The sequence below is a fragment of the Trichosurus vulpecula genome, chromosome 4 (assembly GCF_011100635.1).
Source record: "Trichosurus vulpecula isolate mTriVul1 chromosome 4, mTriVul1.pri, whole genome shotgun sequence".
NCBI classification, from domain to species: domain Eukaryota; kingdom Metazoa; phylum Chordata; class Mammalia; order Diprotodontia; family Phalangeridae; genus Trichosurus; species Trichosurus vulpecula.
This window is the reverse complement of record NC_050576.1, coordinates 152,573,164-152,645,252: the sequence shown is the minus strand read 5'-3', so window position 1 is coordinate 152,645,252 and position 72,089 is coordinate 152,573,164.

The following is a 72,089-nucleotide window of genomic DNA, read 5'->3' as shown; positions in this document are numbered from 1 at the left end:
GAGTCTCCTGATTCAACGACCAGAACTCATTCCTCTCTACCACCCTCCCTCGAAAGATATAAAATTATTGAACAGTCTATATTACTTTTTCATAATAGCCTTGTAAGGATTGTAATGCAAATATTCTTGTCCCCATTTAACAGATGAAAAAAATGGAGACTCAGAGAGTTCTCAACTTTCAACAAAGGAATCTTTCTGCCATCTGCATTCCTTTTTTCTATGTTATGTGATCTTTCTTTGCCTCCATTCCTTTTAGAAAGAAAACTTAGGTTTAAAATAAAATTAAAAAAAAACCTTTAGGATTTAAGCAAATTCCTTTTCATCACTTAACAGTTGGCTCCAGAAGTATGACTATAGTTGTATCACCTTTCAGCAGCTCTCAGTTACAATAGTGGAATTTGGATTCAATGAGTTTTCCCTTGGCATTCACCAGTCTGTCTTCTCTGAGCAATATGCTAATGGCACCGCCATCTTTTCAACACCTGCCTCAACATTCTGTTGCTTAAATCACAGACGTGGCCCTAATTGGCAGATCTCAAGCATGCTGCCAGAATGTCCCTCTAGCACAGAATCACCAATCCTTTATTGTGAGTCTGGCCCTGATCGTTGTCCCTTCAGCCTGCTGTGTTTGTGTCTCTCAACAAATGGCAGCAAGAAGAGAAAAGAGCAAAATGAATTTGTCGGTTTGGATCTGTTTTTAATTTTTAATGCTTTGTTACCATGTATGATGCAAGACCTTGGTGAGGCCTCATGGAGGAAGCACTGGAAGGCAGAGAGCATGACTTCTCATGCAGGATGGCAACCCAATCAAGAAATCAGTCAGCAAGGATTTATTAAGCACTTACCATACTAGGGAATAGTGGTAAGCACGATTCTAAGTGTGAGAGATACAAGGACAGAAACAAAACTATCTGAACACAAAGAAGTAGGTGTAACCTTAGATGGAAGGCACCAGCAAGTGCAAGACCAGAAGGTAGTTTTGAAGTATCTGAGACTAGATTTGAATTCAGGTCCTCCTGATTCCAGGGCTGGTGTACTATCTACTACACCACCTAGCTGCCCTTAGTTTTAAGCCTGAAGGAGACCAGGGGATCCAAGAGGTGGAAGTGAGGAGGGAAACTCTTCCAGTCATTAGAGAAAGTCAGCTCAGAAGCATGGAGATAGAGCAGCATGTATGAAAAATAGCAAGTTGGCCAATATGGCTAAACCATGACATTGGGAGAGATACATGAATCAACATTTTTGCACTTCAAGCAAAATTTTGTCTTCCTAGACAAGCAGCACAAAGCAGACCTTCTTTTGGGGGGTAGGTAAAGACACGGGTAATGGTGCTGTGAGGAAGGTCATTGCCAGGAGCTACGGGCAGGAGCTCACCCCACTCCACCATTTGGTTGCTTCCAATTTTAATTATTTATATTTGCCAACAAACTGCTAAGATCTGTTGTTTCTACTCTGCTAACATGCAGTCAGCACAATTTTAACTCAGGATTCTCTAAACTCTGTACTCTGGGACCAAGCTGTAGTCATCTTGCCTGGGTCTAGGTCCTTATTGGGTAAACCAGACCATTTCTCTAAGCTTCTTTTTACTCATCTAAAAAGTGATTTTAGTAATTCCCATTACACCTACCTCATAGGTAAAATGAGTCGGTGCCAGGAAAGCACCTTGAATAGTAAGAATTTATGAATAGGAAGGCAATTAGAAAACATGGGGATCTTTGTTATCTTCTCTGCCCCAATAACATTTATCATAAATTAATTCATCAAGAGGACTGTGTGTGGTCAAAGACTATTTTGTCTAGGCACTAAAATTCACTTTAGAAGCATTTGGAAGCCCACACAAAATTCCATTTGTACACCATAGCCAGGTCCTGGATCTAAGAGGCTGAGGACCAAGTTTTACAGGTCTTTGCATTCCCAGTGACTTGCACATGGTAGGTGTTCACTAAATTTTTGTTGATTTGAAGAAGAGGAGGAGGATGAAATCTTCTTCCACCTCCATTTGAAAAGATATCATTTGATCTCAGCAGGGGACAGTAGGGGACAGCTGGCTTCTGTCACTCCAAATTGTTAATCAGGTCTGCTTCATCATACTCTTGCCTCATTGTCTCCTCTGAATCCATCCACTAGACTTTGGAAATTCAGAATCAGAGTACTGGCAAATTCCTTGAGGAAAGGATACCAAGGAGAATCCGAAGACTTTCCTCTTTTTTTTTTCCTCACTTCTTTCACTTCCTAGTTGATAACATGAACCCCAAGGCTACTGACTAGAGCTGATTTTACTGTGTGACTTCACCTATTGTCAGGATATAATCTTTGGCTTTGCTACAATTCATGTGACCATGTGGACGCTATTATTGTTTGGTCTCATAAAATTCTGGCCTATTTCAGCAGACCTTGAATAAATGATTCTTCTCCTTTGAAAATAGGGCAAGAATCAATAGCAAATGGAGGGAGAAAAAGAATCCTTGAAACCTCACACATACTATGCCTAAAGGCATTTGAAATGAGAAGCTGCCACCATACCCTCTTCTCTCCTAGTCTGAAGTGTCCAAGGGCTACCTGAAGAACGTTTCTCAGAAGCAGATTTAGAAACTGAGGTTGATCTCCGGGCTTTGGCTCTCACAATAGATGGGAGGAAGATAGCTGCCCTCTCATCATTGCTCATTGATTATGAAGAAAAGGATCAAACAGAAAACTTTGAACATATTCAAATATTTGAATACTTCAAACAAGAATAAACCGAAGCAGGAATCTGGCTCTAATATTTCAGTTTCAGGTCCTAGCTTCCCAGATGGCTAAACTTTCACTCAGTAAGTTCAGTAAGGAACCGAGCATGTTGCTTGAAATACATCCTCAGTCGACTCTAAGAGACGCCTGTAGGCCAGATGTATCTAATTAGCCACAGCAAGCAAGAGCAGCAGCAGGGCCAGCACATGCAGCCAGAAGGAAAGGGAAGGAATATCATCCCTCCCCAAGTTCACTTGCCACATGATGGGGTTGAAGGAAAGGCTTCAACCGTGGTATGGTAGGGAAGTGATTTTATGCATTTGCCTCCCCAGAGCTGCCCCTAGATTTCAGGAAATTGGGGAAATTGACCCAGGCTCCATGCTTTGAGAACCCCCACACTGCTCTAGGAACAAGGCAGGTCTTAATTCATCCAGCTAGCATTTATTAAGCGCCTATTATGTCAGGAGTTGTGCTAACTGCTAGTGATACAAAAACTTAAACAAAAGTCTGCCTTTGAGAATCTTACATTATTCTTTTTCCTTTTTTAAAATGGCTTTATTGATATCTTTACTTTTTACATTACCTACATTTCCCACTGCACCCCTTCCTTCAATCATACCAGAAAGTCAATCCTTTTAATAGAGAGTAAAAAAAAGAGGAAGAAAAAGAATATTTAGCAAAACTAACCATGTTGTTTTCAGTTGTGTTTGATTCTTCATGACCCCATTTGGGTTTTCTTGGCAAAGATAAACCATTTACTTCTCCAGCTCATTTGACAGAAGAGGAAACTGAGGCCCACAGAGTTAAGTGACCTGCCCAGAGTCACGCAGCTAGTAGGGGTCTGAGGCCAGATTTGAACACAGGAAGAGGAGTCCTCATGACTTTAGGCCTGACTCACTATCCACTGCACTACCCAGCTGCCCCAAACTAACCTAGCATCCAGCACTATGTCTTGTTCATAATTTCTTATTGTTGTCTATGTTCCCTACAGGAGAATAAGGGTAGAGACTTTATCTCACGGTGATACCTGATGAAGGAGTCAAATTTCCTCAAAAGAGAAGAAAATATTCACACTATGGAATTTACTCCCACAACCATCTCACTGTAGAAGGAAACTTTTTTTTTTTCTAATCTGAGGGTTCTTTTTGGATGTAGAGACAAAAAATATTCTATCAGTCAGTCAACAAGCATTTATTAAGTGCTTACTATGTGCTGGGCAATATATTAAGCACGAGGATGCAAAGAAAAACAAAAGCTCATCTCTGACCCCAAAAGCTTATAGTCTAATGGGGGAAGACAACGTGCAAAAACCATGTATGAATAAGATACATGTACAGGATACATTAGAAATAATCACCAGAGGGAAGGCACTAGGATTAGAGGGGTTGGGGAAGGCTTCCTGAAGAAGGTAGGACTTTAGCAGAGATGTGAAAAGAGTCAAGGAAGCTAGGAGTGGAGAGCAGGAGGGAGAGAGTTCTCAACAAAGAATACATGAAGTGAAAATGTCTGGCATTGGGAGATAGATTATTCTATGTGAAGAACAGCAGGGAGGCCAGTGTCACTGGATCATAGAGTTCATGGGGAGGGGCCAATGTAAGGGATAAGAAGACTGGAAAGGCAGAATGGGGCCAGGTTGTAAAAGGCTTTATGAGACAACTGAGGATTTCACATTTGATCCTGCAGGCAATGGGGAGCCTCTAGAGTTGATTGAACTGGGCGTTTTCATGGCCATAATTCTGACTCTGATTCTCTGATTCTATGGTTTTATGATACGGTCCATTTAACAAAGTTCCTGAGGAAGTTGAGTGAGGGCCAGAAAGGTTAAGTGACTTACCCAGGGTCATATAGTCAATAAGTGATAGAACCAGGACTTGAAGCCAGGTATTCTGACTTGAATTCTAGTACTCTTTCTGCTATACCAGATGACCTCTCTATATATAAATTACCATAGACAAAATTGAATTGAACATACCTTGGGAGTTTTGGTCAATATTTGCTATTTTATTCCAATTCTATTCTTATAACCATATCCTCATCCACATTTTGGGGACAGCTATATGGCATAGCAGATAGAGTGCCAGACCTGGAGTCAGGAAGGCCTCAGTTCAAATCCAGCCTCAGACACTTAGTAGCTATGTGACCCTAGGAAAAATCACTTCACTGTTTGCCTCAGTCTCCTCATCTGTAAGATGAGCTGGAGAAGGAAATGGCAAACCACCCCAGTATCTTTGCCAAGAAAACTCCAAATGGAGTCATGAAGAGTCAGATATGACTGAAAAAAGACGGAACAACAAATACCCCCATTTTGGTGAATGGCTGCTTTCTCATGTTCCATCTGGTTCTGCACATGAGAGTGTTATATGAAGGGCTCATAGAATCACAATGCTAGAAGGCATCCCAGAGACCTCTGGTTCAACCCAAGCCTAAAAAAGGACCCCTTCTATTACATGCCTAACGAGTAGTCAAAAAACCTCTGCTTGAAGATTTCAGGCCAACCACAGCTGTCCAGAAGTGGAAGGGGAAGCTTCAAAAAGTAGTGGGGCCCCCTCTCCTTGGAGGCCTTTGAACAGAAGATGAACAACTGACTGTTTGTTAGGGATGTTGTAGTGGGGAGCTCCTTTTGGGAACAGGTTGGGAGAGCTGGACGCTGCGGTCCTTCCTACTCTCAAATTCTGTATTCTACCACTTCCTGAGACAGCTCATTCCATTTGCTAATAGCTCTAATCGTTAGGAAACTCTTCTCAGCTTATTTGCTAAAAAGGAGTGGGAAGTCCAGGGGTATTTGAAAAGAGACGGAGCTCCCATAATTTCCAGACATTTGTACATTTGTACTCACTCAGCAGTTATAACCAATTCAATTAACTAGATTTTTTTTGGGTGCTGAGCCAAAGAAAATCCACACACGCAAAAATCAATAACATGGGGTAGTGGTGTAGTAAAACTCCATTATGACTTGGACAACAAAGGACAAGGAAATATATGGTATAAGCAGTGTTTTGGTGAGAAAAATGGATAAAAATTTAAAAATTCTCAGCACTGTGTTAGGTACTATTGGGCATGTAAGACATGGTCCCTGCTCTTTAAGAACTTATACCTATAGTTATCACATTTATAAATAATTTCTTGTAATTAATAACAAGACACTACAAATAATTAATTACTAATATGGCATAGACCATGTACCATAGAAGTTCAGAAGAGGAATAATCAGCATGGGCCATAATAGTTGCAGAAAGCTTCATGGAGGAGTGTGGCTGAAGGTTGGCTCTTTACCATGAATAACATGGAAATAGATTGTTGGAGATTTGCCTAAGGTCATATAACTTTGCATGTGTGAAAAACATGTTGGTAGGAATACACAAGGCTTGGGGGGGGGGGGAACCAGCAAGGAGGCCAGGAAGCCTAAGAGATATAACATATATCATACTATGCATGGTGAAAATTAGTTGACCTGCCATATGGTTCAATCCATAGTACATCAAGGAGCTGTATAAAGTGGCAAGAATAGAGTGTGCTCATCTGGAAGAACAAAAGGTCCAGAATATCAAGGGAATTAATGAAAAGAAATGCTAGGGAAGGTGGCTTAGCCATACCAGATCTTAAATTCTATTATAAAGCAGCAATCATCAAAACTACTTGATACTGGCTAAGAAATAGAGGGGTAGATGAGTGGAATAGGTTAAGTACACGAGATACAGTAGTAAATGATTATAGTAATCTACTATTTGATAAATCCAAAGACCCCAGCTTCTGAGGTAATTTGTTACTATTTGACAAATTTGTCACTATTTGGCAAAAACTGCTGGGAAAACTGGAAAAAACTATGGCAGAAACTTGGCATAGACCAACCCCTGACACCATATTCCAAAATAAAGTCCAAATGGGTGCACGATTTAGATATAAAGGCTGATACTAGAAACAAATTAGGGGAGCAAGGAATAGTTTATCTGTCAGATTTATGGAGGATGGAGGAACTTATGACCAAATGAGATAGATAACATTATGAAATACAAAACAGATAATTTTATTATCATTACATTAAATTGAAAAGATTTTGCACAAAGCCAATGCAAACAAGATTAGGAGGGAAGCAGAACACTGGGAAATAATTTTTGCAATTAGTGTCTCTGATAAAGGCCTCATTTCTAAAATATATAGAGAACTGAGTCAAATATACAAGAATACAGGTCATTCCCCAATTGATAAATGGTCAAAGTATATGAACAGGCAGTTTTCAGAGGAAGAAATTAAAGCTATCTATAGTCATATGAAAAAATGCTCTAAATCACTATTGATTAGAGAAATGCAAATCAGTGAGGTACCACATCACACCTATCAGAATGGCAAACATGACAAAACAGGAAAATGATAAGTGTCGAAGAAGATGTGGGAAAATTGGAACACTAATTCATTGTTGGTGGAGTTGTCAACTGATCCAACCATTCTGGAGAACAATTTGGAACTATGCCCAAAGGCCTACAAAAATGTTTATTCCCTTTGGCCCAGCAATATAGCTTCTCGGTCTGTATCCCAAAGAGATCGTAAAAATGGGAAAAGGACCTGTACGTACAAAAACATTTATAGCAGCTCTTTTTGTGGTGGCTAAGAACTGGAAATTGAGGGGATGCCCATCAATTGGGGAAGGTCTGAACAAGTTGTGGTATATGAATGTGAGAGAATACTATTGTGCTATAAGAAATGATGAATGGGCAGATTTCAGAAAAACCTGAAAAGACTGATATGAACTGATGCTGAGTGAAGTGAGCAGAACCAGGAGAACATTGTATGCAGTAAGAGCCACAGTGTGCAATGACTGACTTTGATAGATTTAGCTCTTCTCAGCAACGCAAGGACCTAAAACAATTCCAAAAGACTCATGATGGAAAATATCATCCACATCCAGAAAAAGAAATATGGAGTCTGAATGCAGATTGAAGCAGTCTATTTTCTTTTTTTGTTTTGTTTTGTTTCATTTATTTATCTAATTCTTCGATACAACATGATGAATGTGAAAATATGTTTAATGGGAATGTACATGTAGAGCCTGTGTTGAACTGCATGCCATCTGGGGGAGCGGGAGGGGAGAGAGGGGGAGAAAATTTAAAACTTGTGGAAGTGAATGTTGAAAACTAAGAATAAATAAATTATCTTATTAAAAAAAAGAATAGAGTGTTCTTTGAAGCCCATGACTTCATAACTATGGATTCTCTTTCCACAAATGCAGATCTCAGCCTCTCTATGGCTTCTTGTGCTGGACAAGTCTCACTCATGATTTTCCATGAATCCTTTCTAGAGGAACAACTCAACATTCTGGAGGCCTTCACTCTGTTCTTTTTAACACCTTGTAGAGCTCACAGGATAAATATTTCCTTCTTGATAGTTGTTTGTTTGTTTGGAGGGTGTTAGAGGGTGTTTTTAGGAAGTTTTATAAGTTAACTTTAAAATTAATCCTTGAGTGCCATTAAAATTGTTACTTCAAGAATGGATTTCTTCTGCTATGTATTTGGTTAGGTCTTACCATTTCCCAATTTTAAGTTCAATTTTTATAGGTGGGGCGGAGCCAAGATGGCAGCTGGAAAGCAGGGACTAGCGTGACTTCCCTGCCGAGTCCCTCCAAAAACCTATAAAAAAATGGCTCTGAACCAATTCTAGAACGGCAGAACCCACAAAACAGCAGAGGGAAGCAGGGCTCCAGCCCAGGACAGCCTGGATGGTCGCTGGGTGAGGTCTATCCCACATGGAGCTGGGAGTGGAGCAAAGCAGAGCCCAGCCTGAGCGGCTCGGATCCAACCAGACCAGGAGCTGAGCAGAGCGGGCCCTAGCGCCCTGAATCTGTGAGCCACGGCAGTTACCAGACCTCTCAATCCACAAACACCAAAGACAGAGGAGAAGGTTAGTGGGAAAAGCTGCGGGAGTGGAAGGAGTTCATGGTTTGGCTTCCAGCCCCAGGGGCAGCGGAGGTGGGGCAGCTACAGCTGTTGTTGCTTCCCACCTGGTGGGAGGAATTAAGTGGCGGATCAGAGCAGGTGTGCACAGCCTGCTGAAGATCTAAGCCCAGTCTGGGTTGGGGGTTCTTGGGGAAGGAGTAGTGCTGGTGTGACAGAACTGGCACCTCCCCCCCAAACGTGGAACATAGAACTCTTTAGTCTACAAGCAGTCACACCCCACTGAAAAACTCAAGGGTCAAGTTAGTTGGTTGGGAATATGGCCAAGCAGCGAAAACGCACCCAGATGCAGTCTCAGACTTTGGATTCTTTTTCTGGTGACAAAGAAGACCAAAACATACAGCCTAAAGAAATCAACAAAGTGCAAGAGCCTACACCAAAAGCCTCCAAGAAAAACATGAACTGGTCCCAGGCCATGGAAGAGCTCAAAAAGGATTTGGAAAAGCAAGTTAGAGAAGTAGAGGAAAAATTGGGAAGAGAAATGAGAAGGATATGAGAAAACCATGAAAAACAAGTCAATGACTTGCTAAAGGAGACCCAAAAAAATACTGAAAAATACACTGAAGAAAACAACACTTTAAAAAATAGACTAACCCAAATGGCAAAAGAGCTCCAAAAAGCCAATGAGGAGAAGAATGCCTTGAAAGGCAGAATTAGCCAAATGGAAAAGGAGGTCCAAAAGACCACTGAAGAAAATACTACTTTAAAAATTAGATTGGAGCAAGTGGAAGCTAGTGACTTTATGAGAAATCAGGATATTATAAAACAGAACCAGAGGAATGAAAAAATGGAAGACAATGTGAAATATCTCCTTGGAAAAACCACTGACCTGGAAAATAGATCCAGGAGAGATAATTTAAAAATTATTGGACTACCTGAAAGCCATGATCAAAAAAAGAGCCTAGATACCATCTTTCAGGAAATTATCAAGGAGAACTGCCCTGATATTCTAGAGCCACAGGGCAAAGTAGAAATTGAAAGAGTCCATTGATCACCTCCTCAAATAGATCCCAAAAAGAAATCTCCTAGGAATATTGTTGCCAAATTCCAGAGCTCCCAGATCAAGGAGAAAATACTGCAAGCAGCCAGAAAGAAACAATTTGAGTATTGTGGAAACCCAATCAGAATAACCCAAGATCTGGCAGCTTCTACATTAAGAGATCAAAGGGCTTGGAATACGATATTCCGGAGGTCAATGGAGCTAGGATTAAAACCAAGAATCACCTACCCAGCAAAACTGAGTATCATGCTCCAAGGCAAAATATGGATTTTTAATAAAATAGAGGACTTTCAAGCTTTCTCAGTGAAAAGACCAGAACTGAATAGAAAATTTGACTTTCAAACACAAGAATCAAGAGAAGCATGAAAAGGTAATCAAGAAAAAGAACAAGAAAAAGAAATTGCAAGGGACTTACTAAAGTTGAACTGTTTTGTTTACATTCCTACATGGAAAGATAACATGTATGATTCATGAGACCTCAGTATTAGGGTAGTTGAAGGGAATATGCATATATGTATATATGTTTATGTATATATATATAAGTGAATGTATGCATGTATATATCTATGTGTATATATATATATATATATATAGAGAGAGAGAGAGAGAGAGAGAGAGAGGACACAGGGGGAGTTGAAGATGAAGGGAAGATATCTAAAAGAAATAAAATCAAATTAAGGGATGAGAGAGGAACATATTGAGAGAGGGAGATAGGGAGAGATAGAATGGGGTGGACTATCTCGCATAAATGTGGCAAGAGGAAGCAGTTCTGTGGGAAGAGGGGAGAGGGCAGGTGAGGGGGGAATGAATGTATCTTGCTCTCATCAGATTTGGCCTAAGGAGGGAATACCATACATACCCTATTGGGTATCTTACCCCACAAGAAAGAAGAGGGAAGAAGATAAAAAAGGGGGGGATGATGGAGGGGAGGGCAGATGGGGGTGGAGGTAATCAAAAACAAACACTTTGGAAAGGGGACAGGGTCAAGGGAGAAAATTCAATAAAGGGGGATGGGTTGGGAAGGAGCAAAATATAGTTAGTCTTTCACAACATGAGTATTGTGGAAGGGTTATACATAATGATACACATGTGGCCTATGTTGAATTGCTTGACTTCTTGGGGTGGGTGGGTGGGAAGGGAGGAGGGGAGAGAATTTGGAACTCAAAGTTTTTAAAAACAGACGTTCAAAAACAAAAAAAAAATTTTTTGCATGCAACTAGAAAATAAGATACACAGGCAATGGGGAGTAGAAATTTAGCTTGCCCTACAAAAAAGGAAGGGAAAAGGGGATGGGAGGGGAGTGGGGTGACAGAAGGGAGGGCTGACTGGGGAACAGGGCAACCAGAATATACGCCATCTTGGAGTGGGTGGGGGGAGGGTAGAAATGGGGAGAAAATTTGTAATTCAAACTCTTGTGAAAACCAATGCTGAAAACTAAATATGTTAAATAAATAAATTAAATTTAAAAAAATAACAAAAAAAATAACCAAAAAAAAGTTCAATTTTTATTTTCTTTTAGCAAGCATATTAAGTGCAATGGAATGAGTCCAAATATGGTAGTAATTCTATAGATGAACTGTCCTGCTCAAGGAATAGCAAGGAATCTTGTCACTAGATGATGGAGGGGAGTAAGGTGTGTGTGTGTATGTGTGTGTGTGTGTGTGTGTGTGTGTGTAGTAAGTGAGGGGCATGTGGCAAGGACTACTAGTCTTTGAAAGGTAGAAAGAGGCCAGGTTAGATAACCTCCATTAATTAAAAAATTTCTGAAGGAATAACTTACAGAATCTCTCCCATACAATATGAGAGTTAACATTTTTCAGTCCTTTTAATTTCTCTTCTACACTGCTCCCTACCTTTTGTCCAGTAAGCTTCATAGAAAAAGAAGACTACCTTTGTCTTCCAAAGTAATAAGGGTAGGTTAGAGTCTTCTCCAAATTCCTCATGACATCCTAATGTAAGAAATGCATCATTTCCTGCATTTTAGACTTGGAACATTGAGACACCAAAAGGCAAAGTGATTTTCAAATTTATTCACCTAATAAGTACAGAGTAAAATGGTTAGATATTAGAACCCAAGGTACCCAGGTCCTAATCAACTGTTCTAATCACTAAATTAATTTTATTTTACCTGATTTTGCAACCCCCAAATGGGGGCCAAAATATTATTACTCAAGTAATTGAGAGCAATCTGAAAGACGCATTCTGTTCATGGGCATAGAAGAGAAGTGCGACAGAAAACAATCAGTCATTCAAGGATCATTTATTAAGTTCCTACTGTCTGCTAGGAACTAGGCAAAGAAGATAATAATGGAGCCTCTGCCATCAAAGAGCTTATACTCTATTGGGAGAAGTTTATACACACATGTGCATATGTGTATGTAGACATACATATATAAATACAAGATGTATATAAAGACAAAATAATTTCACAAGGGCGGGTGGGGTTGGGGTGAGAGTGTGGGTCTGAGAGTGTAGGCCTCACATAGAAGAAATATTTGACCTGGGTCTTGAAGGAATGGGGGGATTCTGTGAGGTAGAGATGAAGATGCTACTTTAGCTAAATGCTACCTGAGTTATCCCTTCTTCAGGAGTTGAGAAATCCATTGAAGGGCCTTTGGACAACTTGTCCAAATGAATTTTAGGTTTAAGAAAAGAAGATATAAATAAAGGAAAGAAGGGCCAAAGAGAGAAAGGTAGAAGAAGAAAGAAGCTTTTTAATAGATATCTCTCTCACCTCGACCTTGGAAGAGAGCTAGGGGAATGTTTGATGTCAAACTTGGGGTCATGGCCTAAAAATCAGAGACAGACATGGAGGGAGGTATGTAAACCATTAAAAAAAATGAAAGGAAATCCGAGACAGCCCGGAAAGCAGCTCCAAAAGGGGCCTGAGACGAGACTTTCTCTGTCTCCATCCTTACCGGGCTGGCCTCAATGAGTGCTTGGCAAAGTGGGGCTCTTTTCAGGACAGAGAACCACAGAGAAAGTCGGAAATGAAAGTAAAGGGAAGGCAAATGAAGTCTCCTCAAGTAACAGAGATTTTTTTTAAACAAGACCTCCTTTTTCTTCATCATAATGGAGAACATGCATTTTTCATCTTTTCAGGCTTTTCCCATAAGCAGTTTCTTGGATTATAGTCTTTTCCCCTGAGCGCTATGGACATGAACATTTTTTCAAGTGGAACGTTTTATTAAAAACACGTTATTGTGCTTTTCATCTATACCCTCTCTCACGTGTTGTTTCTCCTTATTAGAATGTGAACTCCCTGAGAGCAGGAACTAAATCATTTCTTTGTATGTATCCCCAACACTTAGCATAGGATTTGGGACTTAGGTGGCGCAGTAGGTAGAGTACTGCACCTGGAGTCAGGAAGACCTGAGTTCAAATTCAGCCTCAGACATTTACTGTGTGACCCTGGGCAAGTCACTTCACTCAGTTTCCCCATCTGTAAAATGAGTTAGAGAAGGAAATGGCAAACCACTCTGGTATCTTTGCCAAGAAAATACCTAATGAGTTCTGGAAGAGTCGAACATAGTGGGCAACAACAACAAAAAATTTAAAAAAATTTTTTTTATTCATCAGATGGAACCAAAAAGCTTGTTTAGTAACAATTTACATTTAAAAGAATTATTTCAAATACTCAAATATCACAGGTTTTTGGTCACACCTTCTTAGCATTCCCATTTGTCTGTTATTTGTTTTCCCTCTTACATGGTTGTAGTTAGTGTTTATTCCATTCTTCTGATTTTACTTTCAGTGTTGGGCATTATTTCATAAAAGTATTTCCCCTTCTATTCCCTGCTCTTGCAGTCTTTAAGGACCTTACAGTATTCTATTACACTAACGAACCACAGTTTATGAAACCATTCCCCTATCGTTGGACCTCTTCACTATTTCCAGCTTTTTGCAAATACAAATAAGGCTGCTAAGGAGATATTTGGGCAGGTAGCCTTTTTGTGGGTTTGTTTTTTTCTGAGACCAAATACTAGACAGGGAGGATGAACTCACAGGATTTTGGAGCTCGGAAGGATCTTCAAAATCATCCAATCCAATCCCCCTCATCTTATCAATAGGAAAACTGACGTTCAGAGAAGTTAAACGACTTCCCCAGGGTCACACTGGTTAATTATAAAAACTGGAACTAGAACCCAGGTCTTTGGGCTCCAACTCCTGGACTGTTCCGCTACTCAAAGCTGACTTAAAATACTCTGGGTAGTGCCAGCACCGTGTCACATGATAGCGATGAGTGCCAATAACAGAAACCAAAGTTCAAGCACATGATTAGGGGTGAGATGGAGTGTAAGAGATGAGGAGAGGCAGAGGGAAGGAGGAGGGCAGTTATAGCTACAGGCTACATACATGACGAATTATATTTTGCCTTTAGCAGCAAATTTATCATCCTAACTAGGAGCAAGCAAACATAGGCCTAAAAGGATATTCACTGCACTGAAAACAAAATAAATAAAATATTTTCAGAGAAAGAGGGCTCTGTTTAGCAGTAGGAGTCCTGTGGGCCCACAGGTCAGGCAGTCAATGAAAGAACCCTCCCTAAACATCCTCATTTTCTCCTCCACAGCTCACCATCTAGGGGAGGAGTGCTCACTGGTGAGTCTGTCACTAAGGCTCCTCATTCTTCTCTCTGCCCCCAAACCTGATGACAAAGAAGTCGAAGGGCCTTTTGGAAATAAAGGGTACATCCTGAGCCAAGTGCAAGCACTGGGCGGAAACTACAAGAGGGCATCTCTCCTGAGTGACTGGGGCAGTTTGATTGTGGGAATAAAATTTCTCCTAGAGGCCAGTGTGAATTGTATTCTTTGTGGCCAACAGGATGTGCTCCAGGCCAGCAGGGCCTAACATTTGAATTGTGAGGCCAAAAGGAACCAGGGTTAAATATATCCAATCCTGGAATTACTGGATCTCAATGGTAGAATTCTTTTGTTTCTATACCCCAAAAGAACCTACAAGCGAGGTTGGGGTGGGAGGGGAAGCCTCCTTCTATAGCCAGGGGGCCAGGAAGGGATTCCACAAGATAAATATTTCCTTCTCCTTTTGGGCTATCTAACTCTGCCAAGAGTCACTGAGGTTAGAGATTGTGTCTATCCTCCCTCACTTCCTCAAAGATTACACAGGGAGCTGGCTTTGCCTCCATTTAATTCGATTGAACAAATTTGTATCAGATGCCTTTGTTCCTTGGGCTGTTCTAGGTACTAGAAGCAAAAACAAAAATAAAATATTCCCTGACCTCAAGTAGCTTATATTCTATTGGTGTAAGACAGGACAAGGAAAACTGAGGAGGGAGAGGGTATTAATAATTGGAGGAATCATGGAAGACATCATGAAAATGAAGTCAAATAAGACCCAGAAGTTAAATGAGATAATATGGGTAAAGTACTTTGCAGACCCTGAAGCCTTAGTAAGTGTGAGCTATAGGAATAAATTTGCTAAAGACTAATTAAGCTGTTGTGTGCATAAAGCCTAAGATGCTTGCTTCCCTGAGTACCTCGATATGGTTAGGAGCCCTTAGCTGTTACCTTTCAGGAACCCTGTAGCTGCCTACCACTCTGGCCAAGGCCACGGAGACAGGATGGCGCTGTGTTTGAAACTTAGCTCTGAACTTTTTTCTTGTGACTTTGGACAAGTCACTTTTCTAGTCTCAATTTTTTCATCTGTAAAATTGAGGGGGTAGGTTAAGTGATCCTCCTACTTGTCCTTTACGGTACTGACTCAGGAGTTTTCTGGAGGGGAGATATTAGAATCCTTTACTCTAGTATCTAGAAAGGAAGGGAACAAGCATTTATTATTTATTATGTGCCAGGCACTGTGTTAAATGCTTTTACAAATATTATCTCATTTGATCTTCACAACTTTGTGAGATAGGTGCTATTACCTCTGCTTTACAGTTAGGAAACTCTGGCAGACAGACTAAGTGACTTGTCCAGGGTCACACAACAAGAAAGTATCTGAAGTAAGAGTTAAACTTGTATCTTCCTAACTCTAGGCCCTGCCTTCTATCCACTAGGCCACAACTTTATTTAATTTTGTTTTATTTAATTTTGCTTCTTCCCTAGGGCCTAGACCAATGAATTTTATAGTCATTGAATGAAAGAGAAAGATTCTGTAGAATAGGGCTTCCTGTTTTTCTGTCATGGCCCAGTGTGACAGGGTAGTGAAGACTATGGACCCCTTCTCAAAAATGGTGTTTTTAAGTGCATAAAATAAAATGTATGAATGATTTCACATGCATAATTGATATCATATTGCTTTCCTTCTCAAGTAGTGGGGGAGGGGCACTAGGAAGGAAGAGAATTTGGAACTCAAAATTTTAAAGAATGAATGTTGAAATTTTTTAATGTTATTAGGAAATGCTTAATAAAATAAATATCTTAAAAAGATAAAATGCATAAATGATTACAAAGGAAACCAATTATATTGAAATACAGTTATCACAATTTAAAAAAAAATTAACAAGTTCATGGAACCCGTGCTCTTATGTTCTGTATGGTAAATGAAAATCAAAATTCATGTCAGGTTAAATTGTACCTTATTGATGCTTTTGACCATTTCTTGAAGCAGGCTGATTTGTAAGATATGGAATATTAGAACTCTAAGGCACCGTAGGAATCATTGAATAGAATCTCCTCGTTGCAGTGCAGCTAGGTAGCCCAGTGACTAGAGCATTAAACCCGAAGTCAGGAATACCTTGGTTCAAATCTCTCCTAAGACACTAACTAGGTACATGACTCTAGATAAGATAGTTAACCTCCCTCTGATTCAGTTTCTTCATTTGTAAAATGAGGTTAATAATCACCCCTAGCTCACAGGTTGTTGCTTGGGGATCAGTCAAATGAGTTAATACGTGAAAAGGCTTTGCAAACCTTAACATGCTAAAAATATAAATGCCAGCTATTGTTATTTTACAGAGGAGAAAACCAGGGCCCAGAGAGTTTATTTGATTTGCCCTGGGTCACACAGCAAGTGGCAGAGCTGGAACTAAAATCCAAGTCTGATTTTCCCATCAATGTTTATTCCATAGTAGCGTGTTGATTCCAAGTCTCTTTTTGTGCTTTGAAAAAAGCCTGTGCCAGGTCACAGCTGGTTTCCTTTATCTAATCCTTCAGTCAATCCCCCCACCCCCACCCCTTGCCTGCTCAGTGTCAAATGAATCAGCTGTGAGGTCAAAAAATACTGTCTTGACTTCCTTGTGGGTGGGGGGATGAGGGGACTAAGCCAGAGAGCAAAGGAGAAAGCATCTTGGTTGAATCACAGTTGGCTTTGATGTATATTTACATATAAATGAAGGGCTTAAAAAAAAAGTCTTTGCTTTGGAAGTATAATGACCCCTTTTAAAGAAAGACTAATAGCGGAAGCCATACTTACCCTTCACTGGCTATTTCATTAGAATGCTGGTTAATACTCAAGATAAGGAAAGAACAATGAATAAGCTCGAGCATTGTACTTTGTTACCAAAGTTTATTGTTTGTTTGTTTAAATAAGGGTTTCTCCCTCGATTAGAGACCTTGGCACAGAAAAGTGTATTGGCCAAGCCCGACTCTTTGGTGTGAAATGCCAAATTCCAAATAAATGAAATGAAATGAAATTGAAATGAAATGAAAAAAATTCTTTCCCCCCCTTTGTTTTAGGGCTCTAATAAAGGCAGAAATTTTAAGTGGGGAAAAAAAGTTTTAGCTTGGGAACATGAGGGGAATAGAAATATAGCCATCCCTCATCTTGGATATTACTTCTAGTTAGGTCCTTATTTGACTCACATATATGCAGACTACTAAACCAATAACAAAACCAGAGGTTCAGTAACCTTGAATCAGAGGACATGACTCCTAATCCTAAGTCTGCTACACATTTGTAATGTGACTTTAGCCAAGTCATTTAACTCCTTTGGGCTTCTGTTTCCTTATCTGTAGGATGGAGGGGAAAAAACTGGGTTTGCCTCACAAGTTTCTGGTTGTTAGCCAGTATAGCAAGAAAGGCAGTGCGGCTCTGTTGTGGAGATGGGAAGGCAGTGACTGCAGCCCTCAGTTTCTTTTTCATTCCAGGGATGCTTGCAAGCAGCATCTTTGATGAGTAAAGACAAGCAGGGACTCTAGCCTGTGGTGTGGAAAGTAGCCTCCACCCAGCACAGTGAACTTTGAGACTTTAGAGAACTTGGAGAAAGGAGAAGGAGACAGGCAGAGTCACCAAAAAAAGACAAAATGACTTTCTGGATGTCTTTCCCTTTTGTAAGTGTTGATGTATTTCCACTGTGCGTTATGTTCCCTTGCTGTGTTTGGGAGGAATGGATCATTTTATACTGGACTGTGTTGCTCATGGTTTGGGCACGAAGTATACCAAGAGGATTTTCTTGTAATTAATCTGTGTTACAAAGACAAGGAAAGATGTGCTTTCTAAGTACCTTCTGGAGAACTTTGTTTTCTATCATGGTACTTATAATAGTCAGAGGCTATAGGTCCTTAGTGAAGAGTAATAAATAACAGCAACAGAGAAATAGAAGTTATAGAAAAAATAGAAAGTTTTTCCATACACACTATACTCTTTACCTAGAGGCAGTGAGGCAGTGGCTAGAGAGCTGGACTTGGAATATGGAAGACCTGAGGTCAAATTCTGCCTCAGACACTATCTAACTGTGTTACGCTGGGCAAGTCACTTAACCTCTGCCTGCCTTCATTTCTTTAACTGTGAAGTAGGGATAAAAAATAGTACCTATATCTCAGAGCTGTTATGAGGATCAACTGAGATAACAGATAAAATGTACTTTGCAAACTTAAAAGTACTATAATTACACAAATATCAAAGTCATACAAGAGTCTATGATACTTAGAACTACAGAGATATGACAGTTCAACCCTCTGGTGAGAAACAAGTTGCAATTACAGAGCTAATTGTTAAAAGATCTGGTGAATAACATTAAGTGGACCCTAAATGCCCACTTAAAGGTAATTCTTAGGGTCAGAGGGTACCCTTACAGAGTCCAAATGAAAGGATTCCCCAAAGATGGTACAGTTATTCCTATTCATAGGTGAAATTCTGCTGATTGCAATGAATTCTGAAATAATCCAGAGCCTGCTGAGATCCATAGCCACTCAAAAAGCAATTGGCTTTGTCATTCACATCTGAAAAATAAAGTGGATGAAAAATCCATATTGTTCAGATTTTGGCATTCCGTAGTTTGAGCATCCTATTCAGTTATCCCTTCAGAAGAAGCAATTTGGCTGGGTAGCTTTTAAAATTGTGTAGTTATGTAAGTAATACCAAATGGCTTACTGCTGCAACAGTACATTTTTTTGGCATAACTATTCTCCCAGTGATGTTATATGGCTGTAAATTAGGAAACACCATGATCTCAGAAGAGCCAAAATTGTATGAAATCCACAGTAAAATGCAAAATGCCAGGTGGGTGTAAGGAGACTCCAGTGTATCACCAACATTGAAACCTAAGGAGTAGAATAAATTCATTACCATATATATATGCACACATATGTATGTACATATATGCATATAAATGTATATATACATACAAATCTATGTATGTATGTATATATTTGTTTTCTTTGTTTTTGTTTGTGTGTACGTATATACATATACATACACACACATGCAAACACACGCACATATGTTTGGAAAAGGAGTGAGCCAGTCATGCATCAAAAGTCAAGAATTGCAGACAGACAGCCTGAGTTGTGCTCTGGTTTTTGTTGTTCAGTTGTGTCTGACTCTTTGTGATCCCATTTGGGGTTTTCTCAGCAAAGATACTGGAGGGGTCTGCCATTTCCTTCTTCAGCTCATTTTATAGATGAAGAAACTGAAGCAAACAGGGTTAAGTGACTAACCCAGGGTCACACAGCTAACAAGTGTCTGAAGCTAGATTTGAACTCAGGAAGATGAGTCTTCCTGACTTCAGACCAGGAATTCTATCCACTGTGCCACCTAGGTCCCCCTGTGCTCTGGTATCTAGTGTTTGTAATAGATATTCCTTGGAGGATTTACAGAAAAACAAAGAATGTCCAGAATGACAAGGTATGGCAGAGATATGATCTACTCTGGTGGAAAGAGTCTCCACAATGGGACATCATAATTCCATTGGAACATCAAAGGCTAAGAAAGGACACATTAAACAATTACAGTAAGATATGGATGACCACAGTTATCACCATCAGCATTTATTTCTTTGAAAGCTGCTCTAATAAGTTGTTAGGTATTTCATAATGTGGAATGACAGTAGCAATTAATGAAGGGACAGATTACTGACTGAATAAGAAGTACGTTGACTTTTCATAAACTTTCTATGTGCATATTGTCATTCGTGCTAAAAGACTTCAAATGTCAGAAAGAAACCTAGATTTGGATGCTATCTTTCATTTTTATATTCAGGAATAGAACACACTTAGAAAGGTTCTGCTGCCTTGTTCATATTTTGGTCTCAAAGAGCAGGAAGAATTGAAGACTAGAGCTAGAAAGCCAGGAAATTTCTTGTAAGGAAATTTTCAGGCAAATAGCAGTGTAACTGTATTGTATAAAAATGGAGTACCAGCTCCAACAAATCTGGGGTCCATTTAGCAAATGGTTACATTGGATTTCATGTTACTTGTTCTGGATCATCTAGTTCCTTGGCTTGAGTGGATTATGATGGAGGCAGAACTTTTAAATGAATTTTCATAACAGAATCTGCCTTGTAACCTAGGCATAGTGGGCCAAATTGTACCCATAGATATGAGCATGGATCTCCAGTCAATGCTGGAGGGATTGGCAGGTGTGTAGCTAAGGGAAGAATGTGACTCACTGGTTTGTGGGTTTGGCATCTACAGACCATGAAATCCATTCCTTTCTGGTGGGAGGCCTCTGGAGCCTTTCAGGACACTATTTCCATGGGGAGGCAAAAACAAAAAAACAAAAAACAATCCAAAAACTACTCTATGCCAGCAAATATAGTAAAGGAGACTGAAGCACTGAGTCGTCTTCATGGCCACCACTAGGAGACCCCTCACTGTACAGGGCCCAGCTTAAGGGGTACTTGGTAGCTTCAGAGTCTCTAGAAAGCTCATAGTTACTAGGATCCTTCTGAGCAAATCTCAGAAGTGTGATTCTACTAAAAGAAGACTCTAGAGTCTGGCTGACTGGTCTTTTTGCACTTCGCTTCCCTCCCTTTCTTTCTTTGACAGAATACTTAATTTTTAAGTGTGTCTTTTATATAACTTCTCCAAGCACCATGATGTGACACCCAAGTTGTTAAATTTTCAGTATGATCATTTGCATACCAGAAATCAACCAAATGCAACAAATCAGGGCTTTGTTTATTGTTCTGGGGATCATCTAGACTTATAAAGTGATGGAGAAAATGGTAAAAATGCAGATTCATCTTAAAAGTTCCCCCTGTGTACATTCCCTCCTTGCTCCCCCCACCTCAACCCCTCACCCCAAGCTAGGTTGTTGAACATTTATCAGTATACTCCAGTGGATACATGAGCCTAAAGCTTTGATATGCAAATCCATGATATCACCTCAAATAGTAACAGCAATGATAAAGCATCGATATATAATTATAAAATTGGTCACTTTGATAGTGTTCCCTCTAGAGTGGAACTGTAACTATTCTAGGGCAACTGGGACTTTCCCCCAGGGCTTCAACATCTGGGAACACATTTCCTGTTAGAGAGGGAGAAGAAGAGGAACTTCTTTCTCATGATGACCACTATCCTGTATCTTACCTTATGCAACCACTACAGGCAGCCACTACCAGCATTCTTTTGTTGTGGTCTCCCTATCCTACAGTTCTCCTATCCCAATTTTCATAGGGGTACAGGCCATAGAATGGACCATCCCCTATCTCCTGGTGAAACAGCACTTGTGGTCAGTGTATCCTTTGAGTTTCTGAAGTATCACCTCTATTCTCTTTCTCCCCTACCCCACTGAATTTGTCCGAGGCACGAGAATTCCTAGTTACCACTGCCTTAGAGTCTTTTTTAAAATTTTAAAAATTTTTTTATTTTTATTTTTTTATTTTTAGTTTACAACACTTGGTTCTACATAATTTTGAGTTCCAGATTTTCTTCCTTCCCTTCCCCCCTCCCCAAGACAGCATTGAATCTGATATATCTTCTATGTATAACTTCGCATTGAACTTATTTACATACTAGTCAAGTTGTGAAGGAGAATTATGACCAATGGAATGAATCATGAGAAAGAAGAAATAGAACCAAAAAAACCCCCAAAACAAAAACAAAATAGAGAAAAAAAGGGAAAAAAAGGTGAGCATAAAGCGTGCCTCAATCTGCATTCATACTTCATAGTTCTTTCTCTGGATATAGGTAGTATTCTCCATCATGAGTCCTTTGGAGTTGTCTTTGCACCTTGTGCTGCTGAGAAAAGCAAAGTCTATCAGGGTTAGTCATCACAGAATCCATATATCTGTGGTTGTGTATAATGTTCTCCTGGTTCTGCTCCGCTCACTCAGCATTATATCATGTAGGTTTTTCCAGGTTGTTATGAAGTCCGTATCATCCCCATTTCTTATAGCACAATAGTATTCCATCACCTTCATATACCACAGCTTGTTCAGCCATTCCCCAATTGATGGGCATCCCCTTGATTTCAATTCTTAGCCACTACAAAAAGAGCCGCTATAAATATTTTTGTACATATGGGTCCTTTTCCCACTTGTGTGATCTCTTTGGGATACAACCCTAGAAGTGGTATTGCTGGTCAAAAGGTGTGAACATTTTTATAGCCCTTTGGGCATAGTTCCAAATTGCTCTCCAGAATGGCTGGATCAGTTCACAACTCCACCAGCAATGTTCTAATTTTCCCACATCCTCTCCAGCATATATCATTTTCCTGTTTTGTCATTTTAGCCAGTCTGACAGGAGAGATGTGGTACCTAAGAGTTGTTTTGATTTGCATTTCTCTAATCAGTAGTGATTTTGAGCATTTTTTCATATGCCTATAGATATCTTTAATTTATTCCTCTGAAAACTGCCTGTTCATATCCTTTGAATATTTCTCAATTGGGGAATGATTTATATTCCTATAAATTTGGCTCAGTTCCCTGTATATTTTAGAGATGAGGCCTTTATCAGAAACACTGGTTGTAAAGATTTTCTCCCAATTTTCTGTTTCCCTCCTAATCTTTGTTGCGTTGGCTTTTTTTGTACAAAAACATTTCAATTTAACATAGTCAAAATTATCCATTTTGTATTTTGTAATGCTCTTTATCTCTTGTTGTGTCATGAATTCTTTTCTTTTCCATAAATCTGATAGGTAAACTATTTCTTGCTCTCCCAAATTGCTTATAGTATCAGTCTTTATTCTAAATCATGAACCCATTTTGACTTTATTTTGGTATATGGTGTAAGATATTGGTCTATGCCCAGTTTCTGCCCTACCATTTTCCAATTTTCCCAGCAGTTTTTGTGAAATAGTGAATTCTTAGCCCAGAAGCTGGATTCTTTGGGTTTATCAAAAAGTAGATTGCTACAATCGTTGACTTCTTCATCTTGTGTACCTATCCTATTCCACTGATCCATGGCTCTGTTTCTTAGGCAGTACCACGTAGTTTTGATGACTGCTGCTTTATATTACAGTTTAATATCTGGTATGGCTAGGCCACCTTCCCTAGCATTTCTTTTCATTAATACCCTAGATATTCTAGACCTCTTGTTCTTCCAGATGAATTTTGTTATTATTTTATCCAGCTCTATAAAATAATTTTTTTGTAGTTCAATTGGTATGGCACTGATTAGATTAATTTAGGTGAAATTGTCATTTTTATTATATTAGCTCAGCCTAACCATGAGCAACTGATATTTTTCCATTTATTTAGATCTGACTTTATTCGCGTGAAAACTGTTTCATAATTATGTTCATATAGGCCCTGGGTTTGTCTTGGCAGATAGACTCCCAAATATTTTATAGTGTCTACAGTAACTTTGAATGGAATTTCTCTTTCTATCTCTTGCTGTTGGGCTTTGTTAGTAATGTATATGAATGCCGAGGATATGTGGGTTGCCTTAGAGTCTTCATTCATTTCATTGGTAAACATCAGATAAGCTGATAAATAACACATGGTATTTAATAATAACTCCAATTCAAATTGGGTAATAAGTAAAAACAGAGATCATCCATCTGTAACAGGCAGTATATAAAATGAGAGTACTCCATCACAGCATGGTTTGTGTTTATATATGTAAGGCTTATATTGTGTAGGGCTGAAACATAACAAAATGGCTCATGGGTGGGATGGAGAGATATGATCTAAGGTCTGACCTACCTCTAAGGAGAGTTAAGGATATCCAAGGGCCATGCTTGTACCACCAATACGATAACTGGAAGGGCAGGCAAGCTCTAGGACAGAAGGTGCAAGGGAATATTTCTTCCATTCTTCAAGAAATAGAGTAGGCTAGAATTTCATCTATCTGCCACCCTTCAATTTTCTCTGATCTAAGGGATGATAGGTTCAGAATAAAATCTATGTCCCTGATCATTCCCGTGCATTATACTCACTAGCATAGCCCATTCCTGCTAAATATCAGATACACAAAAAATCATCACAAGTAGCAAATAAACCCATTTGGCCAAGGAAAACAGCAAATGAAAATTGAAGAAATTATATAATTTAGAGCAGAGGAGATAAGCTCACATCCTCGACAAAACTCCTGAGTACAAGAGCCAGATTAAAATGTAATTGAGAAATGTTTTTAAAAATTAATATAAAAAATAATGCACCATAATGTTAATTTGAAATTTCCCAAGTAAATATATACCTGCAGGGTTTGATTTTGACACCATTGGTTACAGGGATGGGGAACCTGTGGCCTTGAAGCCACATGTGGCCTTCTAGGTCCTTGTGTGTGGCGTTTTGACTGAGTCCAAGTTTTACAGAACAAATTCTTCTATTAAGGGGATTTGTTCTATGAAGTTTGGATTCAGTCAAAGGGCTGCACTTGAGGACCTAGAAAGTCACATGTGGCCTCAAGGATCCATGTTCCCCATCCCTGGATACCAAAGAATAGAGAAGAATGAATGAATTCTTTGGGTGTGAAATCAGATGTCAGCTAAACCAAGGAGGGAATGATCTTACCAATGGAGATCCATTCTTAGAGGTCTCTAGAATTGCAGACAAGCCCGGAAACAATATAGGTCTAACTTGCCATGCTTATCCACTATTCCAAAGTCTCCCTCTCCTCTGCCACCCTAGTGTTCTTTTCTCCCTGCTCCTTTCCTGAAGAATATCTGGAACCAACTTAAATAAGTTTCTCACTCAGGTGCACAGTGCCACACTCAATGTTTTTCCCAATGATGACTTACATCTCCCTCCATATGTGCAACATGGGACAGACTTTTTGGGGACGCGGCCCAATAGGATGATTTATTATTGTTATTCAGTCATTTTTCAGTTGTGTCCAGCTCTTTATGACCTCATTTGGGGTTTTCTTGGCAAAGATACTAAAGTGGTTTGCCATTTCCTTCTCCGGCTCATTTTACAGATAAAGAAACTGAGGCAAACAGGGTTAAGTGGCTTGTCCAGGGTCACACAGCTATTAGCTGTGTGACGTTGCATTTGATCTCAGGAAGGTGAGTCTTCCTGACTCCAGACTGGGCACTCTATCTACTGTGCCACCTAGATGCCCAGTGAGATGATGTACAGCATATAATAATCAAAATTTGAGAGCTATAGGAGACCTCAGGGACTATCTGGTCACAGGATCATAGAATTTCAGTTGGCATAGACGTTGGAGGTAAAGTCCAGGCCTGCTGTTTTATAGATAAGGACAGTGAAGGCTAGAGTGGTTAAACAACCTGTCTAAGGCCACATACACAGTAAAGAGAAGAATCAGGAATCAAACTTCTGAATTCCAAATCCAGCACTCTTTCCAGAGCATCAGGCTGCTCCCAAACCTCCACCTGAAAAAGAATTTCCTTTACAGTAGTGCTAACAAGTGCTTATGCAACTTTTGTTGGAGGCTTGTAGTGAGAGAGAACCTACTAGGCCAGATAGGTGGTGTAGCATGGTGGACAGAGTGTGGGCCTGGAGTCAGGAAGACCTGAGTCCAAATCCAGTCTCAGATACTTTCCTAACTGTGTGACTCTGAGCAATTCACTTTATTTCTGCTTGCCTCAGTTTCCTTATGTTTAAAATGGTGATAATAATTGCACCTGCCTCTCAAGATTGTCGTGAGGATCAAACAAGATATTTGCAAAGCACTTAGGACAGTGTCTGGCACATCGTAAGCACTATATAGATTGCAGTAGTTTCATTATTATTGTTATTAATATCATTACCTCCACAGGCAGCGCATTTTACTTTCGAAGAGCTCTAACCATTGGGAATTTTTTCCTGACCTCAAAGCTATATTTTTCCCTTTGTAACTTTCTGCGCTCTTGTATCAGCAGAAAAAAAATATGGGCCCTCTTCCATGTGATGGCCCTTTGACTGTTCACAGATGACTATCACATGTTCCCACTGTCTTCTGTTTCCCTGGCTAAACATTTTTAGTTCCTTCAAGCAATCTCCCTATGGAATGAACTCTGGACCCTTCAACATTGCTGATTTCCCCACTATAGGAACATTTCCAGCTTCCCAATGTCCTTAGTAAAACATGATATCCAGAACTGAACAAAATATTTCCTCTGTGTTCTGACTAGGGAAGAGTGTAGCAGGACTATAACCACCTTCATTCCCAGAAACTGTACCTCTCTTAAAACAACCAAAGCAATGGCTTCCATATCACTTAGTAGATTTATGCTGAGTTCTTAATCTATTAAAACTTCCAGATATTTATCAGATAATTTTCTGTCTAGCCATATCTCCTAGTCTAATGCTGGGTGGTGATTTTTCTTTTTAACCCAAGTATAATTTTTCCAGATCTTTGCTTCCAAAGGAGAAAATTGTGTAGCAAAAGGCAATGGAGGAGGACTCACGTTGAATAATAAGAAGGACATTGTGAGACGCTTGGGACAGATTTGGATTTATGAGGAAGGCATGATATTGAATTGGGGGAGAAGAGATTTGGGAAAATACCTTGAACTTCAGTTCTGGAAGAAAAATGTTTAAGTTTAAGAAGGGAAAGACTCAAGGAGAAAGGAACTGAAGAGAAGGAAAGAAGAGAAGTTGATAAGGCAATATAAGTAATAAAAGGTAAGTAAGACAAATGGCAAAAGCAAAATAAGAGATTAGTAAGAGGAGGGAAAGGAAGTTGGGTGTGGCTGTCAGGTTGTAAAGAGGTGATAAAAGGACATAAATGTGTAGAGATGTGATAAAAGAAGTAAAAATGTTAACCAGATGAGTTGTAAACACGCAAGCAATTTGAAGAAAAAGCTGAGAATCTCAATTAGTCTGGAGAGCAGGAAAAAACTTTTCGGAAATTTGTCCTGAGTACATAATGTTTGATTCTGCAGTCAAGGGACTGGTTTCTATGGTCAAAGTACATGCTGGTCTTCTCAGAAGAGAAGGATTAAGAACTTGAGGAACAGCCTCTCACGGGGATAGGATTATCATTCAGGTTATCAGGAACAACCATGTATTCCTCAATGAAAAATCAAACAGAAATGGGATTTTGGGGGCAGCTAGGTAACGCAGTGAGTAGAGCGCTGGCCCTGGAATCAGGAGGACCTGAGTTCAAATCCAACCTCAGAGAGTTGACACTCTTACTAGCTGTGTGACCTTGGGCAAGTCACTTAACCCCAATTATTCTGCCTTCCCCCATCCAAAAGAAATTTTTAAGAAAGAAATGAGGTTTTAGTCAAAGGAAGAAATGTAGAGAATAGAACTCACATGATTTAATATTCCTTTCAATGGATTTTGAATGACCTTGCTCAAGGTAGAACTTCTTGAAGAAGGTACACTCTGAATATTTGAATCTCAAAGGAGAATATCTGTGAAACTTTCCAGTCTGATCAGGAATCTGAGCCAAAAGTGATACCCAATATAATGAAAATCATTCTTCCTCTGTTCTTCTGACCCTATTGATAAGCCTACCTGGGCTTTGACCCAGGGAATCAAAATTTAGAATGTTCTGGCTAAAAATTTTAATCCTTCAACAGTATGGAAACAACTGAGCTTAATTCCAAGGAAGCAGGAATAATTAGGTGAAATAGGAAGCTATTCCATTGCCAACTATCTTCATCCCTCCATATAATGTCAGCCACACCCCAGGTGAGCTCCTCTGCATCTGGCCCTGCCCCTACCCCCAAGGCGTCTCAGTATACGAGGGTCTATGTCTCACACTTCCCCTACTTCCATCCATAGAGTGGTATCCCAGGGTTTCCCTCTAATTTAAATTGGTCTTTAAAAATTGATTCAAGAACATGGCCAGTATGGGAATTTGTTATGCTTGACTATACATATTTCTTTTAAGAGCTTCATTTTCTTTCTTTTTCAGTAAGGGGAGGGGAATGGGATGGAGAGAAACTGGATTTTCTATAACTGGAAAAAATTAACTTAAAAACATTTATTCCCTCATGCTCCTTTTCCTGGACACAAAAATTATTGAATGTCTGCCTGTTGAGAAGTGCTGTCAGTCTATGTTATGGATGCAATTACTATGGAAAAATTCCTCCTTTAATTTCCATAACACATAATGATGGAACCTCACTGGGGGTAGTTTTTTGTTAGGCCATTAACATCCCCAAATTGGGTTCATGCAAGAGGATCCTAAAAAGTGCCCTCTTGAAAAATAAACCCAAATTGCTGCTCTGCCAAACATGCAATGAAACCCTCACCAGAATGTTGTGATGCTTGTGATAGTCAAGTTTCTGAACAATGGCTAATGGTCCTGGAGTATGGGGTGTTGAAGAGAGGGACTAGTAACTCTGGTGGGAGGGCTGCTCATCCACTTTGGTGATCACCTGACTCCCAGCTCTCACCTGTGGCTCCAAGAAGTTCTAGCATGTGCAGAGCCCACAACCCAGTAAACCATCCCAGCACATAGGCTAAGCCAGTCTGACAGTAACCAACAATCCTTAAACCTATCAGTGAGTTGAGGGGAGGAGTGTCTATCCCAAGAATGTGAAGACTTCCCCAGCAAAATAAGCAGATGTAAACATTTTGTTTCAATGGGACATGAAGGCAGCAGAAGCAGGTACTGTGGAACACTTAGAGCTTGGTCAGACACCAAAAATGTCAAGGTCATCCACTGCATCCAGAGCTATCACCAGCTGTCTTGACTTTTATCTCATCACTGGACCTTGATGACTTTAGAAGAGAGAGTGAAGCTGATGACTTTGCACAACTCTGCCTCACTTAAATCCAATTTACAGTCTTTAAAAGGAATCACCCCAAACAGGAAAATGATAAACGTTGGAGAAGATGTGGGAAAATTGGAACACTAATGCATTGTTGGTAGAGTTGTGAACTGATCCAACCATTCTGGAGAACGATTTGGAACTATGCCCAAAGGGCTGTAAAAATGTGCATACCCTTTGACCCAGCAATACCACTTCTAGGGCTGTATCCCAAAGAGATCATAAAAATGGGGAAAGGTCCCATGTGTAAGTTATTTACAGCAGCTCTTTTTGTGGTGGCAAAGAATTGGAAATTGAGGGCATGGCCATCAATTGGGGAATGGCTGAACAAGTTGTGGTATATGAATGTAATGGAATACAGTTGTTCCATAAGAAATGATGAGCAGACAGACTTCAGAAAAAACTTGGAAAGACTTATATGAACTGATGCTGAGTGAAGTGAGCAGAACCAGGAATACATTGTACACAGTAACAGCCACATTGTGCAATGACTAACTTTGATAGACTTGCCTCTTCTTAGCAATTCAACAATCTAAAACAACTCCAAAAGACTCATCATGGAAAACGCTATCCACATCCACAGAAAGGACTATGGAGTCTGGGTGCAGATTATAGCATACTATTTTCTCTCTCTCTCTCTCTCTCTCTCTCTCTCTCTCTCTCTTACTCTCTTTCTCTCTCTTTCTCTTTTTCCTTTTGTTTCTTCTTTCTCTTGGTTCTTCCCATTGGTTCTAATTCTTCTTTACAACATGACTAATGTGAAAATATGTTTAATATGAATGTATATGTAAAGCCTATACCAGATTGCACATCATCTTGGGGAAGGGGAGGGAGGGAAAGAAAATTTGGAATTCAAAATCTTATAGAAGTGAGTGTTGAAAACTAAAAATTAATTAATTAATATTTTAAAAAAGGCATCACCCATACCATTTTACTATTTCATTATTTTATTACTTTACTATTCAATAATTTTATTATTCAGCTATTTTATTTATTATTTCACTATGTTATTATTTCACTATCTTACTGTTTTGCCTACCTCAAAGTCCTGTGGCAACACACCAGTGATGAAACAGCAACTGTGGATACTCTGGGAACTATAGTCACAACCCTGCACAGAGATGGTCCATGCCATAGGGTCATCTTCTCATTGGACTGAAGCAGCCCCCTTGAATGTTCTTAAAGACCGCACTGCTCACCTTTTGCTCTCTAGGAAAAAATGCCCTAAAAATTGTCTGCTTCACCTGACCTTGGCCTATTAACCAAGGCAGCTGTGGATCCCACCTTGCAACTGAAACACAAAAACATGCATAAAAGCTTTTGTGAAGATGATTCCACTCACAATTGGCACATGAAATATGTATATACATATGGACAACAAGAAATCCAGTATACCTGAAAGATAAACAGATCTTGTGAGAGAACTCAGCAAGTATCACACCCAAATAGTAGCCACGAGTGAAACAAGGCTGGCAAATGAAGGCCAGCTTACCAAAGCTGGAACTGGATACCCATTTTTCTGTAATCGCTGCAGTGATGGAGAGTGTTGTAAAGCTGGTATAGATTTTGCATTCAAATCTAATCTAGTCAACAAGCTTATATGCCTTCCAAAAGGAGTGAATGACAGGCTTGTGATGATGCGATTGCTACTTGCAGGAAAGCGCTACACTACCATCATCAGTACATATGCTCCCACCATGAGAAACCCTGATGAGGTCAAAGAAAAACATATGAAGACCTGGATCCTTCATCATCAGTGTGCCAAAAGAGGACAAGCTTGTAATTCTGGGTGACTTTAACACTAGAGTAGGCACCGACCATCAGAAATGTCAAAGAGTCATTGGGACAAATGGAGTCAGAATCGGTAAGAGAATGGTCACTTACTACTGAAGACTTGTGCATCTCATGATGCCTCACCATGTTTTCCATCTACCTAAATGCAACAAAATTTCGTTGATGCAACATAGCAGCAAACATTGCTATTTAATAAACTGTATCATTGTAAGGAGAAGAGCCAGGCAGAATATGAGAGTGATGAAAGTGATGTATGGCACAGAGTGCTGGACTGATCAGATTTATCTTCTCCAAGCTAAACATTCATATTCAACAAAAGCAGTGGTCCCAGGTTGTGAAGGCTATTTGAAGACTAAATGTCAACAGATAGTGCACCTGTGTGTGAACAGTTTGCTATGGACTTGGAGGGAGAGCTCAGCCAACACACTGTTGGTAACAATGCAGCAGAAAAGGAATAGACAGTTTTAAGAGATTTGGTATACAGCATTGCATTTACTCATCTGGGCCAGAACATTCACAAATATCAGGATTGGTTTGATGAAAGTGATGGGGAAATTCAGCCGTTATTAAACGAAAAACAAGAACTCTGCAGGTTCTACCAGCAGGATATTTCATCAGTCTCTAAAAAGGCATGATTTAACTACATCAAGAGTAAAGTGCAAGCAAAACTTAGAAAGATGATGGATTCTTGGCTCAATAGGAAGGCAGAAGAAATTCATTTTTATGCTGGTAATAACAATCCAATGTGCTTTTATGATGCCCTGAAGGTTATTTATGGGCCAAAGACCTATGTGGCATCTCAATTACTCAGCACTGATGGAGCCACATTGATTAGTGTTAAGAATATGATCCTGGAGAGATGGGCTGAACACTTCCATAGTGTTCTCAATAGACCGTCATCAACCAATGCTGAAGCCATTGACCCTTTACCTCAGGTTGAAGTCAATCCCTCTCTAGCTGAATTTCCAACTGAAGAAGAGGTTTTGAATGCCATTAGGCTTCTCTCATGTGGCAAAGAAACTGGTGCTGATTCTATTCCAGCTGAGATCTACGAGAGGCAGGGAGTCATTGCTCTTACGAAAGATAACTAAAACCTTCTGGTTTATATGGCAAGAGGTTATCCCTCTAAAGATCAAGGATGCGTCTATTGTCCATCTATAGAAATGAAAAGGAAATAGGTTATCCTATGACAACTACAGAGGGGTTTCTCTTGGTTATTGCTGGCAAAATTCTTGCCAGAGTCTTCTTTAATCAGCTCATCCTTCATCTGGAAGATGTTCACCTACCCAAGAGTCAGCATGGTTTCAGAAAGGGCTGAGGAATGGTCAACATGGTGTTTGCTGCTCAATGCTCCAGAAGAAATGCCAGGAGCAGAAGAGAGGTCTATACAAAATATTCATCAATCTAACCAAGGCCTTCGATACTGTCAGTCATGAGGGCCTGTGGAAGATAAAGGCAAAATATGGGTGCCCGAAGTTCATCAGTATTGTACATCGGTTTCACGATGGCATGCTTGCATAGTTTCTCAGTAATGGATGATACTCTTGTACTTTCCCAGTCACCACACCAATGGAATGGAGCAGGGCTGTGTGCTTGCTACCAAGCTTTTTGGTAAGATGTTTTCAGTGATGTTGTTGGACGCGTTCAACAAGTATGAAAACAGCATCAAAGTCAACAACTATACTGACAATAAAATATTTAACTTGAAAAGATTACAAGCCCAGACTAAAGTGGAGGGAGAGTTGGTTTGTGGCTTTTTGTTCGCATATGATTGCACACTGAATTCAGCCTCTAAGGCTGAGATGCAACAAAGTATGGATTGATTTTCTGCCGCTTGAGCTAATTTTGGCCTGACAACACCAAGAAAACAGAGGTTCTCCACCAGCCAGCACCACACCATCCATATATGGAACCATCAGTTACAACAACTGGAGAAATTTTGAAAGCTCTGGATGAGTTCACTTACCTTGGCAGTAGACTTTCCAGGGATGTACACGTAGATGATGAGGTTGATGCAGGCATTAGGTCAGCATTTGGGAGATTCTGAAAGAATGTGTGGGAGGGAAGAGGTATTTGACCAATTACCAAACTGAAGATCTTCAGGGCCATTTGCTGACCTCATTGTTGTATGCCTGTAAAACTTGGACAGTCTACCAGCACTATGCCAGAAAATTGAACTCTTTTCCTTTGAATTGTCTTACAAAGATTCTGAAGATCATCTGCCAAGATAAGGTACCAGACACTGAGGTCCTTTCTTGAGCTGAACTGCCAAGCCTTCAAACTCTACTGCAGAGAGAACAATTCAGATAAGCTGTCCATTTTGTTCAAATGCCAAATGTACATTTGCTTTAAAAGACTACTTTGTGACTTACATGAACTGATGCTGAGTGAAGTGAGCAGAACCAGGAGAACATTGTACACAGTAACAGCAACATGGTGTGATGACCTACTTTGATAAAACTAGCTCTTCTCAGCAATCCAATGATCTAAGACAATTCCAAAAGACTCATGATGGAAAATGCTATCCACATCCAGAGAAAGAACTGTGGAGTCTGAATGCTGATCCAAGCATACTATTTTCTCTTTTTTTTCCTTCTTGTGGTTTTCCCCTTTCATTCTGATTCTTCTTTCACAACATGACTAATGTAGAAATATGTTTAATGTGATTGTACATGTATAGCCTATAGCAGATTGCATGCTGTCTTGGGGAAAGGGGAAGGAGGGAGAAAAAAATTGGAGCTCAAAGTATTATAAAAGTGAATGTTGAAAATTTTCTTTACATGTAATTGGAAAAATAAAATACTATTATGTGGGGGGGGGGAGAAGAAAAAAAGACTACTTTATGGAGAACTCATAAAAGGCAGGCACTCACATGGTGGTTGGAGGAAGTGATACAAGGACACTTTCAAGGTCTCTCTCAAGAACTTCAATTGTGAGACATGGGAGACAATGGCACAGGACTGCCCTGCATGGCCTTTCCGCATCAAAGAAAACCCTGTGCTCTATGAGCAAACTAGAATTGCAGTAGTAAATTTAGAAACATCTCCCTCCCAAATGGTCATAAAAACTGTTTGTGCCCCACCTGCAATACAGCCTTTTGAACTCTTATTGGTCTGATCAACCACAGCTGGACACATTGTACATTGACCCTGACATCATGACATCAGCTTGGTCCTCTGAGCACAAAGGACAAACAACATCACCCTTGCAAGGATGCATCTAGGTGACATCATGGATAGAGGCCTGGACTTGGTGAGAGTAAAATATGAATTTAAATCCTGCTTCAAGACACTTAGTAATGATTTGACGCCGGGCAAGTCAGTGAGCCTCTATCAATTCCATTTTTCTCATCTGCAAAATGGGGTAACACCATTTACCTCAAAGGGTTGGTTTGAAGCACTTCTTAAACTGTGGGTCATGAAAAGTTTGGCAACAGTCAAAGGTTTGTAAATGCTCAACGACCAAAAGTTAATTAAAAATCAAATGCGTAACAAAGCTGAAGTGTTTCTGGCAGCACTTGCCCATGTTGTATCACGCAACCTCAGCACAGCCTTGGCCCTGAACACAAAGTGAGCACACTTTGCACTGTGCATGCCCTCACACAAGCCAACAAACCTCTGTGGAAACATGAAAAGGGGTCACAAGTCAGAAAAAGTTTAAGAAGCCCTGGTTTAGAGGATTGAATGAAACAAATGAGATAATATTTGAACCTTAAAGAACTCTATAAATGCCAGCCATTGCAATGCCCCAAGCCCAGCAGATGTTTTTATTTTAGAGGAATGAGGAATAATGATGGCTCTTCTCATGGTATACTTTGGGCCCCCACACAATGTCAGGAGCGTAGCACATTTCTCTTTAGGTTCCTCTATTCCATGTGCTTCATTACAGAAGGAGAGCCAGGCTATCAAAGATTCCTTCAGTCATTCCCTATTTTCCATTCTGCTCTCCCTCCAGCTATCATTCCTGTCCCTTTGCAACAATGGGTAAAAAAAAGGAAATGAAGTAACCAAAGTCCAGTTATCTCCCATCAACCTGCTGTCTAAGAAGGACAATGCCTACATGATCCATTTAGAAGTTAGGTCAGAAATTTTCCTTCAACCCCCTGAAGCATGAGTTTTTCTCCTGGGGGGGTGGGGGGATGGGAGCTTTAATGTACTACAGATCCTATTTTACATCTAACTCATTACTGGAAATTTCCCTCTTCATTCCTTTCCCAAAACACTGATTTAAAACCTTGGCTTTGCTATTTGAAGCAGAGAAGCTTTAAGGTAAAAGGACCCCTGAAATGTTTTGAGTTAACCTTTTATTTTGCTTTGATACTTGAGCTTATTTTTTTCCGCTTTAAGACAGCAACACAGTCAGTCCAAAAACTCCCCACTTTAGATAACACATCCATTTCTGTGATCTCAAACCCAGTGAGCTCATGGGTTATGTTTATCTTGGCACTGACCTGCTCAACACAATGATCCACCAGTTGGCAAAAGCCATAAAAACAAACAGATCTGTAGACTCTTACTTAAAAAGAAATATTAGCTAATGATGGTAGAGCTTTCACAGTATTCATTCTGGGGGCAGTTGGGGGTGGGGAGCAACAATGTGCTCCAGATTGAAAAACAAAGGATTTATCAAAATTTGTGCTTCTGCTTTGAGAGTGTTTATAGTATTTGCCTCCTGCCTATTTAGTCCCAACCACCACGTGGAACTGATGGCCATTCCTTAGTGACAGCCAGGGGTATGCTGGTAAATGTTTAACAACTGGCTGTCCAGGAAAAAAAAAATTATGCAGGACACACTTTTAAGTTTAATCTCATTATACCATTTTCTCCATCCCTTTCTTAAGTCTAGATAATCAACAAAACAATAAATCAAGCCCTGATTTGTCATGTTCGTGGATTTCCAAGTCTAAATAAAATTTCACTGAAAATATACCCAGATATTCAGGCTGGTTGAAGAACCAATTTCCTCTCTACCTGATATGCATAAGCTATGAGTTGCATGAGTTAACAGCTTTCAAGATATAGACACCTGGGAGAAGAAATCAAAATTACATGGCAATAGGATGAGATACATAACATCCCCATTATTCCATCTGTAAGCATCAGTTTTTTTTTCCAGGTAACTTTTCAACTTTTTTTTCATCTTTTATTCATTTATTTATTTATCTATCTATCTATCCATCTATTTATTTATTTGTCTGTTCATCTATTTATTTATTTATTTATTCATTCATTCATCCATCCATCCATTTATTTATTTATTTATTTGCTGATCTATTTATTTATTTGTTTATTTATTGAGATTTTTTTATTTTTAGTTTACAACACTCGGTTCTACATAATTTTGAGTTCCAGATTTTCTTCCCCCCTACCTCACTCTCTCCTCAAGACAGCATGGAATCCTATATACCTTCTACGTATAACTTTGCATTGAACTTATTTACACACTAGTCAAGTTGTGAAGAAGAATTATGACCAATGGAATGAATCATGAGAAAGAGGAAACAGAACCAAAAAAAAAAAAAACAAAAACAAAAGAGAAAAAAAGGGGAAAGAAAGGTGAGCATAAAATGTGCCTCAATCTGCATTCAGACTTCATAGTTCTTTCTCTGGATGCAGATAGCTCTCTCCATCATGAGTCCTTTGGAGTTGTCTTTGCACCTTGTGTTGCTGAGAAGAGTGAAGTCTGTCAGGGTTAGTCCTCACAGAATCCATATATCTGTGGTTGTGTACAATGTTCTCCTGGTTCTGCTCCGCTCACTCAGGATTGTATCGTGTAGGTTTTTCCAGGTTATTATGAAGTCTGTATCATCCCCATTTCTTATAGCACAATAGTATTCCATTACCTTCATATACCACAACTCGTTCAGCCATTCCCCAATAGATGGGCATCCCCTTGATTTCCAATTCTTAGCCACTACGAAAAGAGCCGCTATAAATATTTTTGTACATATGGGTCCTTTTCCCACTTGTGCGATCTCTTTGGGATACAACCCTGGAAGTGGTATTGCTGGGTCAAAGGGTATGAACATTTTTATAGCCCTTTGGTCATAGTTCCAAATTGCTCTCCAGAATGGCTGGATCAGTTCACAACTCCATCAGCAATGTAACAGTGTTCCAATTTTCCCATATCCTCTCCAGCATTTATCATTTTCCTGTTTTGTCATTTTAGCCAGTCTGACAGGAGAGATGTGGTACCTAAGAATTGTTTTGATTTGCATTTCTCTAATCAGTAGTGATTTAGAGTATTTTTTCATATGCCTATAGATACCTTTAATTTCTTTCTCTGAAAACTGCCTGTTCATATCCTTTGACCATTTCTCAGTTGGGGAATGACTTATATCCCTATAAATTTGGCTGTTTCCTGTATATTTTAGAGATGAGGCCTTTATCAGAAACACTGGTTGTAAAGATTTTCTCCCAATTTTCTGCTTCCCCTCTAATCTTTGTTGCATTGGCTTTGTTTATACAAAAACATTTCAGTTTAACAAAATCAAAACAATCCATTTTGTATTTTGTAATGCTCTTTATCTCTTGTTGGGTCATGAATTCTTGTCTTTTCTATAAATCTGATAGGTAAACTATTCTTTGTTCTTCCCAATTGCTTATAGTATCAGTCTTTATTCCTAAATCATGAACCCATTTTGACTTTATTTTGGTATATGGTGTAAGATATTGGTCTATGCCCAGTTTCTGCCCTACCATTTTCCAATTTTCCCAGCAGTTTTTGTGAAATAGTGAATTCTTAGCCTAGAAGCTGGATTCTTTGGGTTTATCAAAGAGTAGATTGCTACAGTCGTTGACTTCTTCATCTTGTGTACCTATCCTATTCCACTGATCCACAACTCTGTTTCTTAGCCAGTACCAGGTAGTTTTGATGACTGCTGCTTTATACTACAGCTTAATATCTGGTATGGCTAGGCCACCTTCCCTAGCATTTCTTTTCATTAATACCCTAGATATTCTAGACCTCTTGTTCTTCCAGATGAATTTTGTTATTATTTTATCCAGTTCTGTTAAATAATTTTTTGGTAGTTTGATTGGTATGGTACTGAATAGATAAATTTAGGTAAAATTGTCATTTTTATTATATTAGCTCCGCCTAACCATGAACAACTGATATTTTTCCATTTATTTAGATCTGACTTTATTCGTGTGAAAACTGTTTCATAATTATGTTCGTATAGGCCCTGGGTTTGTCTTGGCAGATAGACTCCCAAATATTTTATAGTGTTTACAGTAACTTTGAATGGAATTTCTCTTTCTATCTCTTGCTGTTGGGCTTTGTTAGTAATGTATAGGAATGCTGATGATTTACGTGGGTTTATTTTACGTTCTGCAACTTTGCTAAAGTTGTTTATTATTTCAAGTAGTTTTTTACTTGATTCTCTAGGATCCTGTAAGTAAATCATCATATCATCTGCAAAAAGTGATAATTTAGTTTCTTCTTTGCCTATTCTAATTCCTTCAATTTATTTTTCTTCTCTTATTGCTACAACTAACGTTTCTAGTACCGAATTGAATAGTAGGGGTGATAATGGACATCCTTGTCTCACCCCTGATCTTATTGGGAATGCATCTAGCTTATCCTCATTACAAATAATGCTTCGTAATGGTTTTAGGTAGATGCTATTTATAATTTTAAGGAAGGGTCCACTTATTCCTATGCTTTCTAGTGTTTTTAATAGGAATGGGCGTTGTATTTTGTCAAAGGTTTTTTCTGCATCCATTGAGATGATGATATGGTTTCTGCTAGTTTTGTTGTTGATATGATCAATTATGCTGATAGTTTTCCTAATATTGAACCAGCCTTGCATTCCTGGAATAAATCCTACTAGATCATATTGTATTGTTCTCATGATAAGTTGCTGCAATCTTTTTGCTAATATTTTATTTAAAATTTTTGCATCAATATTCATTAGGGAAATTGGTCCATAATTTCCTTTCTCTGTTTTGATTCTTCCTGGTTTGGTTATTGGTACCATATTTGTGTCATAAAAAGAATTTGGTAGGACGGACTCTAAGCATCAGTTTTTAAGAGTTACTTTGGGACAATGAGAAGTTAAGTGACTTGGTGAAGGCCATACAATGTGGATAGATTTGAACTTGGGTCTTTCTTACTCCCAAGTCCAGTTTTCTAACCACTGATAGAAATGAGAAGTCAAGAACAAAATAAGTACAACAAGAAGAAGAAAAGAGAAGATGCTGCCTTAGTAGTAGTAGTAATTAATAGTAGTAGAAATAATTAATAGTAGTAGGAGTAATTAATAGTAGTAGTAGGAGTCCTGGGTAAACTCGAAAAATAGTGACTGCTTGAATTAGAAGCAACTGTGGGGGTTGCAGTTATACTTTTAAAGTGACATTTCCCTAAGGGGCCACAAGTAAGAGCCAGGAGGCAGGAAAGGAGTGACATTCAGACCTGTGATTACAACTTGCCAGCTGGGTGAAGGAGAAGGGAGAGGTGAGGAGCAAATAGAGAGAAGGAGAGGCAATGAAGGTATGAACTAGGGTCATGGCCACGTGAGTAAACAAAAGGGGGAAGTTTTGAGAGATGTAGAGATAGAATTGACAGGGATTTGTCACTTGTCAGTTCACAAAAGACAGCAAGCCACTGAATGATCATTCTGTTCATTGGTAATAATCTTTCCTGGGATTCAATAGATATTAAATTTGTGTAGTGTGTAGTAATATGTTGCACATTTTCTATCATTTCTTTGTATCATCTGCGTCAATTACTGTCTGGACTCCTTAGAGATAACCCTTCCACAATTTCTGGAAGCATTGATGTGGTCCCAAATTGCCATCATAAACTTTTCCTTTTCCCAAACAAATCCAAATGACTCAGTCATTTGCATTATATACTAGTAAGTTGGGGGTGACCTATACTTTTACCAAGAGCAGCTCAATCATTTTCCTCATTAGAGGAAGCTGTAATCACTCTCGAAGGCAGAGTCCTCATTAGGTATCTTCAAAGGAGGTGCCATTTACCATTTGACTGATGGAGAAAACTAGCTCAGAGAGACTATGTGATTTATCCATAGAAATGGAGCAAATTTGTGAGAGCTAAGACTAGACCTCGCCAACAACTAATTTATTACATAATTTCCCCTAAACCACCAATTATCTAAAGCCAAGTTTACACTACCCAATAGTACCACTTGGTTGATGCCTAGTGAAGTAAATCCACTTTGATTTACAACATGGCTTACGTAAAAGAAGCAGCTGAATTTCATCTAAGTTGTTTATCTCATACAAGAGTGGTAGAGACACTAGGAATTAGGTAAATGCAATAAATTGTGCCAGATCTTTCTGAACAGGGCTTTGTATGAAAGGTATGAACTTATTTCTAGCAGTTGCTTTCTAATAGACACCCTTAGCCATAAGATCTAGGCCTAGGTTCTTTCCTAGCTTTTCACCAGGTACAGACCCAGAAGGGCACAATAGCCATTCATGCTTCAGTAGTTCTGTCTCAAGTCTTACCTATCCCCACTCTTAGACACACACACACACACACACACACACACACACATTTGAACTATAGTTGTGGCTTACAACTGCTTGGATATCTTCACCTAGAACTCTGGCCAGCTCCCTCAAACTCAGTATGTCCAAAATTGAGCCCATCTTCCATCCTAAACTTGATGGTATGCTTAGCTTGCCCATTGCTCTTTCTGGCACCACCAACCTTCACAAACCTTAGCATTTTGTAATCTTCCCTCTTTCTTGTATCTAGGTCCCAAATCCTGTCTGTCCCCTTTTCTTCACTCACCTGGCCACCGCCTTACTACAGGCCCTCATTGTTTTCCTCATTCATTATTGTAGTCACTTAATTGATACCTTTTTCTTCTCCTTCAGACTTGGCTGCCAAGTTCTAATCACAGATCTGAATGTTACTCTTTTCCTTATATCCTCAGCATATGGATACCATGCACATAGCAGATTCCTAGTATAGTATTAAGCACGTATTAAGTAAAAGGTATTGAAGACACGGAAGCTATCAGCAATGGAGCTCTGAATATCAAAAAAACAAAATGGGGTCAAAACTGTAACACCGACATCACCTTCACCTCCTCTTCCTTCACCTGATCCTAGTTACTGTTTTTCTTAGATGTCATGAGATACATTTCTAAACTTTGGAAAATGAGGATTTAAAACAAGCATGTTTTTACTAGGCACCTACTATGTGCCAGGCACTGTACAAGGCACTGGGAACAAACAAAAACAAGCATTTTCTACCCTCAAGGAGCTTATAATCTGTTAGGGAGGAGGAATACCGTATATACAGAGAAGGCAATACAAAATATGTATAAGAAAAATGCAAAATATTTGGGGAGAGAGCACTAAACACCCAGATGGAGTTAATTAATTAGGGGAGTCATCAAGGTCATTTAGATACCAGCTATTCGATCTGTAACCATTAGTTTTTAAGAGTTAATTGGGACAATGAGAACTTTAATGACTTGATGAAGGTAGTACAACTAGATAAATTTGAACTTGAGTCTTCCTTACTCCCAAGGCCAGGACCAGCTTTCTTCTGCCCCCCACCCACCCACCCAACTTGATAGTGTCTTATTTTTTCCAATTACATGGAAAGATAGTTTTCAACATTCATTTTTATGAGATTTTGAGTTCCAGTTTTTTCTCCCTCCATCCCTCCCTTCCCTTCTCCCCAAAACAGCAAGCAATCCGATACTGGTTATACGTGTATAAGCGTGTTAAAATTTTTCCACATTAGTCATGTTGTGAAAGAAGAATCAGAACAAAAGGCAAAAATCATGAGAAACAAAAAACCAAAAAAGTGAAAATAGTGTGCTTCAATCTGTATTCAGATTCCATAGTTCTTTCTCTGGATGTGGATAGTATTTTCCATCATGAGTCTTTTGGAATTGCCAAACCAGCTTTCTCACCACTGACAGAAACAAGAACTCAAGAATAAAGGGTGAACAAGGAGAAATTAGAAGTAACAGTAGTAATAGTAGTAGAAGTCATGGGTAAACTCACTAAGTTTGGTAAGCTAAGAGGTCGGACCTGTAATCTCTGGAGTTCATTCAGTTCTGGGGTTCTATAACCGAAGTGCTACCTTGAATATGTGATTTTGTTATTGTATAATCGTTTCAGCTATGTCTGACTTTATGAACTTTTTCAGGGTTTTCTTGGCAGATATTGGAGTGGTTTGCCATTTCCTTCTCCAGCTCATTTTACGGATGAGGAAACTGAGGCAATTGGAATTAAGGGACTCGACCAGGGTCACACAGCTAATAAGTGTCTGAGGTCAGATTTTAACCCACCTAGATGCCATTGAATCTGTGAGGTAATCTTTGTGATTCCAGGGAACATCAGCATGCCAAAATGTTCTCACCTTTCATCGCTGGTATCCTCTGATAATTCCAGCCTTGGAATGACGCCCACTGTGTGAACCCTTGGCACACCCATAACAGATGTCATAATTTTCTAACCAACCTCAGGGATTTAATCCAGTGAGATCTCTGCCAGCTATTTCTATAAGGGGCCACCTCCCGATGGCAGCCAGCCATTGGGCAGCATTATAGCTGTTCAAGGATAGACTGAGTGGTGGAGTTGCTATCAGCACGTGGGCACTGTTGCACCTTCATTCTTGATGTACATCAGATGTCTAAGGGAATCAAATGGTATTTGCTGATGTTTCAAGAAATGCAATATGTGAAGATAAACTGGAGGGCTTTCTTTGTCTCCACAATCTGCTTCAGACCTCCTACTAACGGTCTCCATTGAGTGTGTTCTTTAAGGAGAGTTTTAAGATAACAAAGTGTTACTTAGTAAGACTTAGTCTCTGTGGGGACTGGCAGGGAAGAGACAGAAGAGAAATGTCCCATAAGAATACTATTCAAAGAAAGTTATTATCTCCTTTCATTGCTGAGGTCCTGGGTAAGCAGCTTTTATGGGGATTTTCAGACATAGGCACCTCTAACGAATCAAGCTTCATATAGAAGTGAAGGTACCAAGGGATTATAGAGAATTGAAAAAGGAAGGGGAAGGTAAGGAACAGGTCTGGAAAGATTATGGTGGGCTGAGGGGGATGGGAAAAGAGAGAAGAAGGAAGGATGATACTATTTGGTGAAAAGGAATAGAAAAAATCCACATTATTCCCCATTTACACTCTGTGTCCTAGCCAAACAGGCCTATTTGCTCCCATGAGTTCAATTGCTTTACAGGTGATTCTCAGATCTATTTATCTAGCCCTAACCTGTTTCCTGACCTCCAGTCTCACATTACCAACTGCCTATTGGACATCTTTAAGTAAGTTCTACAGACATCTCCCACTCAACATGTCCTAGACAGAATTTTCCTCACCCTTCTCCCATGCTTTCTCCTAACTTCCTTACTGTGGTGGAGGGTACTATTGTAGTCTCTGTCACCCAGATTCTTTATCTGGGTATCATCCTCACTCATACAATGCAAATCTAATCTGTTGCCAAACCTCTTCATCTCTTTCTAGCTCCCTTCTCCTCACTCACACACCTAGGTACAGGCCTTTATCACATCGTTCCAGACTATTGTGATTGCCTTCTGGTTAGTCATCTTTCTGTCCCAAGCTGCTCCAATCCATCCTCCATTCCAGCTATCAAAGTAATCTTCCTAAAATGCAGGTCTGACCATACCATTCTCCCACTCCATAAACTCTAGGGGTCGAATATAAAATCCTTTACTTGGATTTTTTTAAAAGCCTTCCAAAGTCTGACCTCTTCTTCCTCTCCCACTTTTCAGTCTTCTTACACATTACTCCCACTCCCTCACCCCTAATTCTATGATCCAGCTACATTGGTTTATGTTTTTTTAGTGGGGTGCTTGGTTTTTTAAATTTGTTTGTTTGTTTGTTTTTGCTGTTTTTCAAAAACAATACTCGGTCCCTCAGCTCCTGCTTTTTCCTGGCTGTTCCCCATACCTGAAATGCTGTGCTCATCCCTCCTCATCTTCACCTCATGGCTTTCTTCAAGATCCAGCTCAAATTCTACCTTCTGCAATAGGCCCTCCCTGGTATTTCCCACTACTAGGGCCTTCTCTCTTAGACTATATCCTCTTTACACTGTATATATCTTGTATATAGATGGTTGTTTGCATATTATCTCCCTAATTAGAATACGAGCTCCTTAATGATAAGGACTGTGTTTTTGCCTTTCTTTGTACCCATCACTTAGCAGGGTGACGGTTAAGTACTGAATCGATCCTTGCTGACTGACTGACAGACTGACTCTATCTGTTGTTCTGACTCTATGTGCAGCCAAGCACAAATCAGAGCTCCTCCTATATGCTGGTCCTCCACACTGCCTTGGTGCTTGACTTTTCCTTCTACTGCTCTTCTTCCCTTGCTACCATTCATCTCAGGCTGCAAATTTGACCCTAACTCATTCCTCCTGAGTCCTTCTTTCTTCTCTCAATCACACTCTCCTTCTCTAAGCTCTTTCTGAATAGCCACAGGCTAGTTTCTTACACCAGCACCTCTCTTAAACAGAGAGACTATATCCTGACTCTTCTTCTTAAGAAGGATTAGAATTTAAGCATACCTTGAAGGACCAAACTGTGACAATTGATGTAATGCAGTTTTTTTAATCCACAAGGCAAAGAAAATAGAGATAGTAGGATGAAAACGTTTATTTCAAAGTAAAATCATATCTTTGCTTATAATTACTTGTATTTAATGTGTGTTTGTATAGATAGGAGAAATTATAATAAATGATAGTAAAACTATTTTAAAAAATTCTTTCTCCAATTGACACACCTGGTCCATGTAGTGTTAAACAGTCTCAGGAGGTAACTTGGCAGCTTTAAGCAGCTGTGTACTCCTGCAGACTAAGACCACAGCTGTTCTCCCTTTCCCAGCAATCCCAGACAATCATAAGCAAAATTTTTACCACATTCTTGACTAGGTAAATTGTTACTAGTGTGCACAACTTATACTACCAAAGGTCGTTACTTTTTAAAAACCCATGTCCTCACCACTAATTAATCCTTTGTAATCTGACTTCTGCCCCAACAGCTCTACTGAAACCACTCTTACACCAAAGGGCTTCTAATTGCCAAGTCCAATAGCCCCCTTTGTGATCCTCATCCTCCTTGATCTCTCCATAAAACCTGGCACTATTTTCTACCCCACTCCTGGATACTCTCTCTTTTTTGACCTCAGAGAGACTATATTTACCTTGTTCTCCCTATGGGAGAAGAGGAAAATACACTTCATCTCCTGGCTGTTGTGCTGGCTCCTCACCAGGCTCAGTGGCCACTCTATTGTATCTCCCGACCTTGTAATGCCCACAAAGCTGTGGCTTGGGCACTTCTATCTCTAAGTTGCTGCTCAGTTTTTCTCTTAACTCCTGTGGTTACTGAAACTTCCTCTGATGGATTCTGCTACTGGCTCTTAATTATTGGTGGGACCTTAGGATCTCCCAAACTTGGTTGCCTCGGTACTCCCCTTTTGGAATACTCATTCATCTAAGATCAGAAAAAATAAATGCAAAAGAAACAGTGAGAGCTGGATGGGGAAATGTGGCCAGCTGCCCTTCCCAAACGAGCGGTCCAAAGTAGCTCTTGCCACATAAAGTCAACAAAGAGACTGACAGAGGAGTGGGCTGTACCTTTTGTATTCACTCTCAGTTTCAGCCTGGGATCTCCTGAATAATTGCTTCTTTAGCCAGTTAAAAGACTTTTCAGGAGAAATAGTGCAAAGGATATCATTAGAGAGATGTATGGCTGGAAAAGAATGTGAGCCAGTTATATAGAGAGAATGACAGATAACTAATGTTTTCCATTGCAATCTAGGAAATGTGGGGAGATCTAGAAGACGCTCTCCTCCAAAGCAGCTCCCAATATTAGAATGAGATCCCAAGATCCATTTATGTATCAAAGAAGTCAACTAGGAGGGAATTCCCTGGGAGAGTATTTAAGCACTCTGTCCTTGTCCCTGTGCTGTTTTATGGCTTTATCCATTACTTGGATGGAAGCATAGTTGCATGCTTACTGATTATATGCACCTTGGCTAGAACGTTGGGTGACAGTTCACTTCTTGAAGATTTAGAACAGCATTTCTTAAACTGTGGGTCACAACCCCATATGGGGTCATGAAAAATTTGACAAGAGTAAAAGGTTTCTGAACATGCAATGACCAAAATTTAATTAAAAATCAAATGTGTAATGAATTTGAGGTATTTCTGGCAGTGCTTGCCCATGTTTCATCATGTAGCTTCACTGCAGCCTTGTTTCTGAATACAAAGCACGTGCACTTTGTACTGTTCATGCCCTCAGGCCACGCACACTGCCAAAAGGGGGTCACTGGTGGGAAACGTTTAAGAAGCCCTGATTTAGAACACTTGGTAAAATCAAATAAGATAAAAAAGATGAATATAAATGTCGTTACTTGGATTCCAAAAATCAGCTGTAAATCTAGAATGATGGAGGTATGGCTAGAGAAAAGAGCATGTCAAAAATAAGAAAGAGGTGGGATATTTAACCTGATGAAGAGAAGGCCAAAAGGGGACATGACAGCTATATCTTTAAGTATTTGGAATGTGTGGATGAAGCTTTAGGTTTGTTCTGCTTGGGCCTAGAGGGCAAAACTAGAAGCAATGGGTTGACATCCGAAAGAGGAAAATTTCAGCTCAGTTTAAGGGGAAACTTCCTAACAACTCCAGTAATACTATCCAAACATGGCATGGGCTGTCTCAGGGGGACAATGGGTTTCCATTCCCTTATTTTTTGGGGTGCAGGTTTCTTCAAGCAGAGGCTAGATGATCTCTCGTTAGGAATATGGTAGAAGTTAGAAGAAACCCCTATAGGGTGGTCCCAGCAGAAAATGCTATAATCACTAGTATTGGTTGGATGCCTCTCTTACAATGGAACAAGTTTTAAGCCAGAAACGACTGAACTTTCGGGTCTCTGAGTTTTCTTCTAGTTCTTGTGATTTTGTCATTTTTGCCTTCAGCCAAAACATTGTTAGAAATTTGAACAGTACAGGATGAAAAGCATATCCCTTTAATACTCCATTCGAGACCTCCTCCTGGGTGGTAATTGATCCATTAAACACCACCAGTTGGGACTAGTTACCCGTACTGTTCTGAATCTAACAGCATTATTTAGTTTAACTCTCTCCATTTTGTCCACAAGGCTAAGTATGAATTTTTTTTTTCAAAAGTATTTCACACATAGTTTGTCCCTGGCATTATTCTGATCTCCTACTCTAGTAAATCAATCTAATTCAATTAGTATGGTATGAACTTTCTTGGTGAATCTATGCCAATACAATAATTCCTCTTTCCCTAAGTGCTTATAAATCATTCCTTTATTAATATGTTTGAGAATTGTGGCAGGAATTGAAGCCTAGTTCAGTGGCCTAAGGTTTAAACTTCTTCTCCTTAAAAATAAGAACAATACTTTTCTGCCCCAAGTCTTGAAGCATCTCATTTGATCACAATTTTTATTTTTTTTCCTTTTTGGGGGGATGCAATCGAGGTTAAGTGACTTGCCCAGGGTCACGTAGCTAGAGTCTGTGGATGGATTTGAACCCAGGTCCTCCTGACTCCAGGCCCCGTACTCCATCCACTGTGTCACCAAGCAGCCCCACAATTTTTTTTAATAAAAGGCTGCTCAAAGTTTATTAGTTTTTGTTGAGTACAAAGTAAACAAATTACTGAGGCTGCTGAAAAACACATAAGTGTTTCAGATCGTAAAAAAACAAACAAACAAGCAATAACTGGTTTCTTTTACTTTTTTGGTGTTTTGCTTTTGTTTTTCTTTTTTAAAACACACACATACAACACAACTACTTCTACACTTAAGCAGCCTATCTATTTTAAGGGAATAGGTGGGAGAGGAAAGGGGGGGAGGGGAGGAAAGGGGAAAATGGGTTTTGCTGCCCAGCACACTTCAGAAGCAGGGGAAGCAGCAAGGAGGGTGCTGCTGCTCATGCAGAAGGCCCAGTGCTGGTCTTGCTGGGCTCTATGATATGCTGCTTCCTCATGGCCTCCGGAGCCAGGTCACAGGTGATTATGCCGTGAGCAACCTGGAAAGTTCCTGAGTGCTCTGGGGATTCCAATACTGTTGTCATGAATGGATGACTCAACTTCCTGAAGAAGAAGCTTGCTCCCAGTGGTCTGGGTCTGATTTGGGAAGGCCGGGATGGTGGGGGATCACTTCCCCAGAGTACTCAGCCCTTCCACAGGAGCTGTTGCTGGAAGTGGAACCCAGACGCCTTTGGTGGTAGTCATGGGTTGCTACAAGTGAACCACCACTGGATGAGATTGTTGCTATGCTGCTTGTTCTTGTGAAGATGTAAACCTTAGTGGCAGCTCCCAAGCAGCCCCTGTCAGGCAGTGGGCTGCAGTGGGACCATCACGGTCCACAGAGCCCATTTGTAAAGGAGATTATAGGAGGATACTCCATGGCAACAAGAATGCGAGAGTTCTTTGGGTTTTCCCCACAATTTCTTAAAGATTAACAATAGCGCTCAACAACCACATTCATAAGTACTTTTGGTAAAGTGGGATGTAATTTACCCAAACTCAAGGATTCAGACTCACTGAGATCCAGCTGTTCTCATCTCTTTATTTACCATTTCAATTCCCTGTTAATAATAATAGCCTACTAATAATTCATAGCACTATATGGCAGGCACCGAGATAAGCACTTTATAATTATAATCTCCTTTGATCCTCAAAATAGCCCTGGGAAGTAGGTACTGCACATATCCCTTCTCTAAAACTTTCAAAATCGGTTCTCCAAAGTCTAGAGTCCATATCAGGTTTTGCCTAGTTTTCTCATTTTTCTCTATCACAAACTCTAAAGCAACATAGTCAATTCCTCCCAATATTCTGATAAATTTTACTTTAGCAACCAGTTCATGATTCTGCTAGAGATTGTAATCTTAAACCAAAATGAAAAGGCAGAAATGAAATGGTTTGCCCTTAGGCCATAGGTGAATTCTGATGCTCTAGCTGTAGGGATGAACATCCTAGTTGATTATTTGGGTTGCTGTAAATGCAAAATGGTCAAATCACAGTATGGTGCAAAACCCAATAAATTTACAACCAGAGGTCCTAGGTCAGGAGTGGGTAACCTGTGGCTTCGAGGTCACATATGACCCTCTAGGTCCTCAAGTGCAGCCCTTTGACTGAATCCAAACTTCACAGAACAAATTCTTTTAATAAAATGATTTTTTCTATGAAGTTTGGATTAGGCCACATGTGGCCCTCTAGGTCCTCAAGTATGGTCCTTTGACTAAATCTGAACTTCAAAGAATAAATTTGTTCTACCTGCCTCCCAGGGTTATTTTGAGGATCAAAGGAGATAATAACAAATTTGTTCTATGAAGTTTGGACTCAGTCAAAGGGCCGCACTTGAAGACCTAGAGAGCCACATGTGGCCTCAAGGCTGCAGGTTCCCTACTCCTGAGTCCTAGGTTCAAATTCAAGCTCTACTACCAGCTACTTGCTTTAGTCAGTTAACTACTATAGACCTCAGTTTCTTCATTTGAAAAAAAAATGAATGGGTTGGAGTAGATGATCTCTAAGGCCTTTTCTCACTCCATGATTTATAGAGTAGGGCTGTCCAACCTTAGGTTATCTTAGGGACGCAAAGCATGAAAGCAAACACAAAACAACAAAGCAACAACAAAGCAACAACATAACAGTATAAAGGTAGATACATACTGACTAGTCTGCATCATACAGACAGAACGCATCCCACAGACCGATTGAGAATTCCGGGTGATATGTTCCATCCACAATACTGCTTAAAAACATCAAAGAAAATTAATATCAATGAGATTATTTAATAGTGATGGAATTTAAAAATCTAATATGTATTCCATGCAAATTATTATTTTATTTTTTTGCTTGTGAAAATTAAAACCCGCAGGCAGGCCACATAAAATCACATTGTGGGGCCACATGAGGCCCATGGGCCATATTTTGGACAGCCCTGATTTAGAAGGTTAATTCACAGCCCTCTACCACTCGGTTCCAAACAATCTTTCTAGCCTCATCTCACATTATTTCCACTCATGGATGCTCCTCTTCCATCAAACTACTGAAGGAGGTGATCGGAAATTGATCAAGTAATGCTGATTTCTCTCCAGAAATCTCTGGATTTCTCCCCCAGCCCAGCTAATAAAATCACAGGAAGTAAGGTATAGATAACAGAGACAAAACTATAAAGAAGCATTAACTTTTTGTTCTCTCTTTATGAAATATGAAGAAGTTTATAATCAAATTTGGTGGAATTAGGATGGCAGCTTGGAATTGACTGGCTCAATATTGGCCATACTCTGAGTGGTCTTTAGAAAGTTAGCTTGTCAACTCTAGAGACATAGTCGATGCAGGACAGCTTTGTGGCCTGTGGCAGTCAAAGGACTTCATCAGCTATAGAAGAAGAACACAGCTCTTGAGAGGGCATCATTCTTTGTCTTTCCCTTTATGCCTCCATCAGAGGGTGACAGGGGTGGGGGAATTTCTCTCTTCTACACTCCAGTATCAGTGATGGCATTTTATATTAGAGTTTCTTGACCAGTAGGAGACATCCTACACAACAGGGAGTCAATGTAGACAGCTACTAGGAGAATGACTCCTGGCTGCTAAAGGGAAAGCCAATGATGCATTCAAGAGAGAATAACCCTTGGAGCTTAGGAGTTGAGCTGCAGAGAATAACAGAGCCACAGAACCCAGCTAAGCAATTTACCCAGAATAGATATTGTGTCTAGGGGAGAGGGAGAGCAGCATAAAGACATCACAAGGAGAGAAAAGGCATTGGTATCTTGCAGTGCTGAAAGAATAAGTTGCCTTAGTCACATATTTTCTCCATCCATGTGCCTCACTCTAAATTCATGCCCACTGTTCCCACTGATGCTATTTGTATTGGTGGAAGACTATGTCCCAGACATATGGGGGTGGGAAAAAGGAACATTGTATACCTACGTTACTTACTATGCCAATTCAATAAATATCTTTGCTTTGAGCTAATTGAATCTCCTGACTTACTACCAAATGTAAGTACCCTAGTAGGGGCTCATGAGTTATAACTTTAGGAATGTAGATCCAACATACCTGGTTGCCCCCTGGCTACCCAACCACAGGTAGCTACCTATGAATGCCAAGTTTGGAAGGAAGCCCAGAGGGGACACTGTACTATTATTAATCAATCCACAAACATATCTGACACTTGCCCACATTCATGGCTTGGCTCACAATATTCCATGTGCCTGAAATGACTACTTTTCTTGTGTGCTGACATCCCACTGTATCAGTAATTAAGGTGGGACTTTCTTCTACTGTTTTTTCTTTTAGCACTTATTTAATCAAGTGCCCTTGAAGAGTCTGCCCTTTGTTTCTTTGATTGGATCAGGAGTCTTTGATGATTTGCTTGCCTCAAGGGAAAACCTAGTTTACATGGGTTTGAGTCACGTTTGTGATGCTAGAAGCTTTATGCTGTGACACCCTTTGACCTTAACAGGATGTATAAACTCAGAGGCTGGCGGTTTCCTTGGGGCTCTCACTCACTGAAAGAGTGTCCTGTGACTGGAAGAGACTCTGGGCAGCCATTGTTAAGAGCCCCCCCAGCTTGTGAATCCAGATGTTGATGCTTCCCTGGTAACTATGAATTGTGATTTGAATCAGACAAGGTCTGTCTATTGATGTATGTAATTTTTATTTGTGTTTGCTCTGAAGTTCAGGGTGCTGGCTTTTGCTCCTGAACTATGTGAATGATATTTGTATGTTGCATTAAAGTGAGACTGCTAACCCCTTAAAGTTACTTTCCTTAGTAAAGCAGTTGAAAAGAACCTGTGCTGGCAGCTCTTGTTGCTGGTCTTGTTGGGTCTTACACTCCTACAACAGCTGCTGCTAGCCAAATTGTTATTACATGTACCTATACATAAAGGCCTAGCTCATATGATGCCTTGATGAAGTTTTTCATGACTCCCCCTAGGTACAAGTGATTCCTCCCTCATCTGATCTTGTGGCACCTTGTAATCCTCTCATTCACTTTTCATATTCTATTATTATTATCTATTATCATATTATTCTATATTAGTCAGTTTGTCTACAAGTAATTATTAGGCACTTATTATGTGCCAGTCACTGTGCTAAGTGCTAGGGTAGAAAGGTAAAACCCAGACCCTGCCTTTAAAAAGCTGTCATTCTAATGCAGAGCAAACACATGCATTCAAGATATATATAGAGATGGAAGGTAGTCTTAGAGGAAAGGCATTGGGAGGGGATAGAAGACCAGGGAATGCCTTCTGAAAAAGGAAATATTTGGGTGGAGTAGTAAAAGAAGCCAGCAAAGCTAGGAGGTGAAAGTGAGGAGGGAGAGAATTCCATGCAATGACACATAGAAGATGAAGTACTATGTATAAGGTAGAACAAATAGGTCAATGTATTTGAATCATGGAGTGTATGGAGAAGGTTAACATGTAAGAAGATTGGAAAGGTAGAAAGAAGATACATTGTGGCTTTAAATGCCAACCAGAATATTTTACACTTGATCCTGGAGGTATTAGGGACCCACTGGAGAAGTAGGGTGACAAAGACAGAACTATACTTTAATAAAATCACCTTGCTTTTGGCAACTGAGTGGAGGAAGGATTGGAGCAGGGAAAGACAAGGCAGGAAGACCGAGTTAGAAGATTATTATATTAGTTCAGAAGAGAGGCAGTGAGGGCCTGCAATATGGTGGTGGCTACATGAGTGGCAGGAGGAAGATGTATCTGAGAGATTTTAATAAGGTAGAAATGAGAATATTTGGTAACAAACTACATATGTGGAAAAATGAGAGTGTTGAGTCAAAGATGTCACTGAGGTTGTGAGGGGAACTGGGAGAATATTGGTAATAGTAATTGGGAGAATAGGTAATAGTAAAGGTAATGAGGTACCCATTAATTACTCACTGGTAATAGGAAAGTTGGGATGAAGGAATGGTTTAGAGAGAAAGATAATAAGTTCAGTTCTGGACCTGTTAAGTTTGAGTTTTAGATGTCTATGGGATATCCAGGTTGAGATATCAAAAAGGTAGTTGGTAATGCAGGATTGGAGGTCAGGAGAGAGATTAGGGCTGTATATCTATATCTGGGAATCATTTGCATAGAGTTGATAATTTAATCCATAGGAGCTGATGAGATCAAGTGGAATGGTATAGAGGAAGGGGAGAAGAGGACTCAGGATAAAACCCTGAAGGATACCCATAGTTAGAATCACATGAATGAAGATCCATTTAAAGAGCCTGAGAATCATATAGTCAGACAAGGGGAGAACTAAAAGAGAAATGTGTCATGAAAACCCAGTGAGGAAAGAGTATCTAGAAGGAGGAATGGACCAACAATGTCATACTGCAGAGAGGTCCAGAAGGGTTGGAACTGAGAAAAGGCCATTACATTTGGCAATTAAGAGATCACTGGTAAATTTGGAGGGAGCAATTCCAATTGAATGATAGGGTCAGAAGGTAGGTTGCAGAAGGTTTAGAAAAGAGAGAGAGAAGAGGAAGTGGAGATGCATAAAATAAGAAGTTATCAGATGGTGGAATGGAGAGAACTCCTCCCTTGCTCCACCCTTCTCTCCATCCTACTTGCAGCTTGCCTATTTGCCCATGGGTCTCTGTCTGCTTCCAACCTGTGCAGCTTAGGGTACAATTTTCTTTCTTAAAGAATATTATCCATGGAGGAGAGGAGAGACGCTAGGCAGGGATGGTAGGTTCCAGTGAGAGCTCATCCTAGAAATAACAGAGACACAGGTGTATTTGCAGGCACCATGAAAAAGAGCCAATAGATAGCAATTGAAGATTAGACAGTCGGGCTGATTGAAGGGACAATTTCTTCAAGAAGATAGGATGGAATAGTGTAAAGGATACGGGTAGAGGGACCTCTCTTGGCAAAGAGGAAGGCTGCATCTTCATCTGAGAAAAGGAATAGTTGGGGGGGGGGGTTCCTACAGAAAATGTCTGAATCATGCAATGTGAGAAGAGAGAACTCTTGAAGACCTCAATTAAGTAGGAACTTTTGCTCCAAGGGGAAGTAATTCAAACCTCTCAGGTAAGCAGAATGAATGGAATTATACCTGAAGTTGAATGGATTAGGAGTAGACATAGACCTACGTATGTGTAGAAAGAAACCCATTGGTAGGTAGAAAAGCTGCCAGTAGGGTGGAGAGAAGAGTGGAGGAAAGAGGGAGTTCTCTCCAGTTTATCATCTGATAACTTCCTATTTTAATCAATTATTTTTTCCAGAGAAAGCAGCATGGAACAGTGGATCAAAGGGAGTTCTTGGGGTCAGGAAGACTTGGTTTAAAGATCCATCTCTGACAAATGCTAGGCAAGTCATTTAACCTCTATGAATCCTTGTTGTTCAGTCAGTTCAGTTGTGCCAACTCATGACTCCATGGACCTTTGTCCATGGGGTTTTCTTGGCAAAGATACTGGAATGGTTTCTCATTTCCTTCTCCAAAGACAAACAGAGGTTAAGTGACTTGCCCAAGGTCACATAGTTAAGAAGTTTCTGAGGCTGGATTTGAACACAGGGTTTGTGACTCCAAACTCAGTGCTTTATCCACTGTGCCACCTAGCTTCCCCCTTCTCAGTTTCCTAGGCAACTCTAAAACTACAATTTGTAGAGAAGGTACCCATATGCATTGGCAGAGGAAGAATTCCCTCAATCTGGGAATTCTCTACACCAAATGAAATCACAAATTAATCCCTATCACTATTCTTGCTGACTAGGTACCAATCTTTGTCTCTTCACTGATGAAGGGCTACAGGCACTATGAGTGCCCTCTAAACCTAGAACCCTAGAACAAATCCCTTGTCATCCCTAGGACCTCCTGGTTCTTCCAAGTTCATCTAAATGAATCCTCAAAGGCATGTGTTGGAAGGGTGGGGAGATAGAGAGTAATAAAATCTATCATTTGTCGTTTGCCTTTCAAAAGAATTCAATATTTGTCATAATTCAAATTGTGGTTTCTTTGCTTTACTGTCATGCTCAGTTAAAATGAGCAATGCTTAAGCCCAACCTAAGAGGGCATGGGCTGGGTTGGGCAGAAAGCACTAATTACTCTGTAAAATTACTCTTGTCTGTACAGTTAACTTGTCACTGGAGCATGGATGTTAAGTCAAATCCCTCTGAATGGGGTTTAACCTTAGGATCTTTGCGAGAACTGCTTTTTACAAGTTTTTGTCATGTCATGGTAGGGTCCCAGCTTTAGAGAATGGCTCTGTTGCCATGCCCTTGTGTGGCCTCATGTCTATTCAACATCACGGTTTGTGTCTGTTTGTCTTAGGGCTTTATGGTTTTGAAAAGCTGGTTTCATCTTTTATCAGCTTTCTTCATGCAGGGAAGCATCTGATGAGCTGTTGCTAACCACCTCCATGCAAGCATGGGCTGTTGGCTGGCATCTGTATGTTTTCCTTTGGTCTTGCTACAGAGAGATTTGGAAATAGGAATATATTCTTACAACCACCTGCAATTCTTTTGAAGACTTTAGGAGGTGGTGGGGTGGTGGCGGTGAGGAAATCTCATGCTTGATGGAGAACCGGCAACCTCAATTTATTATATAAGCATTTATTAAGTGCTTACTAGATGCCAGACACTGTGCCAGGTCCTGAGAATATAGAGACAAAAGAGAAATAGTCCCTGGCCTTAAAGAACTTGTATTCTATAATGGAAGATAAGTGTAAAGATCTAGGCATATTCAATTTCCATTTCCTAGAGACCCTCTCATGGCTGCTCTTGGATGGAAGGTTGGGTGAAGAGAGTGGGGAAGGTAGGGCAACATTTCCTCATCTTAGAGACAAGGGAAGTCCAGAGAGACGTTACACTTAATTTTAGCCATGAGACCAAAGGTTACCAAACTTTCTCAGTTTACAGCACTGTTAGTGTCTCCTCCCAAAATACCAAACTTAATAATTCCATTCATTAAGTACTTCAATCCAAACAAAGATTTATGTCCTAACAGCTTAGTGGCTTTTTGAAAAAAAATTAATACATATAAATTAAAAGAAAATTAATATTTTATTTCATTCTTGAATAACCATAATTAATTACTAATGGGATATATCCACCTGTTGGTTACCACACAACTTCTCAAAACTTGGGATCAGAATGGACGCTGTGATTTTTACAGAATATTTGCTTTTTAACACCACAACTGTTGAATACTCACTGTGGCAAAGTTATAATGTCACAAATGAGAAAGTTTATTACTAGTGTAGCTAAAAATGACAAGTAAAAGAAAATTTCTCTATTCACAAACAACATTGAAAGAAATAAAGATCTAATGTTGAAACTATGAATTACCTTGAGCTATTGGTTCACAAGGTGTCCAACAGATGTGATTATTGCTGTGTTTCCCTTGAAAATTTAAAATATTCTGGCACCCTTGTGAGGTCCCCAGTACCCAGTAAACATAGCATTAGCCCATGTTTCAGAAAAAAATATTGATATGATTTCATTGGCCTAATTGTGGGAAATGTGAAGAACTAATTGTGGGCTGGGGATCTCTTTTCGGGGCTTCCTAATGTCTATAGCTACTCTGGCCTATAGCTTCCTTTAATTTTCCCTTGACCATGTGCAAAGAGCAATAGCTGAAATGTTTTAGGACTACCCTTCTCTATGAAAAATAGAAAAAAGAATTCTTTAAATCACATGAAGGTAGGAATTAAGCATCAACATCTCACTGATGGGTCTTTAACCTCACTCTCCAAGGAAGTCAGTACTATACCATCTTGACAATTTAAGCCTCCACCAAAAACTCTTACTAATTAGTCTTTTCCACTTCTTATATGACTGTGGAAACTAGGTGATGCTGTCAGAAAGGTAACATAGGAACAACTTGGCTGTGTTACAATTTGGCCTTTTTTTTAATGCCCAAAGTGTCTCTCCCTCCCCTAGGGAATTGCTGAGCGCTCCAAAGAAGAGTCCATGATGTTTGCAATTAATTCTTTCAGTCCGTATTTCCTTCCACCAAAGAAGAGCTTTTCAGGGGAAAGTATAACATGGCAGGCAGTTGCTATTTGGATAAGTCAGTGAAACAGGATAAGATTAGACCTTCTCCTCTTGATCTCCAAAGAATAGCTCATTGTGGGCTCCTGGCGGAAGCTTTCAATGTCCAGGCTCTTTTTACCCAGAGTTTATGTACTGTCATCATTCCTTTCTAAAGGGTTTTTTTTATGTCCCTTGTTTGCATGGAAAAATGTTCCAATCTTTGCAGCACTTTTCTGAGACTGAGCAGGTGATGACAAGCATGCTTGTTCGCTTGTCACTGGATATCTCTGGACTGCAGAGCCAGGAAGAAAAAAAATGATTAACTTTGCCTCCAGGTTTCCTTTCTCTGGTTGCTTTGACAAAGGTGTTGAGTTCCTTTTGTTGTGCCCCAGCAAACTGAATCATTTGGAGATTGAGAGGAAAGATTTCATCAAAACGGAATGAACTCAAGTTATGTTTCAAGACACTCCAACCCTTCCCTTTTTCCCTGATACCCACCTCCTACCATGCAGACCTAATCTGCAGAGTCTAGATTTCCATGTTCCACACAAAAGAGCCATAGTCAGAGGTTCCAAGGCAGCTGGCTTATAACTCACTATTCATTCAGGGAACTAGGAGGAGGGGGGATGTTAACTCTCAGAATGACTACTCATTGATACTGTTCTCATCTGTTCCATCTGTGGCATGGCCCAACCAAATATGACTCATCCCATGGTTGTCCTGATCTAATTTGTATTGTATTGACATCACACTTCATTTCAAACTGGGTCAAAGGAACAATATAGGTGTTGTTCAGTCTCCATATCTCCAGCCCTGACATCTCTCCTAAGCTCTATTCTTCTAGTCCTGTCTTCTGGACATCTCTACTTAGTTGCTCCCTTAATATTTCAAAGTCAACATGGCCAAAGCCGAGCTCATTTTCTATATCAAAACTATACTTCCTCTTAATTTCCCTATTTCTGTTTATGGAATTCCCAGACACCTAGCCTAGAAGCCTCACATCATCTTTCATTTCCTCCTCTCCTTCACCACCTCCATCTTATGTATATATCTTCAAAATATGCTATGTCTTGTTGATTCTACTTTCATGCTCTTTTCCACATCTATATTTATTTATCCATTCCAACTGCCAGCACTTTGTAGCTCATTTGGACTTAAGCAAGAGCTCTCTAATTGGTCTCCTTTTCTCTAGTCTCTTCCCACTGAAATGTACAAAATCTCTAAATTCTATGATCTATGTTTAGCCCCTGGGAGACTCATAATGTATTTATAAAAGATATGTTACCCTACTTTTTGCTCACTTTCATCCTTTTCATTTAGGAAGCTGAATATCAGAAGGGAGTTGCAGACACACTAGAATGTAAAAAGTATAGAGTATAGCCATGTGACAAGAAATAAAAAAGCATCTGCAGGTAACTGGGAGAAGGGTTACCACCAGTCAACTCCTGCCCCTTTCCCTCCCCTGACTCCATTTAAATTCATTAAAAAACAGTTGCAGACAGTTTAAATATTTAAATATTAACCTGGTTGTTAGCCAATACTCGTGCAAATGTAGTCCCTCCCACAAACTTCCACAGACCAATGAGAGAACTCCTTGCAGGAGGAGGTTGTCTATCACAACTGCCAGGGGTTTGTGGCAGCATAATGTTTGGGAAGGGGGGTAAGTACCAAAAATTTCATTTAAGTGTATTGTAGGAGTTAGGGGCACAGCATCCCCATGATCTGGAAAATCCACATAAAATTTTTTGGTCCTCCCTTCATACCAGAGAAGTCCAAATTATTATAGGCATCAAAAGATAAAATATGTTGATATAATACAATATTACATATGTATTTTGTGCATTTCTGAATTTCTAAACTTTTTTAGTGTCATCTGCCGGCCTTTGCCTATAGTCTGCAGCTTCTGCAAAACTCCCCCCGCAAATTCCCATTTAATTTCTTATGCCTACTCAAACCAGAATGGGGAAAGTTGCAATGTGGAAAGGATAACTGTATATCCAATTTAATGTGATAGTACCCTGCTCGTCTGTGTCCTCTTCTGAAATTCCTTCTACTCTATTTTGTATATTTTAGTGCTTTATTGCATTGTTTTATTTATTTTCTTTTTTTATCCCTATGACTACCCCCACTCTTCCCTCACACATCTTCCCATCATCAAATAAGCAAAGCCCTCCTTTGTTATAAATAAATAACATCAAATCAAAGACCATTTTCACAGGATGTGCAGAGTGTGGTTCAGACATCTTGCACGTAGATAGAAACCATAGTTCGTGTCATCTTGTAAGGCAATATTTATTTATATTTATACTTGGAGAATAAACAAATATTTTTCACTGCTCATCTGGCACACATTGTTACTTGTCCTGAGTGAGTGGCAAAATAGGTACACTATTTATTTGGATGGCTGCCTTTCTGCTCATGTGAATTGACACATATGTGTTTTAGCTCCCAAAATGGTGAAGATTTTCTTTCTCAAACTTCAATTCCAAATTTCACTACAACTTAGGCTGCAAAAACAGGTGGACAGCTCAAACCCATACTTAAGCCAGTGATACCTGATGGCCTAGATCAGAAAAGTCTCCAAGTCTGGTCCTCATCAGAGTCCCTCTTATAGATACACATCCCTCCACCGTTGCCACATCCAGTGTCTCCTTATCTGGTTACCCTTCAGACATTCACCTACAGAATTCAAGCCATGTACAATGTGTAGGAAGTATGCATTAGTCTATGAAGACACAGTGGGCTGAGGTGAATTCTCAGATATCTGGATTCTTTTCCATTTTAAGAGTCTCCAAAAGTAAAAGTCAGAATTTTGTTCTGTTCCAATTAGGCAGCTGAAATAAGGGGTGGAGTATTTGGATAATCAGTGGATTACTGTCAATCAATCAAGACTGGGCATGCACCAGGTGTTTCCCAACCAGGAATTTTACCAGGTGGGACTAGCCCAACCTGATACAGAAAAAGGGCTGGTTGGCAGATATTGATAAAAGAGGAGAAAGTGCAAGAGGATGCTTTAAAAAATGAACAAGGTGAGAGGGCCTGGAAAGATTCCTGCACATATTGACCCAAAGTATGAAGACCACAAGCCAAACAGCATGCCCATTGGGAGGTATATTTTTAGTCAATGATTTCAGTACTTTTTGTTACAGTGCTGCGGCAACATAAATAAGCCATTAGTAAGCTAGGCAAATTGTTCCTTTAAATGAGGATAATGTACAGGTAGCAATACGCAAAGCTGGAACCAGAAACTTTGGCATTAAGGCAAGCTTTTCAAAACTTGCCTGGGGCAAGCAGCATGAAATACACCCTCAAATCAACAACTTAAGACAGATTCAGTTGAGTGTGTGTCAGAAAAGACTATGGAGACACTGTCCAGCATAGAAGAAGACTGAGGCCCTGGAACACCATCCCCTCTGGGAAGTTACCCTGGGAAAACATGAGGCTGCCGAAAGGGTAGTAGGGAAGGAGCCGGCCTTTGGTGAGGCCAGGCTAGGGAGGAATTCACCTCAGGTATAGCTACTATGGAAAGATAGCATATTACATGGTAGATTTCTATTCAAACTAGTTATTCTTGCTAACTAGGTGCTAAACTCAGTCATTTCTAGCTCCTGAAAGAGCAGTGCTGTCATCATCATAGTGCTTTTAAAATTTGCTATCTCAGAGCAAAGAATGGTTCCCTACATCCTAGTTACTTGCTTTTATGTTATAGGATGTGGCAAGGTCGAGTGGAATGAAAATTATACTGAGAATCTGAATGAATAATATACTAAGAATCATGAGATATACAGTCAATCCTCAACTTTAATAGGGGTAACATTCCTAGAAAATATTATGAAAGTAAAAAAAATATTAATATTGATACACTGAACCTATGGGAAATAGAGGGTTAGGTTCTCACAACCACCAAAAACTGAAATCTTTACTAGATGTTGCTGAAAAAACAGTTTTATGCAAACAATTCTTTGTAACAAAACATTAATTCTTATAACATGCACTTTTCGTAACCCAGTAACCGTGAAATAACCTGTAAAATGCAATACGCAAAATAAAATTGATAACATGCAAAACATTTTTCTCTCTAATAATTCCCTAGAATTCAGTGACCTTTTGAGCTAACATCTCAATTTTAAAAAAAGCATTGATTTCAGACAATATTCACTTTTACAACACATAAAATCTATAATACTATAAATACAGTATAGCAAATAAAATTATTAACACTAAAATGCTTTTTAAACTGAATCTTACCTTGCACCATGTCAGATGGTGGTGTGAGGGCATTATACTACATACTTTGTTGTTGTTGGTATTATTATTAAGTCTTTTGTCTGATTCTTCATGGTTCCATTTGGGTTTGTTTGGGTTTTTTTTTTTTTGACAAAGATACTAGAATGGTTTGGCATTTCCTTCTCTAGTTCGTTTTACAGATGAAGAAATTGAAGCAAACAGGATTAAGTGATTTGCCCAGGGTCACGCAGCTACTAAGTGTCTGAGGCCAGATTTAAATTCAGGAAGAGGAGTCTTCCTGAATCCCAGACCAGCCCTCTATCCACTATGCCATCTAGCTGCTTTGAATAGCATATCGTATGCTATACTGCTATAAACCTCTTTACTTTGGCCACCCTCTGAAAACCAAGGTGGAGATTGCTGGGGCTTTAGTCACTGCTAAAGGAAGATGCTGAAACTGGCAAGGTCTTGACATCATCTCTGACACCCAGACACTTTGTCCCTACTGTGCATAGCCTCGAATGTGCATGGTTGACAACTCGAAAGTGAAAACAAGGTTATTAATAAAATCACTTGAATGCTTGAATTCCTGAGAGTTAAATATGTGAATGTTGAAGATTGTATTTCTACTCCCAGCTTCAACTCAGGCAAGACAAGACTTCCCTAAACATTGGTTTCTTCATCTGTAAATAAAGGGGATGATGATACAGTATGGTACAGTGGAAAAGCTCTGGCTATGGTGGATTCAGAGAAACTATCTCTAATACTATCCATATGATCTTTGGCCATGTGATCTCTGGGTCCTCAGTTTCCTCATCTGTAAAATGAGTGGTTTGGATTAGATTGCCTCTAAGGTTCTCCTAGCTCCTGGTCGTGGTCCTATGAGCTTTATGCTCCTTTCCACCTCAAGAAGCAATTGATACAAAAGATATGAAAATATAACCAAAGAGAAAAGAGTAAAATGTTAATGGAAAAGTAATTTCCTCTATATGTCAATGAATTCTACTCCTTGTGTCTCAGCTGCCCATCATCTTCCATTGTGCAAAGGATCTGTGATTTTGTTCATGTGGAAGAGACTTCCATTAAAGCAGGTGATGTCATCGATGATGACAGTGGACAAACCCCAGGAAGTTGCTGGAGGCATTGGAGAGGTTAAGGGATTTGCTCAAGGGCACGTAGTCAATAGATGTCAGAGGTGGGATTGAATCCCAGGTCTCTCCGACACCAAACCATTATTCCACATTGCTACTTCCTTCCTATCACAACAAAAGTAAAGATAGTAAAGAGTTTTTCTTCTCGCTTAGCTGAGTGCTTCCATGGTTAGTTATTCATGGTGAACAGTCTCAAACAGGACCCTCTGTCAACTGGTAAAACCAGATTTAAAAAAAAAAAAGCAAACCAACCCAACCCCCAGAACAGGAAAAACAGGAGGGAGAAGAAAGTATTGAGCCCTCTAATCAGTACCTTTCCAAAGAAAATTTTAGAACTATAGAGTCCATTCTGATTAACCAGAGCCTGCTTATCCAGTTTGTGTCCATTCAGTTCCAAACTTCTTATCCTTTTATCCCTGCCACTGTAACTGCTGACGTTAAAACCACTTTACTATTCCTTAGTACATCTGCCAGAGGATGAGCAGGTGAAACAAAGGTAAATGGAACAGGGAGTGGGGCATCAGTCAATCTAGAGGTCTGTGGTAAGATATTAGTCAATATTAATCTCTTGATAAGTTAGAAAGTATAAGCCAAAATGAGATTTGGATATGACCTGTAGGTTTCTTTCTATTTCCCATCCTACCCCCACTGTTCCTTGTCACAGTAACTGAAGCCAAATCTACAATCTTCTGGGGATTAAGTAGGAGGTTGGCAGTGGTGTGCTGGAGTCAGCAAGAACTGGATCTCAAGAGCCCATTGTTAAATTTTCATGGGAACATTTATACCTCAGTAATTAGTAGAGGCTACAAACCAGGACTTGGTTTATTATTTTGTTCATTGCCTAGATTTAATAAAGTAGTGGAGAACATGTTATTCATGCAGATTAAAATTAAAATTGTGCTGTGCATTTTTTTAGTTATCAAACATTTTCCAGCACATTCACTGGAGACTGGAAACAAGTGGGAGCAAGGTGTTCAAGGATGTGTCACAAATGAGGACACTGATAAATTAACTAAAATATGCTTATTATACCTTTGTCCTACTTTCATATCAATAGCAATAAAAATTGTGTAAGCATTGATTAAAATAACCATTTAAAACCATCAAGCAAGAACAAAATTAATATGAGAAAGTCTGGTTGGTCACCTGCTAGGCTTTTGGAACTTGCTCTCTGAGATGCCCTTGACCAGGATCTCACTTTGATTACATTACCTGCCTCTCCTTGCCCCTTCTAATCCTTCAGGGATGCCCAGAGAATAAAAGAGAGGCTAGGTATAGGACAGATTCTTGTAATAACATTCTTCCAACATGGCTAGCTAGGTGGCGCAGTGGATAGAGTGCCTGGCCTGGAGTCATCCTGAGTTCAGATCTGACCTCCAACATTTATTAGCAGTGAGACCCTGGGCAAGCAAATTAACCCCTATTTGCCTCAGGGTCAGCAAAACATGATATTATTAATGTTAAATGTTTATTATTGTTTATATTTCTGTTTAATAATAATCATTAATATATTACTATTATTATATAAGCAACTACCTCCAAGGATTATTGTGAGGCTCAAATGAGATAATAATTGTAAAGTACTTAGCACAGTGCCTGATGTGTAGTAAGCACTACATAAATATTAGCTATTATTATTATTAGCCAAATATTGTTTTTAAGAAAAGAGTCTTTAGCTTCAGCTTCAATATTGATGTCTAGAAAAGTAACCACAAGATAAATAAGGAAATTCATACAAAGGCCCTTCTCCTGAGAACTTTAAGGTTGTAGCCCCCTTACCATTATTTTTCAGAAAGGAAAAAAACCAATGAACTAAGTTAAATATCCCAGAGAATCAAGAAATTTCCTTGCAGCAAAAGAGGGTCAATCATAATCACTGTAGCGGACTGAAGGTATGTCTTAAGGACATCCCTAATGCACTCTGTAAAACAAGGAAAACACAGAATGGGGCGCCACTATGGGGGCACAAACCAGCCTGATAAGAAGCAGTTGGAGATGGAATACTAGTCCAAGTGAAAGTTCTGGGCAAATAAAGGATCAGAGGGTTGTATATTTATAGCCTGGAGGGACTTCAGAGGCCATCTAGTTCAACCCCCTCATTTTTACAGATGAATAAACTGAGGCACAGAGAGGTTGTTACTTTCCCAAGATCATACAGACATTTAAGCATCAGAGGTTATAACTTTGATGTGAACAGTGGGAATTTTACGGGGAAGAGGGGCAGAATGAAGCTTGCCAAATAGAGACTGAAGACAGGACCAGTCCTGAATAAAATTATGAAGGAGGCGTAGCTCATCTTTGGGATTTCATCCCATAGAAGAACCCTTCAGCTTTCCAGGAAAACAAGGAAACTTATTTTCTGTTTCAGTCTAATGTAGTGGTACACCATATTCTTCCCACATCATCCTCCTTCTTAAAACCATTTTAACAAGCTGTCAGGTTAGGGGAGAGGGAAATGAACTAATTCATACTATATTGTTAATGAACAATACAGAATTTTTTAAAATTTATTATTTATTTTTAACATTCATTTTTAAAAAGTCAAATCTTGAATCCCCTCTCTCTCCTACCCATTGAGAAGGCAAGAAATGTGACATCAATTATACTGGTGAAATAACGCAAAACATATTTCTATATTAGCCATGTTGCCACCCCCCCCCAAAAAAAGGCAAGAAAAATGAAGTGAAAAAAATTATGCTTCAGTCTGCTCTCAAACTCCAGCAGTTCTTTCTCTGGGGGTGGATAGCATTTTTCATCATAAGGCCTTTACAATTATCTTGGATCATCATACTGATTAGAATAACTAAGGTATTAACACTTGTACATTGTACAACATTGCTGTCACTACATATACAATATTCTCCTGGTTCTGCTCACTTCACTTTGAATCAATTCATATAAGTCTTCCCAGGTTTTTCTGACACCATCCTATTTGTCATTTCTTATAGCGCAACAGTATTCTATCACAATCTTATAACACAATTTGTTCAGCCATTCTCCAACTGATGGAGAAAACTCACACTTAGTGGACATGACATGGATGAAGATCCAATAAAGGAGATTAAGTATTGGTCAGACAGGTTGGAAAACTAAGTGGGAGCAATGTTAAGAAAACTAAGAATGGTGAAGTTTTCTAGGAGGAGTAGATGAGTAACATTGTCAAATGTTGTAGAGAGGTCAGGAAGGAAGAGGATTGTGGAGAGATCGTTCAGTTTGGCAATTAAGAGATCACTGGTAACTTTAGAGAGTAGTTTTAGTTGAGCAACAAGGACAGAAGCCAGATTTTAGAACATTTAGAAAAGAGTAAAAGGAGAAGAAGAGGAGGCAAAAAGTAAAGACCAATTTTTCAAGGAATTTATCTAACAATATGAGAGAGAAATAGAACAATCACTAGCAGAGATGGTAAGATTAAGTAAAAACTTTTTTTAAAGACAAAGGAAATATATACACATTTTTAGGCATCAAGGAAGGACCCAACAGATAGGAGAAACTGAAGATTAGAGAGGAGTAGGTATGGTAGTAGGAGTGATCTGCTGGAAAAGTTGGGAGGGAATGATATTAAGAGTGCATGTAGAAGGGTTTGATGTGGCATGAAGAGCCACCTCTTCAAGAGAGTTTGGAGTGAAGGAGGTAATAGCAGGGGATGATATCAGAGGAATTGAAATGAACAGGAAGGGAGAACATGGAACTCTCTAAGAATGGCCTAAATTGGAGGGAGGACAGAGGTGTTAAAATATGAGTCAAGGTCCTCTGCTGAGAGAGTAGGTATCATGAAAATAAGTGAGAAGCTAGGAAATGTGAAGGGATATCAGTATGTATGGTGAAGTCTCCTAGTATAAGTGCAGGAGTTGTATATCAAATATACATTCTATTATTTCTTAGAATATAAATGAGAATCGCTTGCTGGTGTCCCAATACATAGAGACTGGTCCTAACCAGTAGACATACTGCCATGAAAGGTATGCTTCTATTAGGAGCCTGATCTCGTCCTCAGATACCCTCATGGAATTCCCACAGGTATCAACAGCAATTGTTCAAGCCTATCTAAGGAGAAAACTTGGCCTTAGTACAAGACAGAAACCAGTTTTTCAGTATCGTGCACAGGATTCTCTTACATTCTCCCTGAGATGGCCAGTGTCAGGGCTAGAACTAGGTCATTTGGAATGAATGAGCTTCAGTCTTCTGTAGAGGGAAAAGTTCTTGATGTGTTCAGGCTGCTCTCATGAGAACAACACATTTTGTACTTTCCCTCTGCTCTTCAAAAACATTTTTTAAACCTTTTTTTTTTTAACCATTCAGACAATCAATCACATAAACAAGGCATTCCTACCTATAAGCCATCCAGACAAAGGACAACTCTCAGAGAATTTCTGGATAGTTTAAGAACTTTCTTTTTCTGTTACTAAAATCACACATCTTTCTAAACATAGTTCAGAGCAACTAAGAAGTCTCTTTCTAAATATTTTAGGGAATCTGGGTAGGAAATACTGTGTCCTAACTGCTAAAGAATCTGCTCTAAAGATTCGATGAAATCGATATAGTACACCCATGTGAATTTATCCCTAATAACCTAGAATCTGATCATTCAAACTGATATAGGCTGAGGTTTGCCTTTGTTTAATAAACTTTTCTCTTCAGAGAGGCATTATGATGTACGGCTGCTGTATAATGCCTCCACTTACATCCAGAAAAGAACAAGGTTCAAATCCCACATTCATTACTCATTAATATGACCTCTTAACCTTTCTCGGTCTCAATTTCTCGATTGGTAAGGTGGGAAGAATAATCACTGTCGGTTAATTGGTTTATCAATAAACATTTATTAAGCACCTAATATGTGCTAAGCACTGTGGTAAGTACTGGTGATATAAAGAAAGACAGAAAACAGGCCTTGATCTCAAGGAGCTCCCAGTCTAATTAGGGAGACAACATGAAAACAACTTTGCACACACGAGTGATATACAGGATGATTTGGAAATAATGATCAGAAGGAAGGCACTAGAATTAAGGGCGATTGGGAAAGGCTTTTTTTAGAAGGTAGGGTTTTACCTGGGATTTGGAAAAAGGCAGGGAAGTGAGGAAGGAGAATATTCAAGGTATGGGGGACAGCCAGTAAAAATGCCTGGACTTGGGAGATGAAAGGGAGGAAGTGCATAACACAGGAACAACAAGGAGGCCTGTGTGTCAGCATAAGAAATTAAATGGAAATTTGGAGGGAGTTTTGTAGAAGCCACAGATGATACATGAAGGCCATAAGATGACATACAGCCTATGACCAAATAGTTAACCCCAATTTTACAATAAGATACTGTAAGCACTCCATAAAAGAAAGAAAAAAATTCAAACTTTCTGGTATGAAGGGAGGACCAAAAATTTTTACACAGATTTTCCAGATCATGGGGGCACTGCACCCCCAACCCCCATGATGTAGAAGGGATAATTGTGTTTGCAAAACAGAATTTTATATTTGATACTGAAGTTAATAGGGAGCCACTAGAATTTATTTAGTAGCGAGTAGGCATGGTCAGACCTATACTTTAAAGATTACTTTGACTACTGAATGGAAGATAGGCTGGAGTGAGAAAAAGACTTGAAGCAGAGAGTCTAACCTGCAGGCTATTGACACAGTCCAGGTTTAAGGTGATGAGGGCCTACACCAGGGTGGTGGCAGTGTCAGAGGAGAGAAGGAGGGTATATATGAGATATATTAGGAAGGTAAAATCAATTGTCCTTTGTAATAGATTATTATGGCATGGGCGTGAGAGAGGGTGAGGAGTTGAAGATGGTACCTATTTTGTGAGCCTGGGTGGCTGGGAGGAGGGTGGTGTCCTCAATAGTAATAGGGAAGTTGTTGCTTATCCTCTGTTCTTGAGAGGACCATGACATCAGGAAGGTGATGCCATCACATGCAATTGAATTGGACTTAAATGAGCGAGGGCTATGCAAAGTCACCAGCCTCACTTTCTCCTCTGAAACCATCTGGTCCAGTGGCCAAATATAGATCAGGATGATTGGAGATCTCTCCTCCTTCTCCTCCCCCCAACCCCAATCTGGGAAGGAAAAGTGCAGCAAAGAGTCAGGGGAGGGTTTGGGGCTGGAGAAAAGATAACGAGTTCAGTTTGGGACATGTTGAGTGTAAGATACCTAAGGGATATCAAGTTCAAGATGTCCAATAGGTAGTTGGAGATACAAGATTGTAGGTCAGGGATGTTAAAAGGATCAAATGAGATAATGTGTGCAAAGTGCTTTACAAATCTTAAAAGTTCTGCACAATTATCAGCTATTATAGACAGTGCAAAGAGGATTGCAAGGAAACTACTTAAAAGAGGGGAAAAGTTCTTCACTACCTCAGACATTTTAAGAAGCATCTATTTTTATAGATGACCCAGTGGATAGAGAGCTGGGCCTGGAGTCAGGAAGACCTGAATTCAAATCTGGACTCAGACACATCCTACCTGTGTGATACCAGGCAAGTCACTTAATCCTGTTTGCCTTAGCTTCCTCATCTGTAAAATGAGCTGGAGAAGGAAAAGGCAAACCACTCTAGTATCTCTGCCAAGAAAACCACAAATGGGGCCATGAAGAGTCAGATATGACTGAAATGACTGGATAACAGCAACTTATTTATACACTTCTCAGCATGAACCTTTTTCATCTCATTAAAGCAAGTCACCAAAGCTTCTGCTGAGAATCACCTCCTCACAGTTAACTTTAGTGCATGTAGTTGAAAGGATTATAACTACACTTTTAACCTATAGTTTAAAATTTTCATGCCAGAAAATGAATTTCTCTCAATTAGTCCAAATTAATGAGGTTATACCATATCCTAATCTTATAGATGGGAGATTTGAAAGCTTCTAGTCAACATTTAATCCAGAACGTTAATGAAAGCAAAGATAGTATGCTTACCACACAGAGCGAGGAAGGATAACTGGTACATTGGATGCAAATACTAGGACTTAAAAGAATCTCAACAGACTGGATTGATGTGAACAGGGAGAAGTTTAATTGGGTCAGGTATAAAATGCTGCACTTGAGTTGAAAAATTCAGTTTTATAAGTATCTTATGAAGAGAAGTGGCTGTACAATATATTGTGGGAGAGGAAACCTGGCTTTGCCTGTGTGTGTGTGTGTGTGTGTGTGTGTGTGTATCTGTGAGTGTGTGTGTGTGTGTGTGTGTGTGTGTGTGTGTATGTTTATGCTGCAAACTCAAAGGGAGTCAGTGGTGTAACAATGTTAAAAAAACTAAGACAATCATAGTTTCTATTAATAGAAGTATACTGTCCAGAACAAATTATTACTTTCAACTGACCAGGCAACATATGGGTGACTTTATGGTTCAATGGAAAGAATGCTGGATGAAAAGTCAGAAGACCTGGGTTCAAATTCTGACTTTGCTACTCTATATCCATATGACCTTGGAACAACCACTTAACCTTATGGGGCCTCAGTTTCCCCATCTGTAAACTGAAATGGTTAAACTAGAAGGCCTATAAGATCTTTTTAAATCTATGACCCTATAGTCTGGAGTATCATCTCCTATTCTAGAAACCATGTTGTTGTTTTTTAGCTAATTAAGTTTTTAATATGGAATAAAATAATCATTTCTAAAACACAGTATAACAAAAAAAGATGATTACACTTGAAACTGCAAATCTATTATGTACAACTTGCTATTCCTTTTAAACATATGATAAAATTATATAAATTTTTGCCCATTTTTTCTTCCCTCTCCTCCCTCCATAAATAGGTGTATATATGTAAAATTATTCTATACACACTTCTATTTATCATTTCTTCCTCTGGATGCAGATAGAGTCTTTCTTCATATGTCCTTTATGGTTAATTTGGGTATTAAAATATAATAGTCAAAATAACTCATTTGCTCAAGGTCATCTGCTGTTACTGTATACAATGTTCTCTTGGTTCTGCTCATTTCACTCTTCATTATTTCATGCAAATCTTTCCATGTTTTTCTAAAATGAATGAGCTCATCATTTCATATAGCACAGCAGTATTCTATCACAATCATGTACCACATTTTGCTCGACCATTTTAGAATGAACATGTTAGGGCACATCCAGAAGAGGAGAGTCAGTCAAGGGAGGTGAGAGTTGAGACAACTCAAAAAGACTTGATTGAAAAAGGAAATAATAGTTATTTTGAATGCAAAAGGGAAAATTTATTGTAAAGGGGGAAGAGGCAGTGGGGATTAAGCAGTGTGAACAGAGATTTTAGGGCCAGGGAGCTGGTTTCATGTTTAGCCAGGCAGCTGGATTTCTTTGAAGACATTGGTGCCATGTTAGATAAGAACGGCTCAGGGATCCCTTGTCTGTGGACCATCAGGAAGTATCTGAGAGATCAAACCCCTCATGGAAGATTAATGACGGCAGTAAACAAGTCATGAGCCCTACAGAATCCAGGCTGCATGATGGTGTGAGTTGGGGGAGGTTAGTTAGCCATGGTTGTGAAGAAAGGGAGACTTGAGGGTAACTGGACTAGTTATAAGACCTAGGTTTGCTCTTTTATCACTAGGGACACCCCAGTCTGTTACTTCTTCACTCTATTCTGATTGGGCGAGTGGAGCAAAGGTAATTTGCTACCATATAATGCAAGTGTTTGGAAGCTTTGGTCAATTGAGTATGCAGAATTAGGATGCTGGTGCTAGAAGAGGCCTTAGAGATCATCTAATCCAACCATCACATTATATTGATGAGGAAACTTCCAGACCACATGTTATACTAAAAGTGGCTTACAAATTGGAGTCATAAGGCCTGGGTTCTAGTCTTTATGCTGCCATTAATTCTCTCTGATTTTGGGCAAGTCATCTAAGTTCTGCTGGACTCAATTTAACAAAATCGTAGAATCTCCATTCTATCCCTCACAGGTCTCTATCCCTCTCTTTCTCCCCCTTTCATTGTACTCTCTAGAACCCTCTTTTCTATCACTAACTTCCCTCCCTCTTTTTGTCTGGTGATACCTGGCTCACCTCAGAAGACATTTTATCCTTAGATTTCTTCTGTAGAAAAGACAGTAACATTTTTTCATCCACCCCTCTTACCTACTAGACCTGGAGGAAGGGTAGGCACCCTCCTTACTCCACACTGCCATTTCCTGAACTTCTGTCTTCCTCTATCACTACCTACTTACTCATTTGAGTTTTGCTTCATCCAGATATGTCATCCCAATCCAAGTGCCATTTGCACACTGGCCCCAGGTCATCCTCCCTCATTTCTCAAGACGTTCAACATCTAAGTCTTCCTCTAGACTCAAATCTTGTGCTTTTTCTTGCGGAATTCAATATACATGTTGATTTCACTTCGTATACTGTACCCTCCAGAACCTTTCCATTCTATCATTAGTAAACTTCTTTTCTTCATGGACTTTTCCCGCTAGTGATTTTTTTTGGCTGCTCACATTTATAAAGACCTGGAAGACACTGCATATACCTGTCTGTATTCTGAATTCATAAGCTTTGTCATCTCCCATGATCTAAGTCTTCCTTTCACCACAACCACACACAGGGATTGTTATCCACTTGATCTCCCCATCACCCACAAGTATTCTACTTCCATGCTCAAGAAATCTGAAATTCCTCCCTTCCATGTGTCCTTGTGCCTCCTTCCTTCTAAACTAATTCTTCACGAGAAAATCCTATATTCAGATTCTTAGTCTTGTTCAAGATGCCTAGAAATTACCTCTAGTATAAATGAAATATGTTGTTCTCATCTTCCATCATTGGTAAGTTCCACTCCTCCAAATGATGTTTAGTTGTAATAAAATCAAAGTATGAAGGGGCTGTTTCTGAGGTCCATCCTCCCGTCCTTTGTAAAATTCCAAATCATTAGTGAAAACTCCAGATATAGAAAGGTGTCATGACTGGGACCAAAAGAAGTGCTCTAGTTGTGTGGCAAGATACACATTTTTCTAAGCCACATTCAGTGTTTATAAGGCAAAAAAAAATGTTGATTTGTGAGATCCCAATCAACCAGTCATAACCGTCTTTAAAATAAAAGC